Source organism: Opisthocomus hoazin, chromosome 22 (assembly GCF_030867145.1).
Source record: "Opisthocomus hoazin isolate bOpiHoa1 chromosome 22, bOpiHoa1.hap1, whole genome shotgun sequence".
Taxonomy (NCBI): domain Eukaryota; kingdom Metazoa; phylum Chordata; class Aves; order Opisthocomiformes; family Opisthocomidae; genus Opisthocomus; species Opisthocomus hoazin.
In genome coordinates, this window is record NC_134435.1 from 4,084,804 (window position 1) to 4,145,751 (window position 60,948).

The 60,948-nt window shown below is 47.5% G+C and overlaps 1 protein-coding gene across 4 annotated transcripts; it reads left to right on the forward strand.

Moving 5' to 3' along the window:
* The first annotated feature begins 31,911 nt into the window (after positions 1–31,911).
* Positions 31,912–55,343, forward strand: SLC25A48 (solute carrier family 25 member 48). 4 transcript variants are annotated; one of them, XM_075441754.1, is made up of 8 exons: positions 31,912–32,372; positions 34,409–34,452; positions 37,958–38,029; positions 38,606–38,858; positions 39,891–40,139; positions 41,631–41,764; positions 44,850–44,979; positions 45,565–45,652. In XM_075441754.1, the coding sequence occupies exons 1-7, from the start codon at positions 32,327–32,329 to the stop codon at positions 44,970–44,972; spliced, it is 921 nt and encodes a 306-aa protein (XP_075297869.1). In that variant the 5' UTR covers positions 31,912–32,326; the 3' UTR covers positions 44,973–44,979; positions 45,565–45,652. The 4 variants fall into 4 exon arrangements, with proteins under 4 accessions (XP_075297869.1, XP_075297870.1, XP_075297867.1 ...); XM_075441755.1 differs by lacking the exons at positions 44,850–44,979; positions 45,565–45,652 and adding an exon at positions 54,353–55,343; XM_075441752.1 differs by lacking the exon at positions 44,850–44,979 and having other exon boundaries at positions 45,565–47,504.
* Positions 55,344–60,948: the final 5,605 nt, after the last annotated feature.

Genomic DNA, 60,948 nt, shown 5'->3' on the forward strand with positions numbered 1-60,948 from the left:
AGCTAAAATGAGGCTGGATGTTCTGGTGCTGCAGGACCTGCCCTCCTCGCAGCAGTGACCGTGAACCTGCTGGGGAGGTGAGGACGCAGCCCGGTGGGACTCTGGCTGGTCCACAGCATCTCCGCTCCTTCTCAGGTGGGCTGGGACCGCAGCGAGGCTGCAGCTGAGCGCATCCTCGTTAATGGAGTTTTATTTAATGTGTTAGCTTGGTGTCTGCGAATGCCACGGCTCACTGGGGACCCTGCGTTAGCTGTCGTGGGACAAAATGTCCCTTCTCCACAGAGGTTTTTTCCCTGACATGGGGAGATGCAGGCACACACACACACATGCAGGGAGGCAGGTGGGCACCCTGGCCCTGCCACAAGCTCTCAGCAGTTTGCAGGCTAACCCTAACCCTTGCTTACGGATTATTTTTCCTTCAGAATTATACATAGTGGAAGTATTGAGGAAGGAATTTGGGAAAAACACAGAAGTGGCTTTAGAAAACGTGTTTGGAGTCCTGCTCCCGAGCGAGAAGGGGAGTCTGAAAGCAAGCCCAGTCCTTCCTTCCCAGCACAACCGCAGCCCCCGGGATGCGCCGTCATGTCCCGGGAATGTGCTTCCTGGACACGCTGTGTCCAGCTCCCTCCGCTTGCCCGTCCTGCTGGGACTGGCCTCCCTTGCTGCCCCGGCCAAGCAGCTCTGCGGGGAGGCACAGCTCGCGCTGGGGACAGGGGCAGTCACAGAAGGACCAGCACCAAAGGGCAGGACCTTCTTGTCACCCGGTTTTCGGAGGAGCACAGCTGCCTGCAGCTGCGGCTGCAGTAAATAGTGAGTATGGACTGGACATCCGTGCCAAAACCCACAGCGTGAAACTATCTCAGGCTGCACCAAGAGCAGTTGTGGACCTGTTTTCCAGCTGCACCATCGAAAGTTTGCCAGAGGCAAATGAGCTGAAGCTTGAGCGAATGCAAAGCTAGAGAGCTGCTGCACCCAGGAATCGTTCCCTGATAGGAAACAGTCACAGACGCCAAAAGAAGAATATATTCCCTACAATAAATGGAATGATTAAGCGAGTCATTCAAGTATGAGCCACCGCTTGCTGCCATGTGTGCCTGGAGGTGGCAGTGGGGCTGGCAACCCGAAGAGCACTTGCCTTTCGTCCTCCCCTTTCATGGCTGGACGTCACAGGATGCAGTGGAAATTTAACGTGTTTCTTGGGGACACTGTAACCAGCAGGTTTGCTGCCAAGCAGGGGCTCGTCCCTTCCTCAGAACTAACCAATGAAGGTGACTGCCGTGTTTAGGGGCTGCTCCTAGGGTCCAGTCAATTCTTTCCAGTCCTACCCCTGTGTCACCAGTATCTTTTCTTCTCTACCCGCTCCGAAACGGCTGCAGATGCTGCGAATTTAAAGCCTAGTCCTTAATATCTATCGTGGCTGAAATGTCTATAAACACCTTGAGTCTCTTTAGAGATCGCTGTGCTTGCCAAACTCTGCAGCTTACTAGTATGTCTCATTATACGTGGTGCTTTCCTCCCTCCTGCAGCCCATGATTATGTGAGAACTGCAGGAAAAGTAATTTTAAAAACTTCAGTACCTCCTCAATGCCTAAACTGAAAAAGTAGATGAAGAAACTCTACTTTAATTAAAAAGTCGAAATAGTATATAAGATGAGCCTAAGACTTGGAGCCTGTCTGCAGCTTTTTTCCAGCATTGGCAGTTATCAATATTGAAATATTAGCAGAAAAGGGTTTTTCCTTTTCTTTTTTGTAATATTAGTAACTCAAGACCACGTATTGCTCAGCTGAAATCTGCTGAATATTAATCACCAGATTCTGTGTTTTATGGCTGAAATAAATCTGATCAGAAATCAGAAGAAACATCAGTAAAACTAGCGGCATGATTCACCATACCCTCACTGCCTGAAATAGGTTGCTTATAGGAGTCAAATTTTGTTTTGAAGTAGAAATATATATTACACAGCTGCCTGGGGGGTGTCTGTCCACTAAAATGGATCCAGGCTATTAATCACCAGATATCTACTGCGTGTGTGTGTGTGTGTGCTTTAGGAAGTTGACAAGATACTTGATCTAGAAGAGCTCCAAGGATATACATGGGGAAATGTTTTCTTGGATTTTGACTGTAACAGAAATTGCATTTTTTCCTCCTTTTCAGGGCTGGGTTTCATACAGTATGGTTTGGGGTTGGAGAGCTGCATGGCATCATCCATCACAGGAATGTTCTCCTAACCAATAGGTACCAGATCCGGGTACATCTATGTAAGGTTGTCTTTAGATTGGGAATTTTGAAGCAAATATCCCAATCATCTCCACCTACGGCAATTCGGTTTGCACCATGGAGTGGTCCTGCAGCACATGAGCTGGATGGCTTTTGGAGGACACAAGAGCAGACAATGTGCCCCAGCTCACCTAAACGCATGGGCCACTAATGATCACTCAGTACTGGGACCAATCTCCCCCAAAAACATCTAGCATAGGCACTCACTTGTCAGACCTGCTTGCTGAAGCTAAGGCAGATGTAGCCACTACTACATGCTCACGCAGCAGCAGCCATCCCCCAGCCCATGGCAATCCAGTTTGCTTTCCTAGAGCAAGGTTATTCCTGTCAATACCAATCAAGAAGAGACACTTATCATTTCAGGTACTTTCCACCATTTGTCTTCCGATCCCCTCTCTTCTCCCCACAGGTGTACACTTGATACAGTCACTTTTCTCCCGGGAAAGAACCTGATTTCGTGGCGGACAGGAATGCTGACCCACTTGCCTTCTGCTGCAAGCATCCATCAAATCCAACTTCTGTGTGCCCTGGAGTCTTAATTTTCCTCTTGACAGCAAAGACAAATGACTCCCCCAGGGCTGTTTGCTCATGTCTACTCAAGGTTTCCATGACGTTACTTGAAAATGACCTGTTTTTTAAACACACAATGAGTTCTCTTTCCACTGCCATCTACCAGTGTGAAGGCAGAGATCATAGAATCACAGATAGATTTGTTATAAGAAAATGTTGTGGTGCCAGTCGCTGACACATTGCCCCCCTTCTGGCTCCTACATGTTGCCAGCTGTAACACTTTTTCCCTATTTGGGGTTGTCCTGCATAGATATGGTGATACTTTCTTTGGGGTGGAATAACCAAAAGAAAATATATTTTCCAGTATTTTTGCAATCTACCACAAGTTTTTTTCTTTCCTGTCCTGTTCTTTCCTTCTTTCTCTGCAAGACTTCCCCAGCACCATGCCACTGACTCCCAAACGGTGGAAATACTCCCCACAGGAAAATTCCCTTGTCTCTAGGATTATCCACGCTCTCTGACCACTGCTGATGCTCCAGGATTCCATGGCTGGAGAGGTCAGGAGCTGCTGTTTGAATCATCAAACCAAAGGAAAGGAGTAGACTGTGTGTTGTTCAGGACGATGGTGTCACTGGGTTGTTCGAGGTGGTGCAAGCTAAGGTGTTACACTGGGAACATCTGCAGTGCAGACAGCACATGGTAATCACCGACCTCCCCAACAGACAGCTGGACAGTTCATCTCCCTCACATTAGTTGTTTTTCAGGTTTTAACAGATTTCAAGATTTTTGGGGGTTTCTCTATTTATATTTCTGGAAACAAGAGTCACATTTGTAAGCACCTGTTTCACAGACAATTTCTTTCCCAGTAAAGTCCTCTGGAAGCAGAATAAAGCAAAGGCCACCCATGTGCCAGACCCTTACCTGCTCCCAGGTAGTTTATCCTCTGCAAAACAGAGCCTTGAAAACAGTTCTCATCTCTCCAGCCACATCAAATGAACCTGAACTCCGTATGCCACAGCTCGCTGCAGGTCTGGGAAGGCAGGCAGACAACGCCAGGAAACAGGAGCTGGTTTTGTTACTGAAATCTGCATGACGAGGCATGCAGAGAAACAGGGACAAAGCAGATTCAATTCCCCAGTTTTCTAATTTTGGAGAGCTTGTCTTTGCAATATAGCTTTTTAAAGTCATCCTTGGCAAAAATGTCCTTCCTTTTGTTTCCCTCCTCCCAGAAAACACAAACCCGCCCTGCAGTATCCTTCACAGAGTAGCCTGGTCTTGCATCGGGAAATACCAAACACCCTTATTGGTAAGGAACTCTGCCAGTCCTGGCTATGATTAAACCCCCATAAAAATGAAGATACTCTAGCCAGCTCCATCCAGATGTTGAAAGAGCGAAGAACATGTTTGCCACTTTCCAGTTTCCCTTGGCACAAGGATTTTCCAACCAGCCAGGACATCCCAAGGATGGGAAATGGCGCTGGACCACCTGCGTGCTGGCTGTGCTCAGCAGCCGGCGAGTCCCTCCGAGCACCAGCGCTTCCAAACACAGCAGAGCAGCCCTGAGGTTACGCAAAGTCTTTTTGATCCCACCCTGGTGACCCCAGGGCTACAAAATGCTGCTGCGGGACCTTCTTCTGTGCTGGAACAAGCTCCTTGTTCACGTGAAACCCACGCAACCCAGGCACACAAACCCCCCTTGACTATTCAATGCAATAATCACATTCTGGATAGCTATGAGTTACCGTGCAAAGGGAAAAGGCCTCTATTAAACCCACTGCTTTGTCCTTTTGCCATCTGTGTATGTGGCTGCTTAATATATATTGAATAATTTAAACAATCCACATGCCATAACATGCCCCCAAATGTTTAGTTGAGTGTCCCCAAATTTGTTTTGCATGTTTATCCTTCCATTTGTTAGGAAAGTAAATGTTCTTTGACTTCGCCCTGTGCCTTTCAGCATTATTTTATGGAAATTCCAATTTCCTGCCCTGAAAGAAACCCTGATGATAATGAGAGGCTTGAAGCTTTTCAAACAAAAAAAGCAGTTCGAGTCGATTCTGCATTTTGTTCTTAATCAAAACTAGTTGTGTGCATTTGCATCAACAACGAGCTTGGCACACAATGCTCCATATGGGCTTGGCTGCTAGCATTCACCGAATGGCAGGAGCCACTGAAAAAGCTCTCTGGTTTTCAAAGATTTAGGGGTGACCTTGCAAAAGTGTCATTTGTCACCGCCTTGTCCAGAATTGCTACAAGAATCCCTGGAAACGCACTACGGAATCACAGAGCCCAGTTCTCGCATTGCCAAAGCAGCGCAGCAGCATTTACCTACAGTGGGCAATAAGAAACTGGAAGCTTTTAATGGAGCCCCAAAAGATTTTTTTCTTGATGCTTTAACTGGATATTGGTCTTCCACCTTCAGATGTTCCTCATTTTTCAGGCACACTATTTCAACCCAGTTTACACCGAGTCTACAATAAATATGAACGCAAACAAGCTATGGTCCATTAATCTGGACACCTATTTGGAATTCTAAAACACTTGGAAACAGCCCACAAACTTTTACTGTTCCCCAGTTCGGACCCAATCTTGCAGAACCCCCTTCATGCTAATTCCAGTCGAGTTACACCCAGGAGGGGGTATCCACGTATGTGCAGTTTTAGGACCAGGTCCCCATTTTTGAGCACATTAATAGCACCCAGAAGGGCCACGGCGCACAGACTTTTCAGGTCTGTTCTGCAGAGCATGAACAATTAGGAGAAATAGGGACAGCGAGTTGCACAGGCATCTCTGGACATGCAGTCATGAGTAGCTGGACAAGTTGTGCTCAGGAAGGATTTATTTCCACTCATTTTGGTCTTGTGGCTGTGAGAGGCTTGCAAAACCTTTCACCTTCTTTCCCTGGAGTCATATATATTTTATGAGAAATTTAAGAATTACCTCTTATTAAAATGGGGATAGTGTAATTACCAATAAAAAGCAGATGTTATGGCATGACTAATGCTTGAAAACGTGTATGTAGCAAGCACAACATACGAGCACATCCAGGCTTTTCAGCAAGATAATAAAAGTTGTCTTTGTTGGAGCTAACTGGCTAAGTCGCAGAGGTCTGAAGTCGCAGGGAAATCATTACGGAAAACACTGAACGGCTCCACGAAAGGGCAGCTTTGCTCCCACCAATCTCAGCAGCAAAATGTAACTCCAGAAGGTTGAAATGGAAGACCCACATCCCTGTTCACCTCGCCCTCATCAGGAGGTCTCTGAAAAGGTGTCCTGCTAAAGCACCCTGACTCGCTGTGCTGAGAGCATCCTTCCCTTACAAGCCGTAATGAGCCGTAATTAGAGAACTCCCTGACACCTCCAGCACCTCTCGAGGGGTCGATAACCCACCTGCAACAGTCAAGATCATTCCCTTGGATCAATCCCAAGTATTTTGGCAAGGCGTATCTGGAGCAATCCGCGTAGGCTGACTTTTGAACCAGGAATGTGCAAACATCATGTAAATGGAGTTGTTCAGCAAATCTGCTCAAGCAGTCCCGGGGTTCGCAAACTCCATCCGTGCTTGCAAAATCCTCTCCCTTCCTTCCCGGCAAATTGCATTTATTGCCTTTTGCCACAAAAAGCTTATTTACAGCAACACTGGGTTTGCAAAAGCCCATTTGCAGCCTGGAAAGAGGGTCTGGTCCTCTGGGTGTGGGTATGAGTTTGGGGGCACAGGGAGGATCTGCCCCTTGGCTGGGGGAGGCTGCGAGGGAGCTGGAGGTGGGAGCTTAGCACCCAGGGGTGCAGGTGGGGGCATCTCAGCAGCCACGGGCTGGTGCTCAACCCTGTCTTCTCCTGTCTTCAAATCCCAGGTCTTTGACTCCTTCTCTGGCCCAAACCTTGCCCAAAGTCCAGTGATTTGGGGTGCGCTGGAGGCAGCAGAGACATCCCCATCTTTTCCTTAAGACCCTTCCATGCTCAATCATTATTTCCTCTACACATAAAAGCCATCTTTCAATTTTTTATAAAGTATCCAAATTCTCAGACTATTCTTGGCCCCACAGGAGTGTCAGCTCACTGGAGAAACCTCCTGCAACGTGCCGGGCTGTGTTGCAGGCTGGAGGGGTTTTTTGCGTTGGTTCTTACCAGCATTAGCTCTGTCATTTTGTGAAATGAAACTAAGACATGTGCATAAGCAGCCTTGACAGCAATTAGTTCTGGCAGAATCTTTGTGGTAATGAATTTCAATGAAGCTGGGGTTTTGGGTGCCTGAACAGTTCATTAGCTGCCGGTATATCATACTGATGCAGTTGAGAAATCACATTATAATAAACCACATTTTACTGCAGGCAGCAACCAGGATAATAAATGGAATGAATAATAATATAGTTCATTCAAAATCATTCCTGTCCTTTAGAGCTCCAGAATTTCAGTAAATAGATCAAGTACTATGTGGAAATTAATCTTATTCTGAATTTCTCTCTTACCGAAGTATTTATGAGCATTTTTAATGTATTGTCAGAGGAGCTGCTCCACTCTATTACACTTGCCAGTTAAACACTGAAATACATGCATGCTGATGCACTAATAAGAAAAATCATCTCTCATTTAACAAGAAATATTTTAAACCTGAATGGAAGAAAATAGATGGTAACTATTTCTATGTGAAAAATGATGAAGTCTTTGTCTGTTCCTATACATTCACAGGATATATTATTTTTTAAAGTATGGAAATACATGGCTTTGAAAATGCCTAAAAAGGTGCAACTGAGGCATTCCCATGCTTTCTTCTACGCTTCTAAATCAGAGATAAACGCATTATTCTGTCACGGTAAAATGAAATTTATACTTATCACCGTATTCGCAGCCATTAGTATGAAAATGAAAAAATGCATTAAACTGACGCTATTTCTGTTGAAATTTATTCTTGTGAACGCATCACTTGGCTGCTGCTGGTTGCTTGGTTGGGAGTCCATCAAACAAGCTCTCCTGCAGCTGTGAAGAACAAGGTGGAGGAGCCCATCCCCTCCTCGCTTTGATGAAGCATCCCAGCCAGGACCATCACCCCACCTGGGACCAGCTGATTTATTAGGGCTCATCTCTGTAGTTTGGTATCTCACTGACATGGATAAATGCAACTGAGGCTTCTTCATTAGGAAGCCAGGCTGCCTGTGAGCATCCCATTAAAACCAGAATGTCCACAAGGCTGTACTGGGGAGGAGGAAGGCAGCTGGGGGGGTGGATGGGGTGATGCTGCCCTGGAACTCCATCACCAAGGCAGCAATGCTCTCCCCACTGGCTTTCCCTTCTTGATGCTTCTTGGGTACCCTGTAACTATAAAAATATCCTTTCTCTCACCCTGGTGAACAGATGGGGTGCAGCTCTATTACCCAAATATATAGATTCAGGCGAATTTGAACAAGGTATTTGTCAGATATCCTTAAAATGCAGAAAAACTTGGAGACAGGTCTTTAGTTAAGAAAATCAGAATAAAGATGATGTGGGTGGGAAATTAACAGCACCAGAGCAGCAAACAGCCAAGGGGCAGGCAATTTTTCTAGCAGCAAAATCTTTGTGTGGGTTTATAATAGCAAGATGACCTTTTTTTTTTATGAAATAGTGTCTTACAATAGTGATGATCTGATAAATTGGCTTTTCAAATGAAGACCGAGATGAAACTGGAGTTGAAACATGAAGTCCAAACTCTTTTTAAAGACTTGAATTGCATATGCCAGTTTTGGTTGAATGGAAAACTCAGAATGAAAATAACTGGAGGAGATGAGGCTTCTACAGATTATTTTTTTTTTTCAGGCTCTACCCAAATTTTAATATTCTTCTATTTCCAGAATGCTCACAAGCACCACTGAACTACTAAGATTTTCAGGAGGTCATAAATCACCTGTGGGAGTCCCATTTCTCTGGCTCTGAGTCTGCCAAGGCAGCCCATGAAATCAGATGTAAGTTTAACCTCAAATCAGGTACAAACACTGTCTCTGCAGGCCATGGTTTCACACAGTGCCAAACAGTAGTCTGTAAAAAAATCAGGCAGCAGGTTATGGAGATTGGGTTTTTATTTCTGAAGCCTGGTAATTGCTGCTTTTCATCAACACAGGGAAAGCATGAATTTTCATGTATTTCCTGTGTCGAACTATTGCAGACTGCTTGAGAGTATAGGAACTAACTTGATATTTAAATTTAATTGAAAGCTATACATGAGAAACCATTTCAAGACTCAAAAAGAAAGAGCTGAAAGATAATGTCAAATCCTTACAACCCTCAATCTTCTAATTGGCCTCATTATCTCTTCGCAGTGGCAGATGTGCCATGCCCTGGGTGGATAGCAGAACTGATTAACATTGGCAACTGATTTGCTACCAGCTCTTGTCCACTGAGAGCATAACTTTATCATATTTGACCAAATACAAATTTCTTTCAGGAGCTTCCAGGAGATCTGGAGACAAGAGATGAAACCACCCCACCACCATCCGGCCCAGGAGTCTTGGAGCACGTCCTGCTGACCAGACAGTCCTGAAGACTTGAATACCAAACTCCTGTTTTGCAATGACCAGTCATTCCCAGATTACCCAGTGTTTGCTCTTGCGTACCTGTCCTACTACAGAACATCTCATGTCCTTAACAGCCCATCTTCCCTTGCTGCATTGCACCTCATCACAGAAACAGAAGAAAGCTTCAATGATGGCAAAGTTAACGCTAAGCGGGATGAGAAAGTGAATTATTCAGCCATTTCCACAGGATACTTTCCATACTACAGAACATATGAAGAGCTTCTTGCTCAGCCACTCACATATGGATTAACTGCAGAGGGAAAAAAGCCTGATAACGATGGGAAAGATGAAACCAAAGGAGATGTTGAGACAGTAAGTTGCAAGGGTAATTGCTAAATTGCTCCCTGACTTTGCACAGTCAGGGAATGCTCCTTCTGCCATGAGTGGGAGCACTGACCCCACCAACCTTGGTGCCTCCCACTTGCCCCAGGGCCTCGCTGGCCATTCCAGCAGCACCAGTGTTGCAGCTGAATCAGACATGGAGACATGTTTTGCCCAAGTATTGCTACTGCACTTTCCTTTAGTTGAGTTCATACACAAAGAAATGCAGGAATTGGGAGCCCTTGGAGCTGCCTTCAGTTGTGTGACGTGGGGACATCCCCTGTTGTGGTTTTGCCTCAATTTGCAACAAAGAACCATGCAGTTACTCTCTCACTCCTTCCCCCTCCACAGTGGGATGGGGAGGAGAGTCAGAAGGAAAAAGGCAAAAACTCATGGGTTTGGATGAGAATAGTTTAACAGAATGGCAAAGGGAGAAGAAAACAACAATCAATAATACTGATAAAAGGCATATACAACATGCAGTATTCTCACCACCTGATGCTCCACTTGCACCTGAGTAGCAAAAACCTCTCCTTTAGCCAGCTCCTCACTTAAATACTGAGCCTGACATCACATGGTATAGATTATCCCATTTGATTGGCTGTTTGGGTCAGCCCAACCACCTTGTTGTGAAAATTAACTCTATCCCAGCTGAACCCAGGACACACCCCTCTTGTGCAAGGCACCTCGGCTCGCTCCATCATGAGAGCTGCCTCTTAGGAGGCTTGTCACCCTTCACAAACTGTTTCAAAGTCTACATGGTTAAACTGGGTTAAAATATGTGAGATGAAATTCATGTTTAATGTTCCTGAAAGGGGTAGGAAGGAAGAGAGGTGGGCACATCTCATGCCATACTGTTCCCCAAAATTTGGCCCTTCAGAACACAATAATGAACTGTGCTCCAAAAACACAGTGCGGGAGTAGGGCTATCTGCATGGAGGAGATACCTGAGACAGCCCTGGCAAGGCCCCTGTCCCTTGAAACAACCCCGTGGACCCTGGACTCCTGCTGTGTGGGGATGCTGTTGGTTCTGGATGAGATCAGTCCCACTGCTGTGGGGCACTGCCATGTCCCCAGAGGCAGCACAATTTCCAATGTGTCATCCCTGCTTTTTCACGCATTTGAGACCTTAGCTTTTGCTCCTGTACATGTTTCCTTCAGACAATCCCATCAAGTCTGGAGTTGGACAAGCGGGCACCTTCTTCTATGACCGATGAAGAGCCAGCAGCCCACCAACCCCTTAGAGACAGCACCTCTGAACACTCTCCATCAACGATCTCATTCCCCACCGGGCTGCCAGGTCTGAATCAGCCCTTTTCCTCTGGTGGGTACTTCCCTTACTACAGGACAGAGGCAGTGCTCTGTACCGGTCCAGCTCTAGGTGACAGGTTCTTCACCGGCACAGCAGGTTTGGAGAACGAAGAGGAAGGACAAGGGGGAGAAACAGGTACTTGGAGTCTCCGTGACAGCTGCTTGGTGTGCTGAGAACAAAGCAGGAGGTTTGTCGTTGTCAGCAAAATATTGAGTCAACTCAGGCGTGAACGAGAAGCTCTCGAAACCTACAACAACATGAAAATCTGCATGAATAGGGAGTAAATATGTTTCTCCCCTCAAACAAAACAATAAGTGATAACTCGGGCTGTGTAATGACAGCAGAAAGCAGCAGAGAGGGAAATGCCTGATTTCACAGAATCACAGAATCACAGAATGGTAGGGGTTGGAAGGGACCTCTGGGGGTCACCCAGCCCAACCCCCTGCTGAAGCAGGGTCGCCTACAGCAGGCTGCACAGGACCTTGTCCAGGCGGGTCTTGAATATCTCCAGAGAAGGAGACTCCACAACCTCCCTGGGCAGCCTGGGCCAGGGCTCCGTCACCCTCAGAGGGAAGAAGTTCTTCCTCATGTTCAGCTGGAACTTCCCAGGCTTCAGTTTGTGCCCGTTGCCCCTTTGTCCTGTCACTGGGCACCACTGAAAAGAGTTTGGCCCCATCCTCCTGACACCCACCCTGCAGATATTTAGAGGCATTTCTAAGGTCCCCTCTCAGCCTTCTCTTCTCCAGGCTAAACAAGCCCAGCTCCCTCAGCCTCTCCTCGTAGGAGAGATGCTCCAGTCCCCTCATCATCCTCATAGCCCTCCGCTGGACTCTCTCCAGTAGCTCCTCATCTTTCTTGAATTGGGGAGCCCAGAACTGAACAGAGTATTCTAGATGGGGCCTCACTAGGGCAGTGTAGAGGGGAAGGAGAACCTCCCTTGACCTGCTGGTTACACTCCTCCTAAGCCACCCCAGGATCCCATTAGCTTTCTTGGCCTTCACACTGCTGGGTCATGGTCAACCTGTCGTCCACCAGGACACCCAGGTCCCTCTCCACAGTACTGCTCTCCAGCAGCTGCGCCCCAAGCCTGTACTGATGCATGGGGTTGTTTCTCCCCAGGTGCAGGACCCTGCACTTGCCCATGTTGAACCTCATCAGGTTCCTCTCTGTCCAACTTTCCAGCCTGTCCAGGTCACGCTGAATGGCAGCACAGCCTTCTGGTGTATCTACCACTCCTCCCAGTTTTGTGTCATCAGCAAACTTGCTGAGTGTACGTTCTAACTCTTTATCCAGGTCATTGATGAAGAAGTTAAACAAGGCCGGGCCCAGTACTGACCCCTGAGGGACACCACTAGTTACCGGCCTCCAACTAGACTCAGCGCCGCTGATGACAACTCTCTGAGTTCTGCCATTCGGCCAGTTCTCAGTCCACCTCATTAATCCAGATTAATTTGCTCTAGAAATCATCCTGAAGGGGAGGGTAAAGGAGAACCGTGTTTTTCTGTGGCTAATCCTGAATGTTAGATGCTCACTTGAGGGATGTGCAGCTATGGGAAATGGCCAATGGAAAAAAAAAAAAAAAAAAAAAGAACTATTTAAATCTAAGCTGCTTGGAGGAATTAAGCAGAGACATAATTTCCAGTAGGGATTGGGAAATACATTTCCTCTCCTCTCCACTACAATCCTTCCATTGTATTAATGGCATCTGTTAGACCTGGTTACTGTGCACAACAGTCATACACAGGAGAAAAAAAACATTTTTATTTAAATTCTTTGTCAATAAAATTTTTTGAACACATTTCCATTATGTCTGTCTTCATTTCACTTGCACAGTCAGTAATGAAAGTACTCCTGATTACTTTAATATGTGCAACTATGAGCTTCTATAAAACATCAGTTTTGACTCTGAAAAACTGGGCAACAGCATCCAGGAACAACTTGGCTTTGGTGAATCTTGGCCGATTTACACCAGATGAGGATCTGACCAAAAAAAGGTCAGCTCGGTGTTTGCTTTGCAATTGTGAAACCCTGCAACACGCTCTCCTTACCGCCAGCTATGCCACCTCTTTGAGACACCACACAAGTCGATGAAGCAAGGCTCTTTCCCATTGCTGCTACGTGCGTAGACACTTTCTCCTCAAAACAGATTTGTTTACCCAACCATTTAGTTAATCTTTGAGTGCTTCTGTAATGAGTGTGCATTGGTACCGATAGCATCCAATAGCTGTCTTCAGAGAGCAGCCTGCAGCTGAATGTACCAGTGTTACCTATCTTCTGCTAGCGATGAAAGAAGCAAAACACATCATATTTAGCTGTTTCACACCCCGCTAGTTAGACCTGTTTTATCTGTGGGTAAGTGTGACACCGAGACCAGGAAGGCTACAGCCATGATGTACAGCCTCAGGCCGCGATGATTCGGATAATCATTCCTGCCTGGAAATGGGAATGCGACTGGAGCAGCCAGTGATGCCTTCCCTGCCCCACATCCTTGCATCCCCATGGGCACCTCAGTGTCATCCTGCCACCTCCTCAGTGAAGAGCAACATGAACCAAGTCAGGCTGTATGAAATAGCTTCTGGTTTTAAGCATGAAGAAGGCCTACATCTTGGGTATGTTGAAAGAAAGCCATGCAAAATATAGTGGGATTATCCAGACTCCAGGGATTGGACAGAGGAGGGAGGAAATTCTGCCTGAAAATCAGGTGTGATTTGTTCTGAGAGTATTAAGTTCAGAATTTCCATAAATTTGGCATATTAAAATAGTTTAAACTACGTAGTATCAAATCCACAAATCTGTCTGACATCCACAAGATAGAAATTAGCTGCTTTCCATTGGCTGTACTTGATAATTTACGGGAACAATGAACATCAGAAATCAAGGCTTTGGGAGACGAGAACATTACAAGCTTTAACCTTCTGGATCAGAAAAGCCTAATTTTAATCAAAAGCCGGCAAATATCATATCATATGTTGCCATCTGGAAATCGGAGCTGAACAAAACTCACGATTTTAATATATTTTCCATACAGTCTTGCTCAGAAGTAAAAAGGAAAGGATAGAGGGCAGAGTTGGAAGCTTCTGTGTTTCTCTTGAAGGCTTACATTGCTTTATTACTTTTCCACTAGTTAACATCCCGTATGCAGACAGCAAATGATTTTTCTCCAAGTGCTCCGTGGATCAGGTTGCTACCTTAGAGAGGACATCATGTACCCCAAGAGAGGTCTTGGTCAGCTGGAAATAACAAACAGTTCAGTTCTGCCTCGTGTACTGATAATGTATTTCCTTTCATCTCTCTATTTGAAAAATTCATAATTTTTGCTCTAAACCCTTAGTACTTCAATACTAGTGGTCCTCTGGAGTTCAAAAAACAATCCGCAATTACTTTGATGCATGCTGTGTAGTCTTCATTGATCCCATTTAAGCTTTTAATCTCATGAACTCACAAACTTAATTCATAAACCAAACCAAACAAACCACGGCAAAATATGCCCTTTAACAACAACAGTGGTGATGACCATCACTGTCTTTGGGGATTTCTCATAACGCAGGTTCTTCTTTCTCAAGAGATGAGGTTAGATTTCATTCGAAAAGCGGGGAAATGACTTAGTCACAATATTTGCTAATCTGCGTACCCCTAGGGAAAAACCTACTTCAAAGTCAGGAAAAATGTTCACACACACATTGCAGGGTAAAGAATTTGTCTCTGAAATCAGGCACAAGAGGCCTTCTTTAGCAAAGTACTCTAGGCTGTCAGATCTAGACCCAAAACATCCTAAAATCAGTAAGAAAAATTTGCTTGGCCTCAGCAAGGCTGGGCTTGGGCCTCCAGCCTCCCCACCCGGTGCAGAGCAGCAGGCTGAAATGCTCCCTCTTGGTAAACCCCAACTCCACCAAACGCCGTTTTAGGGAGAAAATTCGCTCACCAACATTATAACCTTATCACTCTGCATCCTGCCCCAAGGACTGTGATCAGCTAAGCTCTCCTCCCTCTCCCATATCCTGATCACACCGACATATATAACTTTATAACTTACTTTGAATGACATTAGAAATGAAGCTTTTGGCAAGTTGAACTTATCACAGAGGAGCAGAACCCAGCATTAAACAAAGAAGCTTAAGCAGCTCCCTTCCCAGCAATGTGATAGGGAGGAATGGAAGCGACTCATTAATATAACTAGGCTTAGTTATTAAAATAACTTGGCTTCCATTCAGAACTGTATTTACGGTGAGTGATTAGAGAATACCTTGAACACATACCTCCCATACAGAGACCAGCACCGGGCAAGGCCACTGATGGGGGAACCACGCAGCCCTCCAGCCAAGCCAGTCTAACCCTGGCTTCTTTGTTTTGCCAATGCAATTTAGGAACCACATCAGACCTTAGGAACTGTGTTTTGCTGCACAGGAATAGGTTGAAGGTAGTGCCTGAGGGCTGTGCTGAATGCTAATCACCAGCAGGAATAAATGGGAATACAAAGGAGTGAAGAAGAGCGGGATGCAAGCTCCAGTGACTGACATGGAAGCATCAGGAGGGGAAGCATCTGCGCTCCCCATCACACCTGGACACTCAACCAGATTTGACTAATCTACCCTGACACACGGACGTATATCTCTGATTATCAAGATCTGTATTGTAATTCTCCAGAACGAATGTGTGGGTAATCCAGGCGAGGTCTCTGCCCACAGCAACTGTTGCCCAAAACATGAAGAGAAAAGCTGGGTTGGGATGAAGGCGCAGGCTGGACCCGTCTATAATCCTTTCTTGGTTATGATACAGCTGGGAACGGATGACGAAAGAGCAAATAGCCCACTGACCTACATAATCCCCCACAAATCCATCTGTTCCTACCCCAGTGCTACCAGCTCTTGTTAACTCCCTCCAGGCTGCCAGGCTGCTGGGGGCACTTTCGCCTTTCCCAGGAATGCAAGCTGATGGGATTTGCAGGTGTGGGCAAGGCAGAAGTGCTAGCACCTGATCCAAGCTACCTAGTCTTTATTTTGACTTCTGCAGCAATCATTAGTCTCGCATGTGGAAAAACACATGGGCTATGTGTTTTAGTTATTTAGTTAGCTGTCTTTTATCAAGGCTGGTGTCCTTGGGCTAGTTTCTGCTACTGGTAGATATAAACAAAGAAATCAGTTCCCCAGGACAGCCTTACAACAGGATCACCTGAGCTGTAGGACTCCTCCAAGCTAATGTTTGAAACATATACACTGCGTAGGGGAAAGACTGTGTCTCCGCTTTGCTGAGCACCTACCTCCTGCGCACGGTGTTCCTGCGCAACAGCTACGGCACGGGGCAACCGTATGGCGGCTGCCTGCAGGCTGGGGGGAAACTGGGCCCCCTTCTCGTGTTGGTCGCTGAGAAAAAAACAATGCCAAAGACTCGGGGTGGCACAAAACTGCTTCTGTTGCAACTGCTCCAAGGAGCAAGCATTCTCTAGTACGGAGTAAAGTTATCAAATGTCTTTTTCTGTTCATTTGTTTTAAAAGAGATTTCCATAAATGTACTTCAGCTGTGTGTTTGACCATCAGCCACTTTAAAGACTGGTAGGTTGTTCTCTTCAGTGCCTTAGGACAGTATTTATCTAACTGTATATCCAAGTGACTTTTTTGTAGGCTTTTTGACCCACATGTCTTTCAGTTGCCTTTGAAAAGAAAACACATCCTTCCTTTAGTTCTTGTATATGTATGTGTTGTACTCCTGTTGTAACTGCAGCAAAGCAAAGCTGCCAGGTACGGCCCAGTACTCTTCACAGCCAACATATTTTAGAAATGGTAACACCTGATGCAATCAGGTGTTCCGTCTGAACACGAGGAAGAACTTCTTCCCTCTGAGGGTGATGGAGCCCTGGCCCAGGCTGCCCAGGGAGGCTGTGGAGTCTCCTTCTCTGGAGATATTCAAGACCCGCCTGGACGTGGTGCTGTGCAGCCTGCTCTGGGTGACCCTGCTTGGGCAGGTGGTTGGGCTGGGTGACCCACAGAGGTCCCTTCCAACCCATTCCATGCTGGGATTCTGTGATTCTGTGAGCAAGTCTTGAAGGCAACTGGCAATATGTTGAGTGCAAAGTCAGCGGGGTGGAGAGTGAGGAGTTAAGCTTGCCTGGCTGAACAGAGGGCTGTGAAAACAGACACCAACCTGGCTGGGAAGCAAGGATCAGCACTGAGGACGCAGTGGCCTCTCTTTCCCACTCGAAAGCTCTGCGATGGCTGAGACATCAAAAACCCCAACACAACATCAACCTGAACAATGGGGGTCTGACAGCTGCAGAGTGTTTGAACAACGTGTCAGATGGGAAAGTTCGTGAAGTCTTCCATATCCCACCGGAGCATGGGAGTTGCAGCTTTTCCTGGTTTCTCTGACTGTGTTTTCCCTAGGCAGCGGAGCTATCGTCAGCGCGTGGGGTAAGCGCGGGTCCCGGCTGCAGAGGGGAAAGCGGAGGGAATCACCCCGGCAATTCAGGGACAGCAGCTGTGGTACCGCTTGCTTCAACTCGAGATGATGCCCCAGGTCCTCCCCCGTCCCCCCACGTCGTCCCAGGGACCCGGCGCACACCCACAGCCACCCAGCCGTGGCTCCCTCCGAACGCGCAGCAGTCTGCTTACTGCTTTCTTTTGAAGACCTCATTTTCTTACAGCATCCTCACAAACGTGTGCGCTAGGTCAAGGTGACGGCGTCTCACTCCAAGCAGCTGCCCCGTTAACACCTGATGCTGGATAATAATAATAATGATTAATGAATCTTAATCTTTCTGTCACAACTCCCTTTCATTAATATTTATATCTGGCAGATGTACCCCCAAGGGGGAACTAGAATTGCTCAGTATTAGTCTGCTATGTACAGCTGGTATTTTCTGCAGCAACTTCGAGGACATTCTTCTAAACAGTGTATTATGTGCAATTTTATTTTCAACTCATTGTTAATGCTGTCACGTGTCAGCCTAGAGAATAATGTTTATTTTAGGCTCCCTCATCTGATGAAGCAAAAAAAAAAACCCTAAATAACAACATTTTCAGGAAAAAGGATCTGATGTAAAAGAATGATCACACACTTAAGCAACTGGTATTATCACAGGGGTCAAGTTCAGCTATGGACACACCACTGAGCCTCCTAATTACAACAGGGTGTAATTTAACGCATCTTTAGCAGCCAGGGATTTTAAACGTGTGCCATTTTCCAGTTCGATGTATGTGTTCAGCTGCTAAAAAAAAGTCTTGTGCAGCACTTTTGGAAGAAGAAACATTCAATTAAATGATCTAGTTGAGTCTTTATAATTGGGCTGAAGTCTGTTTATAACTAATTCATAATACAACATAATTTGCCAAATGATTAATTGGTAATTACTCTATGAAAACAAATTAATCACTGTGCTTCCCAAACCACAATTCTCTATCTACCCGCTGTAGCAAGCCATTTGGCCCTGGTCTACGACTGTCTTGATTTATTTCTAGTTATCCATCTAAATCCTGGCTGTTAAATCTGGAGGAATCTCCTCCCAGCTCTCGGCGATGCACTGTCAGCCGCAGCAATAGGCAGCATGAAAAACATTTTCCATTTTTTTAATGTTTTATTACCCTCCCCAGGCATGCCTGAACCCTGGCTGGCTGAATATGATTTCTTTGATTGTGCTCTCACTTGAAAGTAGGAACATGAATCTTGCGATTACGTTCATGTACGGACTAAGGAAATCAGCAGATGTAAAATACGGGCAGCCTTTGTGCCTGAAACATTCCTCAGCCTGCAAAGACTCCAGCCTCAGAGCCAGACTTCTCAAAATAAGTTGTTAAACCGTGCGGGCACAGAGGAAGCACAAACAGGTTGTAGGTGAAAAAAAAAAAAAAATAGCTGCATGCACGGTGGTGAGTTTTCTTCAGGAATCGATGGAAATGCCCCAGCGTCTGTGAAAAGGCAGTGATCCATGTCCAGCCCAGGGACACCCCAGTCCACCCACCACAGGGTCTGCAGCAGCCAGCAACGAGTCTGCCGCGGACAGCAACGGGATGGAAGGAGCTGCACGGTCAAACCAGCCTCAGAATAGAAGATTGGAAAAATCAATCTGCAGATGGCTGTTAAGCACCTTTCTCTCTTCTTGCTCTCAAAAAGAGGAGGAAAATCAGAAATGCATTAGGAGAAAATGGGCTGGCAGAAAGGGGAGGTGAGCTCCTGGGGAGCGTGTGAGAAGACAGGGGCCGCACAGCATCAGCAGGCAGCACAAAAAACCTGAAGCCCACCAAAACTGAGAGCTGGTCTGAGTTTCCTGAGAAAAGATTGCAAAGGGCATGCTCACGCTTAAACAGTCACGGCAGGCAGAGGGGCTGTAAAATCACCCACGGGAGGTGGTTGGCTCGGGGGGGAACTCAGGACCCAAGTCCAACGGAGATGCATCCCACCGCTGACTTTGCAGTCCCTGAAAAGCATCGTGCTGACTTCAGATATACAGCCGAGATTAACCACGAAGCACAGCTGGCAATCACTGCTGTCTTGAGGGGTAATTTTCCAAATAGACCCCAATTTACCAAAATCAGATCTACCTGAATCCCCCTGACAATGAGTCAGCTCTCCAACATCAGCTTGTTCCAGCTTTTGAGAAAACACCAAGCAGAGCCGATCGCTGTGGCAGCCAGAAAGTGGGTACAAAGCCCCTGTCTCTGGGTGGTGACACTGCCATGGCACTTCACCAGGTAATTTTTACTAAAAAGGAAGCTGACGCTGCTAGGTGACACAGAAGGCATCGGCTTCGGCATGCTCTAGGTATGATTCATAGCAGCCTTAGTATTTTAACAGAGTAAGTAGCTTCAGTGATGTGCTCGAAAGCAGGGTCGAGCCTGTTTTTCAGCTTGGATCCCCCGGGGACCCTGTGCCGATTGCCAGATTGCTTCCTGGATGAGAGTGTGACTCAGCCATCAAACATTTTTTTTACCCTTTGTATTCAGTTTTATGTACCCTAAAGCTGCTCCTAATGGGGTGCAGATGTTTCTCAGACTGAGTTATCGCAGAAAATGGACAGGAGAAGGAACTACTGAAAACTCCAGAGGAGCTGAAGGGAAACGACGGCACTCTTGAATCACCAGCAAGAAGAGAGTTGGGTAGAAAACCACAAATAGCTTCTCTTTACTTTTTTCCAGCAGTAATTGCTGCTGTCTCATGGGGGAAAGAAGAGACAGAGAGGAGGATGATGCTTCTTCTGGACCATCAAGGAACTCGAAAGTTTAATAAAACGTAAAAGCACGTACAAGGAAAAGGAAAGGAGACAACAGAGGCGCAGAGCCTGGCTGCGGGTCCATGCTGGAGGTGAGGTGGCAGGGAGCAGCCGCAGCTTGGGTGGCTCGGTCCTGGCCCCAGCGTGTGCGTGTGCTAATGGCCCTAACGCTGCTAATTGATTGCACTAACCGTGGCCCCAAGCGACTTTGGGGCTGGCAGCAAGCAGCCCCAGCACTACCTGCTGCGGCCATTTCCCTCCAGGTTCCCCGGGACCTTCGCTGCCGGAGCAGCTCTGCTGGTGGAGCCGGGGTGCCTGAGGAGTGCTGGGGATGAAGTCAGAGATGTCCAGGGATGGTGCCTACAGGGGCAGCTTTGAGGTTTGGGCCACAGACACTAAAACCACCGTGCAGCAGCAAGCAGCCATGGGGTAATAAAACGAGCTGAAAGTTTCTGTTTGCCTTCATGCACAGCAGTTCTGGACTAGCTTTTGATATGATTTTCACCACTTTTCCACTGAGCAGAAGCAGTGGATGGAGCAGGATGGTCTTGGGATAATGATGTTTCCTGGAAGTCCCTCGCTGGGAGCATTATTCTCCCTCTTGTCTTTCTTCTTTGCCTTTTTACAGTCAAAAAGCGTGTGGTTTGCGAGGCAGGGCCGAGCTGGCTGGGTACCACATGCCCTGTCTGAGGGGTGCTGAGGCTGGGAACAGGAGCTTTCTGCCTCCTCCCCGCACAGCCCCAGCTGGCCCTCGGGAGCATCCTCACTCTCCAGTGTCAATTCCTGCCCCCATCCTCCCGCAGCAGCAGTAACAAAAATTCAATCAGCTTTGGATTGACTCCTCTGACATTACTCTGCCTGATAGGGGTAGGCAGAAAGGCAGAGAAATGATGCTGAAACTATTATTAAAAAAAAAAACCACACCAACAAAATGAAAAAAAAAGCCTGAGAAGGTAACAGTATTCCATATGTAAAAATGTCACAGTCCCAACTGGAAAGGGCACTCACCACCCTTGGCCCGCTCAGACCAGTCTGTTGGCTGCATCTGCTAGCTGGCACCTGCGTGTACTCACTGAACAGAAAATTATTGCATAGGTGGCGAGCCGAACGCTGAAAATCACCGTCCTCAAGGTGGTCTGCGTCAGAGCGGAGGCATGGGAGAGCTGCAGCCACCTTCGCTAGGGAGCAGGATTAGAGAAAACCCAGGAGCAAAACCACGGCAGGATTCTGAAGGGAAGAAAACAGCTTTTTAAACCATCGCGTAGCTGATGATGAACAAGGCATATGCATTTCATGCTGAGATGAAATGGATTTAAAAGCCATCATGAAAAAACGATCTCAGCTGCTAAGTGCTGTGAAAGCTTCTCCAGGACATCCAGCGGCTGGAGGGCTCACGGCCCTCACCGTCCCCTGCCACCCTCACCCGTGTCCCCATCCCTGCCCCGTCCTCGTGCCCACCCTGCGAGCACCGCAGTGGAACCTGCAGGGTGCTCTCAGCCTGGCCGCGGTCTCCACCGAATTCGGGAGAATCAAAGGAAGGGGCAGCAGGCAGTGTTTGGTAGTGGGAGTACAGCCTGCTTTTATCATTACCTAGGGCAAGAAGATGCCTTTGAAAACAGAAAGTGAAGGTTTGAATCATACCAAAGGAGTGAAATAACTTTTACTGCCTCCTGAGATGTGATGGTGTAGGAAAGCTCCGGCTCTCAGCCCCGCGGACAGGACTGACACAGCCGAAATGTGCCTGGACCATTCCCCACGAACAAACGGGGCACTCTCAGGTTGGTAAAATAAATAACAATTGTGTTGCCATTGGTAATGAAATTCAGATGTTAGGAAGGGACGAGGATCCTTAGGACAGCAATAAAGGACTATTTTAGTGCTTCAGCAGTGCATGGAGGCCAAGCCATGGTTTCCTCATCATCAGATTAAAAAGAAATATGGATATACATCCTCTCCCACCAGCAAAGAAAATATAACTCGTGCGAAGCTCATCGATCCCGTCTGCTCTGCTCCAAGCCATCAGCCCGCTCTCACGGAGCCCCCTTCACTGGCTTTGCCTCCCTCAGACACAACGGTCCAGGGACACCCAGGGCATGCAGAGACTCAGCAGGGAGCTGTGAGATCCTGCTACACCTAACATCAAACTGGAGGACAATGTTTTTTCCGAGATACAGACCCAAAGCAGCTGAATGGGATGTCCCAACAGGACCCGGCCTTTGTCACACTCCGTTAAAGTCTTCAGGCGGGGTTGTAGCAGACAGGTCTGTGCAGAGCCTGAATTGACACCCCAACATTAAATTTCATTAATATCCCCCCTGATGCTCCCGCTCGCTGGAGTCCCCGCTTCGGCGCTGGTGTTCGCAGGTTAACAGCACCCTCTGCAGCCACCCCAGCAGCGACAGCCAGGAGAACCCAGCCTCGGAGAGGCATTTTAATCTGTCTTCCCCTATAAGTGGAGACCGTTAGTTTGGCTTCTCGGTAATTTAGCAGAAAATTGCAGTTGTGACAGAATCACAGAATCACAGAATGGTCAGGGTTGGAAGGGACCTCTGTGGGTCACCCAGCCCAACCCCCTGACCAAGCAGGGTCACCCAGAGCAGGCTGCACAGCACCGCGTCCAGGCGGGGCTGGAATGTCTCCAGAAAAGGAGACTCCACAGCCTCCCTGGGCAGCCTGGGCCAGGGCTCCGTCACCCTCAGAGGGAAGAAGTTCTTCCTCATCTTCAGCTGGAGCTTCCTCTGCTTCAGTTTGTGTCCGTTGCCCCTTGTCCTGTCGCTGGGCACCACTGAAAAGAGCTTGGCCCCATCCTCCTGACACCCACCCTTCAGATGCAAAGCACATCAGCTGTGAAGTCCCTCGTCCCTGTCCGGCAGATCCCGGCTCTCAGCTGCGGTGACAACGCGATGCTCCAGCAGCCGTGGCCGGAGTCAGGCCATGGACCGGGACCCGGCTCAGCCTCTGAGCTGCAGCCCGCAGCACAGTCAGCTGCGGCAACCGGCACTTCAGATATCCAGGCAAGCTCCAATATATTTAATTTATTGTTCGTCGTGCCTGCTTTATAAAAAAAAAAGTGAGAAAGATGTTCCAGTTAATCAGGAGCAAATAAAGTGTTGTTTTGCAGGATACAGGGGAATTCACACGTTATCTAAAAACTACGAAAGAGTAAGATTTCTCCATGTGTTGCAATTTAGTATTCAAGCAATTTTATAAGATTGGGCTGTATAGGGCTGGAAAAATCTTTAGCTGCTAGGCTAAAACGAGACTCTCCCTTAGCAGAATGACTGAAAGCATTAATTCCTGAAGCCCAGAGCCTTCGTGGGCTGCGTGTGTCGGATGCACGGAGCCACGGTCTGAGGAGCTGATGGGGGAACAACGCAGGGGTCTGTGGAGGGAGGGTAGTCACGGCAACTGCTCAAAAAGCGCCGGCAAAAGGCATTTTTAGGCTGGTTAGTTTATCACGTTTCCTTTTGGTGGCACTGTCTGCCCAAATATTATCAAATGATGAGCTGCTGTTTCAGGTGGAAACCCCTCGTCTGGGTCTGGCTTCCTCCAGGCACCGGAATGCGGCTCTTGCTGCCGGGGGATCTGTATCACAGAAAACTGTTTCTGTTGCTTCCACAGGTTTTGGAGGAAAGGTGTCGATCCACGCAATTAGGTAACTAGTCAGCATTGCAACAGAAATAAATCTCTGCTGGGCAAACCAGAGAGCAGCTCCTAGCGCTGGCCGAGCCACTACCTGAAGTTTTCGTATATAACTTCTTTTTGGTAATGGTCACACTGATGGGGGCTCTGGAATCACAGCCAGGATTCACGGTAATGAGCCATTTGCAAAAATTATACATTCTGAAGAACAAGCATTTCCTTGAGCTTTGGATAGATGCCGCAAAGGCACCATTTGGACCACATCTGTGCTCTGAACCACACACTTCCAGAGAGAAAAGCATCCACACAAAGACCCAGCCCCTGCTGTAAGGCCCATCAGCCTTACACACATGGAGCCCAGTGTGGGGAGACGAGTGCTGAGACAGCCCCGTGCCCCACGGCAGCACCAAAAAAACAGCGCGAGATGCTGTCATGCAGGGAGGTGACCCTTCACGGCACCCAGGCTGCTGAGACTCAACTACCTGCATCTGAATGTGACCATGTGCAACGAGAAATTGCATTTGCCAGAACTACCTTGACTTTGTTTTTTTCTTTGAAACACTTGTTGGAGCTTCACTTTGTTAAAGCTCAGCAGAAGGCCTGGCTCTTTGCTCCAGCATATTTGCTTTCCCTGTTTATCCAGGCAGCTGGAGATGAGCAGCTCTTCATCCCACAGCCTCTCATGGAGTGCTGGGGCAAGTCCCAGGCGTGGCCGAGGGGAAAGGGTCACACATGGGCATTAAGTGTTTGAGATGTTTCTCCTCTTTACTAGCTTGTGGAACCAAAATGCACAAGGACACATCCAGCCCCAGAGCTAAAGGTGCAGGGTTCTTCCCTGCCTTACTGGCCTTCGAGGAGCCTCCAGAGGGACCTTCACAGAATCACAGAATGGTCGGGGTTGGAAGGGACCTCTGTGGGTCACTCAGTCCAACCCCCTGCCAAAGCAGGGTCACCCAGAGCAGGCTGCACAGCACCGCGTCCAGGCGGGTCTGGAATATCTCCAGAGAAGGAGACTCCACAGCCTCCCTGGGCAGCCTGGGCCAGGGCTCCGTCACCCTCAGAGGGAAGAAGTTCTTCCTCATGTTCAGCTGGAGCTTCCTCTGCTTCAGTTTGTGCCCGTTGCCCCTTGTCCTGTTGCTGGGCACCACTGAAAAGAGTCTGGCCCTGTCCGCCTGACCCCCACCCTGCAGATATTTATAAGCATTTCTAAGGTCCCCTCTCAGCCTTCTCTTCTCCAGGCTGAACAAGCCCAGCTCCTTCAGCCTTTCCTCGTAGGAGAGATGCTCCAGTCCCCTCACCATCCTCGTAGCCCTCCGCTGGACTCTCCAGTAGCTCCTCTGATTTATAAGGTCAGATAATTGTCATGGAGAGGTTTACAAAGGCTGAATTCCTGGCTCAGGCACAACCACCAGTATTTCTTCAGCAGACCCAAGGCTCCACTCCTCATTTTCCTGTTTTCACTCTGCTGGTTTTCGATATCCGAGCCGTTCTCAGCTGCTGTCTTGCTTCTTCCTTTCACTAGCAGGGATGCTGTGAGTCCTTCCAGCAAGGATGAACACGGATTCTTCCTATAGGCTCCACAGTGAATTAATGGAGCTTAAACAGGACATTGTGAGCAGGGAATCAGTGGGACTGAACACAAACAAAGGATGCTTCTCCATTAACACAAACAAGAAACTGTCTCACTGTGCTTGTTGCCCACAAAGAAGTGGTGTTTTCTTCGCTCATGTAAATTTTCCTGCAGCTTTCAAGCACTCTGATTAGTATTTGCAACTTTGAAGATCTCAGTTTAACTGTCTTGTTTGCCATTCTTCTTCCTGATGTTCTGGATTGCAGAGATGTTTCCGTGCAAACAGGAGTGCTCACCTTGTAGAACCAGCGTTCTTCTCTTTCCCCAGCGATGAGCTCCTACCCCAGCCCAGCTGGGCCTGGCAACCAAACAAAATCCCTTTCCTACAAGATCATAACAGAAAAAAAAAGGTGGTGGAAGGATGTTTGGAGGCGTAACACAGAGGAAGCTATTTGGCTGAAGATGATCACACATGCACACACAAAAACCAGTCTAAACTAAATTTTAGGACTAAATAATTACTCCCAGTTACTGAGACTTTCAAGGTAATTTGCAAAAGCCAAGCTCCAAATTGCCATTTGTGTTTCTGGAGAGTTATACACCCATCTTCCACAAGCTGAAAAGAACGATTTATTCCAATTTTCAATTCCCAGTGGGGTTTGTGTGAGGAACTGTGCATTCACGTGCTGCTATTACAGATGTGGTATTTAGCGTATGCATATAAGCAGGCGGGGTTTGATCACATGAAGCTGGAGCTCAAACGGAGCTCATCTCACCTGATGAGTCTCTGTCTCGTGTATGACTTGACACAAGACCTGAAAACGAAGAGTGGGAATTCTTTTACCTAAACGTGGTTTTCTGTAATGGAAATATGTACATCTGAGCTTAGGTTCCCACTGGATCACAAGTCACAGCTCAACTTGGATGCCTAAGGCTGCTGAGATGACACAACTGCAGAAGGGAAATGGAAAGTTCAATCTTGTCCCAAATGCTGAGAAGATTCCTCACCCCCCCACACCCCTTTCTCCAGGACCTTCTCATGTCGCAGCCCTGCAGACCTGTGCCTGCCTCCTGCCTCCACCTCTGCTTCTGCTTCCCTTGGCTTCTGCTCCTGCCCACCCGCATAGGCTCTGATTTTTTGAGCCCCCTCAGCTCCTCTCCACCACCAGAGATGGCAGGACAAGCATCACAGCTGACAAACACCTCTTAGGGCTAGACACTTCTTTCAAAGCTTTTTCCATGTTTCTACTGTTGTTTTGCAATAAAAACTGGCTGAGGCTCAGATTTTCTCATTCATGTGTTTGAGGAAAATTACTTGGTTTTCTGCTTGAAACATTAACCATTGTTCCAGAAATAAAAATACAGAGAGACTGGTGAACTTCCAAGGGCATTTTACAAGGACTTCTGCCCATCGGGAGGTCACTGTCAGGGGGATAACATGTGATGGTCATGTTTGAAGTCTTCTGGAGTTTAGCAAGAGGGTTTGGGCAGCCTGGGCAGGGTTTTGGCTCTCAACCACAGGTAGGCTGAAGGGCAGCAAATGCACAATCTCTCCTGCAGTTATTTGCAGTGTAATACTTTGGGGTGGCTGTTGCAGATGCAATGTGAAGCTCCCTGAGCTTGCAACTTGCTTGTAGCCTCCAGAGACACTCCTGTCTCTAGCCTTGGAGGAAGCCTCCGCCGTTGCTCAACCGTTCTTTCTACATGCTCCAGTTCCCTCTGTGAGAGTGTGGGGGGTCTGACAAGTAGGGGAGCAGGTCACTGGAGTCAACGTTTCCTGGAGAGATCTGGGAAAGTGTTTTTCCCACAACTGTCACATTGCTATTGCAGGCAGCACAGCCTGTACTGTTAAATTCTGCTCTGGTTGACCATCAACCCATCCCTTGATGTCCTCTTTGGCAGCTCTCTCTGTTCTCTGTCTATAATGAATAATATAATGGTGGTGCTGGTGAAGGCATCTCTTTGACCATGACGTGCGGCCGCAGTGAGCAAGCTGCTGCTGACCGTACAGTCACAGCTTGGAAACTTGTTCATGCCTTTGAGCAAAGTGCTCCAGTTAGGCTCATTAGCAGTATAACCACATGTTGCCTGCGCAGCCGCCTCTGCCAGGGAAACTTCCTGCTCTTTCAAGGTCTTATCAATAGCTGCTGTGTCGAAAATGAACCCCGGGGGATGGTAGCAGGTAGCTTGAGTCACAGCTGGTTGTCTCCTCCCATCAGGATGGAGAAGAATGCTTTTTCTTCCATGCTGTAGCCGCCTGTTGCAGCATTGCTCTGCTGTCAGATTCAAGCACGCCCTTACCGAGCTGGCTCATCTCTGCCAAAACCTCCTTGGCTTGCAGGACAGTCGGCCTTGCAGCTCCCCAGGCTCTAGATGCTGCTGCTTCTCCTGTTCTCCAGAAACTGTGGCGGAGGAAGACCTCAGTATGCCGGAGAAGGCTGTTCATGGTCCTCAAGAGAAGATGCTGGGTGGTGCTAGGGGGCTGTTCATGGGACATCTGCCCTGATTGCCCACTGGTGCTCAGCCAGGCTGTGATCTGCAGAGGTTATGTTGGGTGTAACTGGGAAATCTCCTGGTCCCTTAAGGCTGAGGGCAGCTTGTCGCACGAGTTCTGCTCCAGCATTGTGCAACTGCACCAGCTGAGTCTTGCCTTTAGGTCTGGAGACAGATTCTCACGGGACATCAGCTACTTCAGGCATTTGTCAGAGGTGTTCCCTATATAAAAGCACAAGCAAATGGGTGATGAAAAGACGAGAGGATTCCCCTCACTGCCTAGTTATTTCTGGGACGCAATTCCTCTGGTAAAACCTACCCAGGTCCTGGGCAAGGAAGGGCAGAAAAGAGCTTTGCAGCCGTTCATAGCAGGGCCCTCCATGCCTGCTTCTGGTGTTGTCGTAGTCCCTAATCCATCTTCCACGCACATTCCTGCAGAGAAAGCGCTCATGTTTTTCTGCCTGCAGAAATGAGCCTGTCTAGTAGCTTCTGGAGGGGATAACTATTTCTGCTATGTGGTCCCTGACATGTCTTCCTGCTGCCTACATCTGCCTGATTGCTGTAGCCCACGGAGTTGTCCTCTTCTCACCGCTTGCACATTGCTTCGAGGTGTTTTAATGTACTGGCCTCTGCTCCTGGGACTCAGCACCTCAGAGGGACACCAAGCATTAGATTCTGATGAGCAGTGATTCTGGCTGCAGCAGCGAGGTTTAACGTTGCTCTGCTTGTATCTTGCCCAGCAGCTTAAGCCCTTATATGTTATTAATAGGTTAATATTCGAAAGGAATTTATCCCTGGATCAGCTGTATTTCCAGTGAAATGCATCCTAGCCCAGCAATCTTTTACAGCTGGACAATAAATTTATTATCCCTTTTCATCTCTAACATATTCTGTCCCTGCTGAGTTGTTTCTTTAATTCCCAGAGTGGTTGAGTGTGAATCTACCAAGAGTTACTGAGTCTGCCCCAGTCCCTGCACTGCAGTGCTCACCCACAGAAAATATACAGCTCCTGGTAAGATGGTGGGAAATTTCTTCCTTTTTATCAGTTGGATTATAAACCTGCTGTGGAAAGAATGTAAGCTGGTCAAAAGAGTGTGGTATAGTGAAAACTGATGGGTTTATGGTTGAGGAGGAGGCAGAATCCAGAGTGTTCTGGATGACACAACCTCCCTGTTCCCTCCTCTTGGCAGGAGGAAGAGGATTCCTCATCCCTAATCAAAACCACACTCATCTCCCTCTGACCAACACTTGCTGCGAGTGGCTACAAGCCCAGGCAGGGATCCAGAGCAGCAGAAAGCATGGATCCCTTCCCAGTTATCCATACAGCACTGCTGCCTGTTATGTGCAAGAGGAGATCCTCCAGCAGCTGGGAGGTGGAGGTGTACGCGCAGGTCTCAACCAGGAGCAGCGTATCTGATGCTGTCAGCTGAAGATAAGAGTCACGGAGCTTCTCAGCCCACGGGCAGGACTCAGCTGTGCTCTGGCAAGTCTTTTTGGGTGCAAAGATGCCCCTGCTAGTGCAACTGCCCAAAGCAGGGGAGTTCTGCTTTGCTTTAATGGGTCCCAGTTCATTCCAGTATAACAGCAGTTCGGCAAAATGCTTGCAGACAGACCAGCAGTGGCACAGGTTCCGTGTGCGTAACCGCTGAGACGTGCTGCACACCCCCTCCCAAACCACGGAGGAGCAGGGCATCGAGGGGCCAAGCGAACAGTGACCGCTGCCAGCTTGCGCATGGCTCTCTGCCCGCTCTGGGGCCGATTTCCAGATTTGGGGCATTGCTACCAGCAGCCGAGGGCAAAAGCCGTCAGTGTCCTGCACCCCTGCAGGCTGCTGGGGTGAGCATGTCCCCAGACACAGCTGCGAGGGCATCTCAGTTCTCCTTCTACGTCCATCCCGGCTTCTCCACCTTCCTATTCTAGGCTAGGAGCTGTTTACAATACAGTCTCCATAACATTTGGTTTCAACTTTTGGTTCGACGTCGCACAAAGACCATTTTCAGTATTTTTCCTGAGTTAGCAGATGTTCTGAATTTGGCGTGAGTGGAAATGTGTCGCTCCTTGTTGAAGAGATTTCACGTGACTGATGATTAATGCTGCTATCTGAATAATTAGCTCATTCTGTCAGCTTTTCTTCTGGCTTTGCAAGAAAACACGCATGAAAAATAAAGACAATATCCTCTTTCTGTATTACTGTATACATAGAATCACATTTCTTCTAAAAAGAAGAAAGCAAATTTATTTGAGAAAACAAATAACTGAGAAGTTTCCACAGTGCTTGTGCACAGATGTTGTCTCCAACATTTATCGAGGACCAGAGTCCGGCTAAAACCCACTCTGCACCATTAGGGACCTGGTGCTGGAGGAAAACCCTCCTTGTGGAGAACGTGCATTGTTATCCACATTGAAAAATCTAAAGTTTCAGGCGTAGATTATCTGAGCTGATAACTATGCACCTAATATCAAATTTCTATAAGCAATTTCTAGACAAAAGCTTCCTTCAGCCAACTCGGTGATAAGGTTTCTTGTGTACATGTGCAGGCACATAAGGGGACATTGTTTTAAGGTCGGCTTGAATCATTATGTCTCTTTTTGTTGAAAATATTAATTTACCAATGGAAATTCAAATACTAATTATTTAAGCAAAAATTTTAAATATTTATATTTTCAGCCAGTATTCTGGTGTTCAGGATTTCTTGCTTATGAACTATCAACATTTTCCGTAGTTACCACAATATGTAGACAAAATATATTTCAGCAAAACCCAGTCTGGTATTCCAAGCAGGCAATGTAGCAACCCTGATGCCAATCTCTTTAGACAGCCTCCAAAACTGATCCAGGGAACTGGTCTCTGCAGAAATCTGACCTCCGCAGAACAAAAATCGCTTTGGGCTGTGGCAAATCACAGCCAGGTGAGACAGATGCACACGTACGTACGGTGGCACGGGGCCAAGGCAGCTTCGACAGAGCAAAGTCGTGCCCCTGCAGTCCAAGAGGAGTTTGCTGACGGAGGCGGTGAGCACGAGGATATCCGTGCTCCGGTTACGGAGCAGAAGGACGTCGCGCTGTTGAGTGGCTGGTGCTATTCAGGCATAAGATATTGGATTTTACTAACTGAAAGTACCACACAGGAGGCAAAATAGCCAGGCTGGGCTCAAAATCAGGTATTCACCACTCAGGAAAGAGAGCCCAGTCTTCAGTGTCTATCAGAAAGGCACGTTAGGAATTGCCAGAATAGGGTTTGAGATCAAAACAGAGAATATCTTTACGCTGCTGAGTGCCTGGTTTGTTCCTGTCACTTGTGGTTCTGGATGCCCCGTTCAAAGACTTCAAAAAAAAAAAGACTGAAGAGGGTGAAAAGGAGCATCTTGCATGAAAGGGGAACTAAACAGGGCTGGGCTCCGGACTCTGGGAAAGCCAGGACTGGAGGAGAAGCAGGTACTAGAAAATTGTGAATACTGTGGAGAAGGAAGGGCGTAGCAAGAAATTGTTCATTGCTTGCCAAAATACAGAAACTGCGGGTTATCTCCTGAAAGGATAACACAGAAATCGGGGGGATCTCCTGAAAGGTAATACAGAAATCGGAGGGATCTTCTGAAAGGATAACGCAGAAATTGGGGGTAATCTCCTGAAAAGCTAATACAAAATTTGGGGGGATCTCCTGAAAAAGTAAGGCGGCGTGATTTCGGTGAAGCGCATGGAGATGTTTTCCAGCCGAGTAAGGCTCCGTGAGTTCCCCTCTTTGTCTCTGGACTCACATCTTTAATTTCAGCGCTCACAGCACGCTTCCCCCCAGCCCCCCGCTTTCTCCTCTCCCCGCAGACCCCCCCCCCCGCTCCCCGTTGCTGGCCGAAGCGGCGATGCTGCTTCTCCCGCCCCTCGCTGCGACCAACCCCAGCGCGGTCCGACCCCCGCTAGCACCGGTCCCACGGGGGAACACCGCCGGCACACCCACCCCACCCCCACCCCCACCCCCCCACCCGCCCGAGACCCTCCCCGCCGCCGGCCCCTCCGCGGCGCCTTTAAGGCCCGGTGCGTGATGTAACAACGGCTCCCAGGCACCGCGCGGCGAACGCGGGGCTGCCGGGGCGCGCGGCCGGGGGAGACCCCTGCTAGGAGGGGGGGGACCCCAGCCCGGTGGGACCCCCAGCCTAGAGGGACCCCCTGCCCGGTGGGACCCCCTGCCCGGCGGGGACCCCCTGCGAGCAGGAGACCCCCTGCCCCGAGGGAGCCCCTGCCCCGAGGGACCCCGTGCCCGGCGGGGACTGCTGCCCGGTGGGGACCACTCCAAGGAGGAGACCCCTGCCCAGCGCGGACCGGGCGGGGACCCCTGCAAGGAGGAGACACCTGCCCAGCGAGGACCCAGCGGTGACCCCCATCGCGGCGGTGACCCCCATCCCGGAGGGACCCCCATCCCGGAGGGACCCCCTGCCCGGCGGGGACCCCCTGCCCCGCCATGGACAGTCTCCAGCTGCAGGACTTCGCGGCGGGCTGGGTGGGCGGTAAGTGGTGCCGTGGACTCGGGGTGGTGGTGGTGGTGGGGGGGTCTGTCGGGGGGAAGGCAGCGGTGGGGGGACAGGAGCGTGCGTGGGAATAAAATCCCGCGCGTCCACCTATGATCTGTAGGCGCTCGCAGCAGCAGATGCGCGGTTTGCTTTGCTCTGCTTTGCTTTGGCTCAGAAGTGCGGTTTAATCCGATTTCCACGGGCGGGATACTTCAAATTGAAGTGTCCGTACGTGTGATGTGATGCTGCTGTGCGCCCGGGGCGGGGGGCGGCTGCCAGAGCCACCCCGCATGCCCCCGGTCTCGCCGGCTCCCCGCTCCTTGCTCTCCCGGCTGGAAGCACCGTTGGGATCAGAGGGGAGCAGCCAACCTGGGGTCCCCCAGCCACGCACCCTCCCGGGACTGGCACCGCCCAGCTTTGACCCCCCAGGTCCCGACGGGGCAAACGGGCTGACAGCCAGGGCGGCGATGCTGGCGGCGAGGGCTATCGATCCGCTGCGCTGAAAATGCCGACCGCAAACCCCCGCAAGACAACGTGCCAGAAAGAAATGGAAACGCGAGGATGCGGGGAGGTGCCAGTAGTGTAGTTTTACAAAACTGGAAGTTCCCACTGGGTTTAAGAGCTGGGAAGGTGCACGGCAAAGCTGCCCCGCTCCCTGGACGGGCAGAGGGGCAACCGCAGCACCGGCCGCCGCAGAGCAGAGCTCTGCCCAAGCCACCGCTCACGCCAGGCTCAGGAAGGGGCTGTGAGACGGCTGACGGATCCTGACCGGCCGGACGAGGTGAAGAGGTTAGCTGACTGTAAAAAAACCCAGAACAGCCGGATTTTGGATCCGTGCAGCCAGCGGAGGCTGTGCAGCACGCAGTCGCTTCCTCTGCCCCACTGACCCTGCGGTATTGCCACACTCCCCCGGCGTGGGATAGGGTGTCTGGAGGGTGACCAGCCACCAGCGCTCAGTGTCGGTGGCAGCAGCCAGTTGTCATGTGTAGTGCTGGACCACAGGTGGTCTCAGGTTAAGGTTGAGGTGGAGAGGGGAGATTTTATAACTCATTTTTGAGCAAATTCATAATGTGTTGACCATAAACATGATGCTCTTTTCAGTCCTAATCCACTACAAGCGAGGAATTTCATGCAGTCTCTAAAGCACTTGAGGACACTGGTTTGCAGGGAGACTTGCAGATGGGGAAGAAGCACAGACCACCCACCATCTCCACAAACACCCTGAAAACTGCCAGGGTTGTTTGCTATAAGGACACAAATCCGCATCCTGGCCATGGCACATGGGTTGCTCCATCCTCCAGGAGATAGAGGACATCAAGCCCTGCTCTGCCCTGTGCAGTGGCTCCTGGCAGCAAGTGGCACTGGGAGGTGGGCAGGATGGTGTCAGGGAACGGGCCAGTTTCTCCTAGAGAACCACAGGGAATGCAGCTGGATGGACTGTAGAGATCGATACAGAGCAGGATCCTCTTTATGGGAATCATCTGTGATGGATACCTCTACTAACTGCTCTTAAAATGGCAAAGCATGGGGGTTCACAGTTCCCATCAGCAGCCAGCTCTAAAGCATCTCTATCTGAGCCAGGAGAAAGCATTTCCTTCTGTCTAACCTGAGTCTTACCATTTCAAGGCGAAAAATTTCCATGAGCTTACAAGATGGCAAGAGGGGTTGTTCACAGGCAGGACATACAAATCATAGAATCATAGGTTGGAAAAAACCTCTAAGATCATCAAGTCCAACCATCCACCCAACACCACTATGCCCACTAAATACACCACCTCCTCCTCCTGCTCAGGTGCCTTGGAGATGTAAACTTGATGGCATCCAGGAGAGTATTCCAGGAAAGATGCGCAAGGGTTTCTGCCCAGCTCTCACCTGTTGCCAGAGACAGGGCACTGTGCTGGGCATTGCTCTGCCTTGGCCAAGCACAACTCTTCCTAAAGAAAGCTCTCCTCCTCCCCCACAAACCCATCGCTCCCTGTCCCGTCAAAAAAGCTTCTTCAATGTTTTGTGTAATCCTTTGCTTTCATCCCCAGGAGCTGCCAGCGTGGTTGTGGGCCACCCCCTGGACACGATCAAGGTAAACCACTTTGAGCCGTCACCACCCAAAGCCCCACCGGCGGGGAGGTGGCCTCTCTCTAGATGATGTTTCCAAGGACCTTCACTTCCCCCATCATCCCAAGGGGGAATTTAGCCCAGGTAGAAATGTTTTTGTAGACTTCAGCCTTTCTTCCTCTCCAATGCTCATTTTGAATGGGAAACTAAAAGAACTGGCTGATATGTTTGAATTCCTTGGGTGAGGATTAATGCTGAAAATTAAACCTGGCCTCACTTAATGTTTGGTTTATGGAACAGTTCTGCCAATGTTTTATCAAACTTTGCCACAGACAGGTATTCAAAGGGCAGCGGGGGAACTATATTTGTTTTGCTGCAGGCACATTTTTACGTGTTTTCCTAGAGTTGGCGACACTGGAAGGGCAGAGTGTTGAAATTGTTATCCCAGGGCTACGTGACGCAATATTTACTATTCCTGCAAACCAATTATTCTTCAGAGGAAATGATTTAGGGATGTAAGAAGATATTTTCTAGCATGATGCAGACAACCCCACACACACCCCAATACAACCTGACCCAACCAAGTTGACCATCCCTACTGACGCAGGGATACAGAGGAAGATCCTGTTCTTTCTCCTCGCTCTTTTTGCACAGTGTGGTGGGCATCTCTGGCCAGCTTTCATTGCTTCAACTCCTCTGCCCATGTGCTCCGATCTGGTTCGAGCCTCGTGGCTGGCACCCGGAGGGGCTCTCAGATGTGGCAGACCCAAGAGCCAGCGGTTCTGTTTGCACCTTAGAGACCCTTGGAGGGGGATGGGGAGGAGGCAGGGTCCAGCATGGCCCATGCCACATCCTTCCCCCAGCTATCACAGCCATCCCCTTGCACACAAACAGCTCTCCTGGGGTTGGGAGGTGGCCTGCCAGCCCTATCCTTTCGGAACTTCTAAGGTGGTATCAGCCCTGGGAGCATCTCCACGCGGGAGGAGCTGCAAGGGTGTCCCCATCACCCGATGCAGCAGGGCCAGGGCATGGGCAGCGCAGACAGGCTCTGCTCAGGGTTGCCAAGGCAATCCCCATCTCAGGCCAGCGGTCAGGGCTTCGTTGCCAGGTTTGGGGGAGTTTGGCAACAACTGAGCGAGGATCCTGCTGGGAAGCAGCGAGTTTCTGGATGCCAAGAAAGAGCGAGACCATCCTTCAGTGCTTATAAAGACAACTGTCAGGCTGACCCCTCTGTGGCCCTTGGCTTTGGACATTGCCTGGGAATACCAACTAGGCAGACTTGTTACCTTTCCAAATTTAGGGGAAGGGAAGTCGAAAGGAGAGTTTTTACATGGCACTAAGGCAGCAAAGCAGCAGCTCAGCGGCATTCGGAGCCTTCCGGGGATGGGGGGGTCCTTCCCCACCAGGAGGAGTGGGCAGGACTGAACGAGGGGTTGGATGGGGTTTGTGGTATCCACACCGTGGTTCCCATCAAGGAGGCCGGCTCCTTCAGCTGGCCCCTTCCCAGCGTCACAGCTGCCATCAAACCCAAGCGGCTGTTTTTTCCATCGCTTTGCAAAACTCCAAATAGTTTTACATTTACTTACTTTTCATCCTCTGTATTGCATTCATTTCCCCAGAACTTTCTTCAGTTTCTGGGTGTCACCCAAGAGCCCTGTCTAATTAAAAGGTAACAAAACAGGAGAATTTTCCTGAGGAATATCCATACTGGTATCAGCTGACTCGAACAGAGATGCCAGCAGGGATTTCAGGGCCAGGTGTTAACAGCTTCACTAAGGGGCATGTGTGCAAGGAGCAGCTTGTGCAGACACTCAGTTGCCCTCAGTTACTCAAAAAATGTATTAACTTGAAGCTATGAATACCTGGTTACTCTGTAAAAGAAAAAAAAACAAGCCCGTGGAGGCAAAATGGAAACATCTGTGCTATGCATGCAGATGAAGCCAGGAGGGAACGCAGGGCTGTGCACTGCCGTCACCCTGTCCCGGTTCCCCGGGGTGCAGCCAGCCTCCCCCCGGTCCCCCCGGTCCCCGTCACCGCCGGGGCGAGTCACGGCGTGCGCAGGTTTGTGCCCACGGCCCGGGCCTGCCCGCGTTGCACAATGAGCCGTAGCCGGCATCTTCATGCACCAGCTTGTTTATAAGGGCTCAGTAAACAGTCTGGGTTTGCTGCTGGCGTCTCTGTGGCCTCTGGCCAGGCACGGGGCGGTGCTGGGTGCGGGCAGACGGCTGCACAGAGCAGCCCCGGGGTGAACCCGGGCTTTGGTCCTTCTCGCTCCCCAGCCAGGGTCCCGCAGCAGCACCCCACCGATGAGGCTCTTACAGGGCTCTGGGCCAAATGACTGTGTCATCCAACCTGCTGTTTGCTGGCCAGAAGATCTCCCCAGGCACGAACTCCGGGGGACACACACTCATTTAGGCTTTAAACGCTCAGATAAAGTCCCTGGTTCACCCTGGTGTAAGTCGGGGCTGTGCTGCTGTGGGGGACTGGGCATTTGCCTGCAGCACAGGTTGGCACTGTCCCTCCAGGCTTCATTCCGCCATTCCCGCTAGCAGCATTGCGGATGGGTATGACCAGAAGTGTTGTCCCCATTCCCTAAAAACATCCCCGACAGAGCACTCCTGAGTGTCTTCCCATAACAAATGAGCTCTGGCCTCAGCCAAGGTCAGTTGCTGAAGCCACAGGTCCTGTGAACCAAACAGGGTTTCGATTTCCTCACGCACCTCCAAGCCCTCAAAATGCATCATTTGTTAGGATTTTTTTATTGCAAACTTGTAAGCAGCTTGAATGAAAGATGATCTACATATATGTGTGTGTATATACATATTTTATATATATATATGTGAGAAGGGGAAAGCCTGCTGAATCGTACAGGCTCTGTCGTGACTTACACGCCATTTCTCACAGCTGTTGTAGGCATTTTTGGAAGGCTTATAACCGTTGCTTTCCAGAAACAAAATGTCTTTGTTGGAAATGATGTAAAAACGTATTTTTGAGTGAAGCATGGAGAATTTCTGAGATGGAGCCAAATTATTTTTGGCTCTGTTTAGTATTTCTGTGTCTTAAAATCCACCTTGGATGGGAAGGGCCCTGGAAGCCTCCCCAGGGAACTCCCCTCTCCATCCTTCAGCAAGGCATCCCAGCCTCCCCTGAGAGTCCCCAAACAGAGCAGAGCACATCACTCTCCATTTTCCACACAAATCATGACCCTGCCAATGACAGCACCGCACACCAGCAGTCTGCTGCGAGCGCTGTGCCGGGCCGGGGTCACCGGTCTGGACTCGAGAGCAATTGGACAGTCATCGATTCCAGATGTTGCAGAAAGCTTCAGACCTCCGAGGTCCCTTCTAGCCCTGCTTCTGGCAAAGTTCAAGGGGGTTGGATGCATATATATCTTATTTTATTGCTCTGTTTTCTTTACAGCTAAGGAAGGATTCGCTCTCAAAGCAAAGTGCACATTGTTTACATAGCATGAGCTTTCACTGGGCTGGAGGCACGGGATTTTAATTGCTTTTCATGAATGTGTTTTGCAGACTCGTTTGCAAGCTGGACAAGGGTATGGAAATACACTCAACTGTGTTCTCACTGTGTACAGAAATGAGTCTGTAAGTACTTATTTAAAATGTGCTGGTAGAAAATGCAAATAAATATATAGATAAATACAAGCAATTGTACAAAATCACTGTTGACACCAGCAGTTACATGAAGACCAATAAAGTTGGTGCAGTTGAGCCTGCAAATCCCTACAGCATTGTCTTGTTTAAGGTAACTCTCTTGGTCATTCCCATAGGGAAAAGAGAGGTTCCTGGCACGGAGTGATAAATGACACTGCTCGTGTCTCCACATAGGTCAGGGTGTTACATCCACAGCGGCTCTTTTGCTTGTACCTGCTGGCAAAGCTCTGCTGGAGGTATTTTGCTGACTTTGGTGATGCCAAAAGAAGCTGGCCATAAGAGGGACTTCTACGTGGGTTCCTGTTCTTTGAGCACATCCTGTGTTCTGCACAATCTTCACAAATCCTTAGCAGCACGAATTAATTTTAATTTGCTCAGCGTGTGTGAACGGTTGGTTCCAGGAGACATCTGCTACTTGGATTTACATTTGTGGCCTGATAGACAAATTGGGGTTTACTCTGCTCAGTCCCGTTCGCTCTCTTAACTCCTGCCCCTGTCCCCGGGTAGGTGGCCGGCTTCTTCAAAGGCATGTCCTTCCCGCTGGCCAGCATCGCCGTCTACAGCTCCGTGGTGTTCGGCGTCTTCAGCAACACGCAGCGGCTCCTCAGCCAGCTCCGCCACGCAGAGCCAGCCCGCGCCCCGGTGCTCGCCGACGTGGCTCTGGCCAGCATGGTGGCAGGGTTCATCTCCGTGGGCATCGGCACTCCTGTGGACCTGGTGAAGATAAGGCTACAGATGCAAACACAGCCGTACATCAAAGGTAGGAAGCAAGAGTTTCTTATTCCTTTCTCTGCCAGTTCTTGGTGTTTATTGAGAGCTTTAGGACAACAGGCCCAGCTTTCTGCTGCCTTGTGCCACCACAGTTGAGCTAAAAATGCTTCCTTCTGCTCCAGGATGAACCCTGTCCTGCTCAGCTCAAGGGAGGGTTTTTGTCAGCAACACTGATCAGATCTCCGCTGGCATTTCCAGCTGATTGGGATCTCTGACGAACACAGGGGCAGGTCTGCTCAGGACTAGGAGCTGCGGGAGCTGCCTTCCCCACATGGCCATGGGGCAGGAACAGCGAGTCCCCGGGCTGCCGTGTCCCCTGGAGACCCCACCAGCAGCACCACGGCTGCCAGCAGTGCTGCCAGCTCCCCATCTACTGCTGCACACTCTCAGTCCCACATGTATGTGCCCATAAACCCCCCTCTGCTATTCCACCCTCTCTTCAACAATTTCCCAGGTACATTTGAAAACCACTGGTGTATTCAGGGCGGGGTTACAGGTAAGCCAGGTGCAGGCAAGACCTTCCTCGTGATTACAGTTGGGGTGTTTAACTGTGAAACATTGACATTTTTGTATTGCTTTGATAAAATAATATTGTGTCCATTTTTAAAAGCCTCCATGCAGCTTAGAAACCTAATGCTCTCTCCAAAAGCAACTTGGTCTACATGGGAAGGGCCTGACTCCGAAGATGTCAAGGCTTTCAAAGATGCAGCTTGGCACCAGATGTGGTTGAAATCCATGAAAATTGGGCACATAGCCTTAAACTCATTTGGAAATCTCACTGGGCACATACCTACTGGGAAGCTTGCAATACATCGCAGAAAAATCAGCCCTGAAGTGTGCAAACGTCTTTCAAAAATGGACCTAAGTCCCCTTTCTAAAAACTTTCTTCCAATCTACATCTTGATCCCATCCAAGAAAATGGGTGGCAGCAATTTCTGCCCGTTGGATGGCGGTGGACTCTTGAAAGGAATCCTGTAGCAATACAGCTATTATAACAGCGGTATCTTTTTTTTTTTTGCAGCAAACGTTAAACTAAAGCCCACAGTTCCCGGATTTCCTGTGTACCAGGGCCCAGTTCACTGCTTTAGGACAGTCCTGCAGAAAGAGGGGATAGCAGGAATATACCGAGGCGCGGGAGCAATGCTTCTGAGGGATGTTCCTGGGTACTGCCTCTATTTCATCCCCTACACTTTTTTCTGTGGATGGATTACCCCTGATGGATGCATCTCCCCTAATCCCTCCTCCGTCTGGCTGGCAGGGGGTGTAGCAGGTAAACACCATTTTTTTCCCACAGCACTGGCCAAACAAGAACAGGAAGGTTCCCAGGGGTGGCTCAGGGGCCGCCACATCCTCCTGGTCACCAGGAGAGGACATGGGGCTGAATGACCTTCCTGGCCAAGGACCAGGTTCCCTGGCACCACGGCTGTGCTTTATGACTTGACAAACTCTATGGAAGTGTTGTTATCAGATCTTCATCAGGCTCAATGTCAGCGAGAGGGAAACTAGCCAGCGCCTTCATCTCCACGGATGTCTCCTGGCAGCCTGAGTATCACATTGCCAGTGATACATGGCAGCCAAGATGTCTCCAGAAGAGGATTTCAACCTGTTGGCTGCCCACCAGGAGGGTGTGCACCCTACTTGCACGCAGCAGAAGCAGAGTTAACTGCTATTGATCTTCCTTTTTTCCTGCGTACAGCTGCCAGTATCATAGAATTATTAAGGTTGGAAAAGACCTCTAAGATCTTCAAGTCCAACCGTCAATGCAACACCACAATCCCTGCTAAAGCATGTCCTGAAGTGCCATGTTTACAGGTTTTCTGAACACCTCCAGGCATGGTGACTCAACCACCTCCCTGATCAGCCTGTTTCAATGCCTGATCACTCTTACAGTAAAGGAATTTTTCATAATATCCAATCTAAACCTCCCCTGACGCATCTTGAGGCCATTAAGTAAGACCTGAGGCCATTAAGTAAGACTGGCGTGTGCCTGCTCCACCATGCTTACATGCATAAGGTCACCCCTACACCCACTCCCCATTTCTTGGCCATTTCTAAATTGCGGACCCCTAAATGCAGAACAATCCTTAGCTCAGGTAATGATTACAAAACGACCTCTCCATTTCTCCTACTAATAAACAGAGCCCTGGCCAGCTTCTCCAATATGCCCAACACTCACACAGGTCCAGACAAACCCTTCTCTGTCCAACTGGGCCATGTATTGTGGTCACAAGCTGACCTTTTCAGAGAGGCAAACCATCCCACCCGTCTGCGGGCTAATCAATGTAAACAGACGGTTTCTTTATAAGAATGATGACATATCTCAGCCACGTGGAACCTAATCCTGGTTGCATGAGATGGACCAGCCTCTTATTTGCATTCTCAGCTAAACTTTGTTTTTCAACAGTATCATCTGAGGACTCCAGTTTCTCTGAAATTGCCCCAAGCGGCGGTTCCCAGCAGCTTGGGCTCTTCCCACGGCACGTCCATGCTCCACCAGAAACACAGCAGAAGATGCATTTGCACCTGAGGCAGAACCTGCTGGTTTGGTTACCAGCGTAACCCCCATAATCTCGATGCTTCTTCCAGAAACAGGGAACTTTACTCCCAGAAATACCGTTCCTGTGCCTGAGCAGGGTGAATGCCCTGAAACAAAAACCCTAGGAATACGATGTGGTAGATGAGAGGTGAATTGCTGAGTTCACTGACCTGCGGCCAAGGAAATATAGAGAGAAGCTGTTCAAATACTTCTGCGTTTTTCTAGGAGCCATTTCCTGGGGGACTGCTACTCCAATGGACGTTGTGAAAAGTCGACTTCAGGCAGATGGAGTTTATTTAAACAAGTACAAAGGGACCCTTGACTGTATCTTGCAGAGCTACCAGAATGAAGGCTTAAAAGTAAGTGGTATTTGAAGTAAAATCTGGGTACCAGGTATTTCATTTTCAATTGGGAAATACAATGGCTGTTACAAACCTATTTGCAGGGTTGAGAGACAGCTAAAGCCAGTTACTGCTAAATGATAATAATAACAGCAGGTAATGATAGTGCAGATTCTTTCTAAATCATAATCGTGTGAGTAATAATGCGCCTTACAGCAATGAAAAATGAATGACTGGAGGTCATGGTCTGCTGGTGTGATTAACTTAAAATGACACTTCATGTCAGTGCATTTAATAGCGCATATGATTTGACTTATTACACATCAGAGGTAGGAAACCTTGCCTCTGTGATTGCTTCTACAAAATGCAGAGGTCACATATTTCCCGTTGACACTGAAGTCGATGGGAACTGATTCCAGCGGGACCACGCTGGCACCCATGGTGCGTTTCATCGCCGTGGGCAGTCCTTTGGTGACACTGATGCCATGGTTTGCACCAGTCACACTTATTTTGCACCAAGACACAGCTGAGGGATTGAAAATGCTCTTAAATCAGAATTGCTTTGGCTTCAAAAGTGAAGGAGGGCTGCGTGCCAAAAAAACCTTATCTCCTTTTTCTGACTTTGTCTATTAGTGTAATAGAAGTTGTTTGTTCTACCTGCAAACTTTGCCTCGGCTAAATGTGAATGGCAGAGAACCAGAGTCGGCAGCTTTATTGCGCTGCCAATGCAGGGTTACAGAAGCGTCTTCTGATACTGAAATAAATCTGTATTTAAGTTGTCATCAAAACATCACGTGGGCTTTTAGCTCCAAAGTGTCAATTTTCACATTCTGAGGGAAAAGTAAGAAGTTAAAAAAAGAAAAATAACCTGCAAAATCACAAGGCAGTGTGATTTCAGTATTTGTGAACATGCCACTGTGCTATGCCAGCCCTGACAGGAGCCTGCAGTTTGGTTCGGTTTTTGCCATGGAGTGAAGCAAGTCACAGTCGCACCAAGCAGAGGCACCTGGAGAGATGCTAAAGACCATGCTCGGATGGTCAGAGGAGGGTCAGGGTGCCCCGGGCTCTCCGCAGACCACCGGCCCTGCACGCTCGGTTTACCACGCAGTTTCACAGTGAAGCACAGGGTGGCTGAAAAGGGAATTTCCATGTGTTTTCCCTTCTTTCTCCATCCCCACCCTCACCCCTACCTTCCTTGTCCTGCCTGAATATTAACAACTAATTCAGGCACTTAGCTGTTTTCGTCTGAGGTCTGAGCTGCCTGCAGTTCTTCTGCTCTTATGCCTGGCACTGGGACCAAAGCCAGCAATAGTAATAGTTGATGATAACTGAGTAATAGCTGATGATAAGACTAGATCCTTCTCTCATAGGGAAAACCCTTTTATATGTTGGGAGACACACAACTGATAAACAGCAAACCTAGCTCGGCATGTTTTCATTCTGGGATAAAGGAACAGCATTTGCAGTGCTGAAAATAACTGCCTGGTGTACCCAAAAAAATGTAAATTTAGCCCTCTTCATTCTCCATAGTCAGGTGTGTTCACTCTGATGGGAAGAATTTATGCCTCTGGGCTTTGCTTCATAAATCTTCATTATTATTAAACTTGGCTCTCTTGTGTTACTTTATGGATACTGTTAAACTTTGAATTTCCTCCCAGAGAAGTCTATCTTTCCTAGCAAAATAAAACACCCCAATAAATCAAGTAATATCCTAAATGTCCCAATATTGCAATTTCATATTGCAAACTCCATCCTGAACAACGTGAAGATGTTTTGATTGTCTTACACAAGTCAGCACCATGCACTGGATTTATTGGATACAAGATGTGGTGGCGTTTAGCAGAGCTCAGTATTTCAGGAGAAATACTGGTTAGACACTTAAATCTATGAGCTTCTGGTCTTGGAGCCGAGATCTTCCATGCATTCTCACAGCAGCTGTGGGAGTTTTGCCTTTGCAGAGCCTGGAAGGGGGCTTGCTTTGCTGATGTTACTTTTTGTGTCTGTTCCGAACTTCTGGTGTTTAGATTAGTGACCGCAGTGATTAGCCTGGGTGGTGAACGGAGTGATTTTGTGAGAAACAGGCCAGCAGAGATCCTCCCCGCAATCATTATTGTAAATAAGTACAGCCCAGAGCGAGGGGTTGGGGCACACCCTTGCACACGCCAGGCAGTAGTGTTTGCAGTGAGTGGGGGTTTCGAACGGGGACAAGCCAATGTCAGGAGCGACAAGGGCCCCTTCTCCACTTCCCAAAAAGCACTTTACTGTTCAAGCACTTAAAAGCCACAGGGTCTTTCACTCTTGTAAGCGCCAGCATATTATTAAAAATATATATATGGAGCAGAATGGGGAAGTCTGGCTGTGTAAATTCATATTTATTATCTTAATGAAAGAAAGCTCTGGGATATGTATGAGCACCAAAGCTTGACCTTAGGAAGTCACATGTGAAAATATCAGCTTCTGTCAAGTATTTTTTTCCAAATCCAGTGGCGAGAGATAGTTCTCAGCAAGGTACAGAGTAAATCTAGCTTTCAGCTGATTGAGAAATTGTTCTACGCTCAAAGGTGAAACCTGCAGGACAGTCTGCATGGCACAGTTGGCTCGCAGCCACACCTCTCCATTTCCCAAACGTCTTTTGCACCCACAGACCCAGCCCTGGGAGTCTAACCATTTGCTGCATGAAAGCAACAGCCTTCTCGTTGTACCCTGGGGTCTGCGTGATCCTCACCTGCTTGGGTGTGCAAAGGGAAAGAGGACCCGTTGCTAGGCAGGACAACACTGGAAGACGTTTTAGATTTCTCACTTTCTGCTCTACACCAGTGTTATGAGGCCACTTTTTACCCTTTACCTCTTGTAGCTCTTGCTAGCAGATACAGAGGGGCGTCCATAGAGAGCATGGAGCACAATGATACCAAACCAGTGACTTCTGCCATTGCGTTTCCTTATCAGTGCAGACTTCAGCAAAGACCAGCAGTGAAAGCGTATCTCCTGAGCAAACCAAGATTTGGTTCTTCAGGATCCCACTATGACTTCATTCAATGTTTTCTTCTTCTTCTTGAAATAGCCAGTATATTCCTATGCTCTAACCTTTCTCCATCCCCAACAGGTGTTTTTTAGGGGCATCACGGTCAATGCAGTGCGAGGATTCCCAATGAGTTCAGCCATGTTTCTTGGCTATGAACTTTCCCTCAAAGCAATGAAAAGAGACCAAACTGAGACCAATCCTTAACTTCCAGGTCAGCGCATAAAGAGCCTCTAGCTTTACTAAAATTAGAGAATTAATCTTTGAAACAAATGGAGTTGCAATTGTATAGATCCTCTGAAAGTCAGATAACTTACATGGGTACCTACCTCTGAATAGTCAAACACTTTTGAAATTTGGGTCTGTGGGATTTGGAGCAGACAATAAATGTGCTGATGGAGTTCGGTTTCATTCCAGATGTCCTGGAATTCCGTTACAATCTGTTCTGATTGTTGTGATTGTTTTGATGAGTGTGAATCAGAAAAGAAAATCTGAAAGAAGAATATTCTCTTATGTTTTATAAGTTTTGAAACACCATTCTCACTAAAGTCCCTGCACAATATCCTTTCCTCCTTTGATCCATCCACACAGATCTGAAATTAAGTCCTTTCAAAGTGTCTTGAGTATCAGCTCACACTTTTGCTCTTTCTCTCATAAACCTCGGGTTGCATAAAGGAGCAGCATTAAAAATACCTGATTACAGCAACTTTTTTAGCAGTTAAATACTCAAGATTATTCTTGGCAGTCTTTGCTGTTTTCTGCAGTACGTTATAAACCTCCTTCTTTCTTATTTCAAAAGTGTTGCCAAGAAGACCTGAAAGTCTCCTACTGTCCTGAGCCAAATCAGCAGTGTGGTGTTGGTGAGGGCTCAGCTGCTCTGACTGAAGTCTTCCGTCCTGCGCCTACAGCATCTGGTTCCTCTTCTGCCACAGACTTAGTCCTTGGAGGACACCAAAAACTGCACCAGCTCAATCAAATCCAAAGACATTTTTCTTATCAAATCTTTCACTCTGTTGTCTAAGGGCACCTTAATATTCCCTATACTGGTGTTGGACTTTTTCACTGATGCCGTTTCCCCATTGACCTTTTTCCCATTGACTGAACAGAACAACTTACTTCCCTTACCCACACGAGCGAGATATATCCAACACCAGCCCACTCGACATCAGCTGAGGGAAGGTCTTTCATACAACACTGCCTATAATGCTCATCTGTTTTGTGAACAAGGAACAGGAGAGGTGTGACGGGTGCACCAGCACTTTTCGTATAGGAAAGTCTGGATTCCCACCAAATCCTAAGCTGCTTTCAGGATCAACGAAATGGATGACTCCACCTGTATGAAGTAATAATCATATTTTACACCACAGAACTCTCCAGTTTGCCGCAATTGGGCAAGATTATCATGAAAAGATGTGAAGGGCTTCAACAGCTTCAGTTTGTTATCCAAGATATAAATTAAATTGGGAAACAGGAGGATGTTAAATTCAGAGACTAAGCTGTTTGTTTTCTTCAGAAAACAGTAAAACAAGTCCGCATTTCATATAGATGGCTGCCTATTAATTTACCCAACTTGACTTGTGTGGCCCTCCAGGGACCTGCTGGCGGTATCTCGTTAGGCCATCTGATTTCCCTGACGTGACAGTCTGGCTTGCCAACTGCCAAATCCTGCAGACATCACTTTGCAGCCTTGAGAGACCACCCGCAAAGGAATTCTCTTTAAAGGATGCAGAGTTTATCTCCAATCATTCTCTAAAATACATGGGCCAGCTTCAGACCTCCAGCTCTTTGCTGCAATCCCACTAAGACAACTGGGGCAAACCCAGATCTCCCTTTGGTCTACCTCAGCCTTTCAATTATTCCAAGATCTTTTACATCATGATTATTTCTGTTTATACTGTTAAATATCTCCATGCTTTAGTTTCTAAGCATGGAGCTTCTGATGCCAAAACCCAAGAAGAACCAGATCTGCTGGGACAAGAGGACTCCAGTGGCACTGGGATGAGAGGCTGAGGGGTAACAGCCTCGCAAGCAGAGGGACATTCAGCATGGGAGAACAGTCTGGGACAATGCCATCCTCTGGGAAATGTATGGTTCCCGCCATCGTCCTCTGGAGAAGAAAAGCTCTGAGGAAAAAGCCCAGTAACAGCAGTTTTAGCAGATGCTCTCATAAAGGTTTCTAAAGACAGCCTGAAGCAGCTGTCAGGCTTTCCTCCAGGAAAGAAGGAGGAGGAAAGAGAAGGTCCTACGTCCTCTTCCCTGGATGAACGGAGGAATTGGTGAAAAGACTTGAAAACCTCAGCAGACAGTGCCTAAAACCTCAGGTCTGGAGCAGTACTCAGAAATGAGGTCTCCAACCTTGGTCTCCTCTTCGCTGGGGCCCAAATTAAAAACAGAATTGTGGCTTCCCTCAAAACTGGCCTTAAAAAGTGGGAGAAACAGCTAGTGTTGCTTCATTTCAGGACTTGCAGGCAAGGAGGCTCATGGTGCCTTTGAGCTTGGCAAAAGCACAGAGAACTGTTTTTGATAAACAAGACGGATAAAATCAATGAGCCTTCACACAAGTATTTGTTGCTGGCTGCATTTAAGGATTCATCCTTTCCAGGTTACCTATTCTAATATATATACATAAAACATGTTCTCTAGACGTGTGATGTCATATGTCTCCAGGGATAATACTTGGGGAGACTGTTTTTTTGGTGCAAATAAATGATGTTACTTATCTGCCTGCATTATGTAAAATGGACTATGAATTAATTAAACTGATGAGGTTGGCAATGAGCTGTGTATCTGAATGATCCTGCTCTCACCATGCCCAGGTTTGGTGTGTTCAGTGCTCCCCGTGAAGCCCCAGACCCATGCTGGAGTCACATGGTGATTTTTCCTGATATTCTTCGTCCAGTTAAACCATTTTTGAGATGGATGCCGAGGACTTACTTGGACAAAACTCTCGTGTAACACACACCTGCCAGAAGGAGCTCTCAGGGAGAGCTGTGGACTGTCTGGTATTGAAAGGGAGCAGAGGGCAGAAAGCTTTTAATATAAAAATATGCAAAGCAAGAAGGAGGTGAACAAAAGGCTTTGGCCACATGATGGCATCCTCATCCGTGGCAGGGCACAGCTGTGTGCTGCTCGCCGCATCGCTTTCGAGCTGCCAGGCAATCTCTTTCTGCCTTGCTCCATTCATCCTCAAGCCCAGGTTTGCTTCCAGACCAGCGCACGCTCCCTTCCCAACGGGGCAGCCCACACCAGGCAGCGTGCAGGTGATTTTGGGGTGACCCTGCCCCGCCAATGGCTTCCCTAGTCCTGGATGCACTCGTTAACGAGTGTATCACCCCGTTAGCATCCATAGACAAACCACCATAGGCAGAGCAGCGTCGGGTTGGAGCACGAGGGTTTTGAGGGTGACAGCAGCCCTGGCCACCACGCAGGAGGTTGGGCTGATGCTGGTCAGGTGCAGCAGGGTCGGGACAAGCAGCGTTTGAGGCATGGCACTTCACGGCACGGTTGTACGCATTGCTGTGGTGGATCACTGCAGATCCCTGAACATGGAGCCCGATAAATGATGTAGTCTTGCTTTTGATGTAGCGAGTGCCTGGCTGTCGCTGAGGAAAGAAGTCCAGTGGTGGGGCTGGGTGACACCACAGGGGCTCAGCCCCATGTCTCAACGATGAGGGATGCCAATTGCAATTTATGCACGCAGAGACTTGACAGGTCTGTGTCTTGAGAATGGTTTTCTTTATGATCTATCAAATACATTAATTTTTAGAGATAGTATCAATATCATTATCCATTGATAGAAATTAGGATCTCTAAGGAATCCTCTTCGGGGACCTGTTGATGGGAGTTTAAAACAGTGCCTTGCCTGGCAGGCAAACAGCCATACATACAGCTGTTTCAAGCCCCTTGTAGGGGGCATTGATTGCATATGTTGGTGGTTTTGTCCCTGAAGTAAACGAAAGAAAAATACCCCATGTCAACACAATTCAGGACACGGACCTGCTCCTCTGTCAGTGCTGCAGCCGTAGTGACCTGCCGTCGGTGGCACGCTGCCCAGCACCATGCGCGCTGGAGCGGGAGAAGGCAGCTGCTTGATAGCTTGTTCACAGATGCTCACAAAGCCCCAAGCTTCTACCAGAAATGCAGTAAATCCTGAAATTGGTAAAAAAATGAGATGGGAGACCAGAAGGACCTACTTCGACACTTTTCTCACCTGGGAGATGAAAGCACACTCAGACCCATCATGCCTTAAATGAGTCTGTAATTGCCCGACTCATATGTTGCTCGTGGTGTTCCAGCTCTTACAACACCCCATATTACTTAATGAGATGCTGGCTGTGTAGCTGTTTTTCCCAGTTTCCCAGTTTATGCACTATGTAGTGCTATGGAAGGGAAAAAAGTAGCTTATTTCCCCATTTTAAAAACCCAAACAAACAGGAACCAATTTCCCAGTGAAAAGCTGTTTTTCTGGACAACAGCTCTGACCTAGAAGGTCTTTGGTGCTGGGAGAAGCCTTGCGGTGCCCACGGGGTGCGAGGTGGGAGCAGGCTGGGGCTGCCCTCCGGCCAGGGGACAAGGAGGGGTCCACCTCACCCCCCTGTTTCTGCATCCCCACTGCTCCTGGGCACCTATCATGTCCTTGAGTCTTTCTCCCAGGCAGGGTGCAGCTGACAAGCCGTGTAGGGGCTTGTCCCCAGCGGTTTTAGTGACTGCTGAACCTCTGCCTGTGATGGCTCTGGGCCAGGCTGAGATTTTCTCATGCCTCAGGCGTCCCTGCCTGGCGTGTCCAAACGTCGGGGGAAGGCGATATCACAGTCCTCATCTCAGTTTCTCTTTTTCTGTTGTACTCTGAGACAGAGGAGTAGGTGACGTCTTTGCAGGCATTAAGATATATCTCCTAGGTTTATCTGAAGTTCCTTGTTTTGTTGTAGAGGTTGTTATAGTGGAGATTTCTCTCCTAGACATTGCATTCATGTAAACCAAGAAAGCCAATGCCTGTCTTGTACCGGTGAAGAAAATGGTAAAGGAGTCAGAAGAAGTTATGACATCCAAGGAGAGAAATGAGAAGAAGTTCAAGCTGCAAAATTAAATATAAACTGCACAAGAACAGCTTCCTTTCTCTAAAGACATCTTCTGCCTATATATGCTCCTATAGTGATGCACAGACTGATCACTGCCAACTTAGATAAGTAGTGTGTGAAATATCCTTCCAGAGGTAGGCTCCAAAGGGAATTAAGCCGTGCACTGAGGCGAAATTGAAGTCATTACATTGATTTTCATAGTAGTTATCCTAAACTGTCCATCCTGTAACAGCTCCCCGGTCAGACACTAGTGGAACACTCAAGCTGTTAAGAGCCATACACGTAGCAGAGGGACAGTGTCTTTTTATGGGGTTCTCAGAGGTTCCATATGAGGTTTCACTGTAAGCATAGGTGAAATAGCAAGGCTACTGGACTGTAGATCACCAACTTTCTGAAAAGAATATAAAAGTCCTCCTCAGTGATGGAGAAAGCAATGAATAACCTTGGGTCACAAGATTTGGAGAAACAAGAAACTCGTAACAGGGGAAGCCCAGGCTGAGACTGCCCTGCCGCCAACACCCAGTGCTTCAAGGCTGGCACCTACATGGCCTCGCCCTGGCACCAGGACTTACATCGCTCATCTTCATGGATTGGACTGGCTCACCGTCTATTCCCCCATGTTTCAAAACATTCAGCACGAACGTAGACTGCTTTACACACAGTATAGAAAATCCTGCCAACTCTAATGGAAGAGGGCCAGCCTATTCTTACTGACGGAACTAGGTGTGAACCAATATCCGTGCTTATTTCGATATTAAACTGTGATTGCCGTGTTTCAATCAAGCAGTCTGCAGGTGGTTTTTCCATGCTTCCAGCATGGACAGCAAGCTGCCCTGCGGGTATGGCTATTGGAGGGCTCTAACGCAGCCATGGAGTGAATGCCTTGCGCTGTCTGTCTGTCCTGCGTGTTCAACTTTCCTCTGCATGCTGCGCTGAGAGGGAAACCCAGCACCCACGGCCATCTCACAGTGGGACAAGCAAGGAAGGGTGAGTGGATTTACGATCTGACAGCTCTGCAATGTTTCTCTTTCCTGGTGTGAAAGCGGTCAGGCCCACAAAAGGAGATGCTCAAGTGAGAGCAATGGCATCAGGAAAATCTTAAAATACAAGAGAACTGGTGACCTTTGTGGACAATTCCTGCTTTCCTCTGCTTACTTTTGGAGACTGCTGGTTGTGAGATGCACTTGCAAAATGTATGGCTGGCATGTTGCTGTCAGGGCTTTTTGCTTTTAGATGCCTCAGCTCTTGCTAAATATCATTGCAGCATGGAAAGCCCGCTAGAAAACCCAGAAAAGCTACGGTGGCTGTATTAGTGCATGAAACAAGGACAACTCGCAGCTCAGAAGGTCCCTTTCAGGTGTGCTCCCCCATCTCACAGCTCCTGAGCACCCCTAGTTTTGATCAGTTAGTTTAAATGGCTTCAAATTAATTCAAACTCTTCTGAAACTAGAGGGCTCCATTACCAACAGAAGCTAACGTGAGTCCTGAGGGCATCCCATGGTCCATCTGCTAGTACACAGCAGAGCGTGTGGCTATCAGGAGGTGCCACTGCCCTCTTCAAGACGTCGTGTGAAATGTTCCCTGAGTTCATCTGGATTTTACACCTTTCTGTCATAGGCAATCTTGATATTACTATGCTATGGTTTACCCTTTCTTGGAGGAATTAGAATGACCCTATTTTCCTTTATTTCTACACTAGCATGTGTCATCCTTATCTAAAAGAAAGAAAAAAAAAATACTCCAAGCCACCTTATCTCTGGAAAATGAAACTACCAATAGCATCTTTTCATTTGTGGTCTTTGCGAGCTCTTACATCTTGATCAGTGCACACAGCAAATCTAAAACAAGCTGGTATGTTATCTTGATATTTTTCTTCTATAGGGAATCTTTTTTATACATTAAAAAAAACCCAAACTCTACAGAATTTCTGGGAAACACTACAGTGGGATGCAAATTCTCTTATGAGAACTCAGAAGATCTGGAGGTTCATGCTGACCAAGCTAAACTAGTTATTTGGAAACTGGACACTTGCGCGACATTCTCAGTCAATCAACCTCTCATCAAAATAGGTGGATTAAAAGAGAGTATCTCCCAACAGGATATAGAATGCTTAGGGCTGGAAAGGACCTGTAGATGAGGATTTTCAAAAGAGCCGGAGGGAATGGCCTGTAAGAGACCACAGAAATGTATGGGGAGGTTTTGCGTGTTCACCTTTTCCAAACACCTGTTCTGGGCTGAAATCTTACAGTGCTGTTACTCGAAAGTTGTGATCCTGAACCAGGCACGCCCAGCTGATCTGCTGCCTTGGCGTTGGCCGTGCCCTTGGCTGCAGGAGCTCTCTGCCTGCTTCTTTACCCTGCTCATCCACTGCATCCTTTAGCATCTGGGGTGGTGATGTAACTATGGGATATGCAATCTGCTAACACATGGTCCTGCCCAGGCTGACCACGGCCAGTTTCCCCACTCCAGTTTCCCAATGGCAACGTAGGGGATGTTTCTATGGGCTCGTGCACCCACCACCTTTGAGCTTGGTGAGCTTTATTAAAAACTCTGGGTTTCAGTTCTTCATGTTGTTTCTGTTTTTTCCCAGCCGGAAAGCTTAAAAGGGAAGAAAAAACTTCAGAAAGACCAGACTTAGCATTGGTGGCTCCCCACTTTGACCACCAGCCTTTCGAGGCTTGTGGGTCTGTGACCTGGGGGGAAAGTGGACTTACACAGTCACCCTCCTACCTACTGATAATTTGGCAACTGAATTTATTATTAATTTCTTTCAGTTTATTTGAGCAACGGTTGAAATAACTCTATTTCCTCTCTGCATTTTGGCCTGTGTGGCTGAAAGAGACTTTAAGGGACAGGAACAGAGGGAGATCGGATACCTAGACATGAGGATGGAAAATAAACCACTGATTGCATTTAACACACAAATGACAACGTATTTGTGAAAACACGTTGCCGCAGCTGGTCATCAAAATAAAGACTTTTAAAAAACCAAAACTGTTTAAAGATGATATTAAAAAGCTGGTCTTTTGGGATGGCAGCAAATACTTACTTTCATGGTCTTTGGATCAGCCTCTAAATGCTGGAACAGAGCCCAAACTCTCCAAAGAGAAGCTGTAACCAGTGCCACTTGCTTCTGTGCCCAGTCCACTGCTGCTCTAACCAATACATAGAAAGTTCTTTCTCTACCAGTTTGACTTCTGGTGATTTCCGATTCACTGTAAACTGAATACAGCTTCTCTGGTGAACTGTTTGCCCTGGAGCAACAACAGCAGGAGACAGATCTCTGTAAGCAATCAAACAGAAATGAAAAGATGTAGAGATAGTGCTGGCACCGCCAGCAGATAGACTGCGAGGAGGAGCCGCAGGTTCGGGGAGCAGCTCGGGAGCCGTCCTGGAAGCTCTGCCATTCTGATTTTCAGCTAGTAACAAAAATATGGATCTTGTCCCTTTGGGCTGTAGGTCTAGGAAGAATTTGTCTGATCTGCTTACTGTCCAGTGAACATAATTACATCTCACATATGGAAAGGTCCTAATTATGTATCTTGCATACAATTCATGCCACCAATTGTTTTCACTTACAGAGCATGGCAGCTGCCTTGAGACATCATTCCTTAGGTGAAGAGGCCCTAGAGACCCTGCTAAGTATATCAGATTTTCTAAAATCATTCCAAAGATAGGCAAAATAGGATTTCTAATTAACATATTTTTCTTAAAAACGAGAAGCAGTAGAAACTCCAGGCTGTCATGAAGACCCCCCTGCCCCTCTCTCCTTGCACAACCTTGGCTGAATCAAAGATACTTTTGAATTCTTTCCTTTAAAATCATTCAAAATCGTTTCTTCAACCATCTGAGAAACCAAGTGTCCCACAAATGTTACACATCATTTATTTTCTTCAGGGATTTATGCTTTGAACTAATTGTTTCTAGCTCTTGCCGTGGGGCTTTACTGGCGGAAAGAGAGCAGCACGCCCACTGCTCTGCTTGAGCAAAAAGCTGTGTCCTCGAGGGAGACCTACCCGTCATGGAAGCCTCTTTACTGCTTTTCAGGGAATCATGGGCTCTTGATCACAAATCGATGATTTTAGCCCTCCTCTAACAGCCCAGTGCGTTGAGAGATGCCACTGCCTGGCTCCTGCAAGCCATCTGTCCGTGCGATGTACTTCCCTGCGTCTGTGGATCACAGCGTAGCCTGCTGCCAGCTTTAGCTTGGCACGGGAGGGTCTCTGGCATTTTCTAGGTATTCCCCTGCATGACAGCTGTAGCTGCCTAATGGGATGTACACTTCTCACACTAAATCACCTAAGGATGAACTTCAAGGAGAAGGCAGAGAGCATCTGCCCCAGCCTGGAGCCGGTGCTCGGGAGCAGGCAGCAAGGCAGGGGCAGGTTCTCTGCTCCCCTCAGCGTGCGGGCAGGCAGTGGAGCCAGGCTCAGCCAGATGAATCCTTTGCCGGTAGGCAAATGCCAGATTAAAACCAGAAAATTTCAACCCAATGTTTTCTCTTTCCAGGACAGTTTCCAGAGAGATCGCACTGATCCTTCAGCCAGACTGGCCAGCAGAAGGCTCAAGCTTTTGGAGACATCTTTAAGGCATAACAGGATTTAAGGCATAACTGCAGGGAAGCTTAAAAGACATCTAAATGACATCTGTAGGGCTACCGCTTGCTCTGCCAAGGAGTGCAACTTGACAGAAGGAAACCTCTGTGGCCACAGAAAGCTCTAGAAGACATTCAACCTGATTTGGAGACTCCATCTGAGAGAATTTCCAAGTTCAAACCATTTTGGTCACCTAGGACTGTTTTTGCATCCACACCTTTCTGCTTAAAAGGGAACGGGTGGGATGCAACATTGCAGTCAGCATTTGCACTCTGAGGGTCCGATCTTTATCTGCAAATCAGTGCACCTGCCCTTGGCAAAGGTGGCGATCTCAGTCAAGGGCTATGGGATCGCTCTCCGGGTGCAGCAGCTGTAATTCAGTGCGACAGCTTCTCCAGGCAGTGCTCCACAACTCCGTCCGTTTGTCTGTCTGCCCAACAGACCCCTGCAGCGTCACCAACTTTCTTTGAGAAAGGTCCTGCTTCAAATCCAGGGGGAAGCCAGCCTGCAGCCTGCCAGTTTGTTTTCTCAGGAACTTTGGCAATGCTGAACATTATTGTCTCTTCGCTTTCATGGAACGACAATTTACATAAGCAGAGGAGACAAAACCCACATCTGAAAAAAAAATGCTTTCGTAGATTTTTAACCATTGTTTCCTGTTGGGGTGTGATATCATAATGTTCAAATTAATCACTTCTGAGGAGCATTTGTGAATTTCCGCAGTACTAAAGTCACTGCAGTAGGTGACTCAATTCCACATTTGATTTCTCTAAAATGCTGTCCAAGCTAGTGGGAAAAATAGTGGGTACCTGGTATCGGTTTCATAATTGGGTTTTTCCATATTAGAATGGGAATTTTGTGAAGACTCAATTAAAAGGAGTGTCCTCCTATTCTTCTGTCACCCATCAGACTGAGTTCCACATGAATGCCAGCATGCTGCCATACATACTCTTCTCTTGTTTGCTGCTCTCTGTGCAAGCACAGAATTGCAGTGTCCGTGAAATTATCCGGTATATAACGCATCTGCTTGTAAGTGGCTGTTTAGCACCTTAATTCTGTAAAAATGCATGCTTGCAAAGTCAGTGATAATAAATACCGATTTCTCACTTGTTATTCTTTCAGGAGGAAAGTCCTGGGAGTTGCCCATGTAGTGAGACAGCTGTCAGTGTGAGTACATCGCTTTTGAGGATATCATGAAACCAAACAAAAATGTACTTATGTGTTGAATGCTAGCGATGCTGGATTTTAATGCTCACTCTCTTAATTTTCAGTCGTGTTCCTGTCTTCCCATTGCTGAGGTAAGTCTATTTTTTTTTAAGCTACTGTAATTGCTAAAGAAGTTCAGTATTATCTCAGTTTAAGTTTGTTCACTTTGCTCCTTACATAACTTTTGCTTTCAGTTATCAGGAAGATTTTAATACACTAGTAGCAGCGAAACTGAGCTTGATGAATAGTGGTGGGGAGGGAAGCAGAAGTCCTTCCGTTATCAGTGCAATCGGAACCAAGCCCAAAGTCAGGCAAAAGTCCTCTGTGGGCTTGACTTGCAAAGCAAAAGATACAGGCTCTTGCTTTGAAAATCTCCACAAGACCTTGTTTTATGGTTAGGTGCCTAAATATTGAGTGAACCTGGGCCAGAGATGTCAGGCTTCAAATAGTCAGCTCTAGGTGTATCCAGAAACCATTTCATTTGTGCAAGCCTCCTCAGATACGGTGAAAGCCAGCATCAGCTGAAATTACACTTCAAAGAGCTTACTTTTACCTTTTGAGGTTTTCTGAGAGATGTGGCTGGTGTTTCTTATGGCATACACGATGATTTGGTGTCTTACAACCCCCCCCCCCTGAATTTTTGTATGGGTTTGCCATAGAATGCAAAATATCTGATGTTTAATTGGGACATGCTGACACGTTCAGGAACACGTATTTCTTCTTTCTGTAGGTAAACACAAAATGCATTCTAGCTTTTTCTAATGCTTTCTTCATTCAACAGCCTGGCCACGAATTGGCATGCTTTGTGGAAGGAACCGAACACATGCTGAAACACAACGTATCTTCAAACACAATAATTGCAAGGCTTAATCGAGCCTTTCAGACTCAACGGGACAGAAACCTCTGTGAAGTAAGACTTTTCTTACTTTTCTATAGATCTTTGCCTATCTTTTACAAAAGAAATGATTTTTCATAATTTAAACATTTGTAGCTCAGCATTTGATTCATTTCAAATGTGTTTTAAATACTAGTTTTATGCTGGAGCCAGATATGATAGCAGCAACATGCGTGAGGCGATGGAAAGTTATTAAAATTGGCAGAGGAAGCAGGGAGCTGGGTTCTGCCCCACTGTGCCCTTTCCCTTCTCCAAACCCCTTTAGCACTGAGGACCTTTAAACACAGATCTCTGAGAGAAGAGCTTAATTTAAATTGCTTTTCTAGTCTCCTTTCTCAAAATGTGTTTCTGGACTAAACAGCAATGATATACAGCCGGAGAGTAGATGTGCAGAAGCAGCATGGCAGGGGACAGGCAGGCAGAGACACCCTTCTTTTGGAGCATTAATTCTACCTAAGCTGCAGTTTCTTCAAGGATGCTTGGGCATGAAATACTGCTGTGACCTACAGCATCCTCAAACTTGTGATGATGCTCAGAAGACTCCTGGATCCCCAGATGCATTTTCTGAGGCAGTGAAGCATCCTTTTACTGAGCAAAATCGTCGTGTAATGCAGCGAGACATGGAAGATGCAGATGCTGCAGCATCTTGAGCTCCTTCAAGCCAGCTTCCAACTTGCAGGGGGGAATGTTGTTAGAATGGCATTGCACCACCGAGCAGACCCATCGCCCTTGTCTTACCCAGCTTCTCGTACCGCTCTGTCTGCCCTGCTTCCTGGGTTGGACCAGCCCAGGTTAAATTACTTCCACTGTAACTGTATGACGGTCCAGCTGCCACCTCGTTAGTCACCATGAATAGCCATTCTTTCACTAACTGCTCAAGGAACAGTTCTTTAGGAATTGTTTTTGAAATCCTTGCTTAGCTCCAAAGAAAGTATATTTTAACTGTTTCACCTAAAACCTTTATTTTTTTATGAAATCTTTTGTAACCCAATCTTTGTTCTTTCTTCCACCACAGAGCCTGGCACGCGGGCATCAATGCCTGTACAAGAACAAGGGAAGTGTGAAGGAATTTTTGAATAAAATCCTGAGAACCTATCAAGCAATCAACAAACATAGAGCTTAGACAAAAAATTTTAAAAATATTAAAAAATCCTCAAAACTCTTCAATAAGAAGGGGGAACAGAAAAGTTATTTATTGTATTTATTTTCCACCCGAAATATAAAAGGTGGAAATAACAACTGCTAAATCAATAAAACTATTATTTACATGAGCACCAAAAGTATTCAAGAGTCTTCATTTCACATGTTTCGTACTTGGTGAAAGGTTTGAACATCCTGTTTTCTTACCAGTGAATGCCAAAATGCTTCTGCAAAGCTCCGGTTCAACAATTTCGCTCACGTGAGATGCTACAGCAAAATGCACACTCTGACCACTGTAGAGCACCAGAAGTATTTGTGGACTTGAGATTCAAACAGAAATTCTGTGTTGTCTTTCTGCATCACTGTTATTTTTTGATAATATCTGCACACCATGAACAAGTCGCTCAGCTTCTTTCTTGCAAGGTTGCAGATTTTCCTGCCCGTAGCCACTTTTTTTTTTTCTTCTAAATATTCAGTAGTAGAGAACTCATAAACATCTTAACATACAAAAGCAAGACCATACCCAGGGTTAACTACAAGTTCTTAATGGGGTTGTGCATTTGGAACGCATTGTGGATAACCGTTTCTTTCTCAGGACTTATTTAACACTGGCTTTGAAGACCTTTCTACAGTGCCATGAGATCAGATACGCTTCGTTATCACCTCTCCACTCAGCTCAACAGAAACGAGAGGCAAAAAGGAAGCTTTGCTGGAAAAAAAAACACATGGAAGGGGAGACGCTTATCTCAGACACCTATTCCAGACTTACTAGGAGTTTCTTAGATCTCTTCACACAAGGGAAAATTGAAACCAGGTGGGAGAAGGTCAGATTTCACCTGCTTTGTGCCTCAGAGAGGAACAAAAGAGATGAGGCATTGTAACAGGGCTGGTCTTTGAGATGGAGGATCTTAAAAGACCGCCATCATTTCTTCATCACCTCCACTGGAGTACAGTGGATTTTCTAGACTTCAAGGAACAGACACAGGCATATAATTCCGTTTCTTTTTTCAGCATTGTGTGATATTGATGGGATGAACACGTTTCTAGAATCAAAAGCATGATTGAAACGTTCATCAACTACATTATTATTCTTAAGATCTCCATTAATATGGGCTTGGGGGAAACGGCTGAACTAGATTACAGCAAATGCATCTGATACAACTATACAAAAGGAGTTAAACTTATGTGATTGTCCTGATTTCATCTGGCATAGAATTAATTTTCCTCCCAGTAGCTGCTGTGTTTTGGATTTAGTAGAAGAATGTTGATAACACTGATGTTTTTTGTTGTTGCCAAGAATTTGAGGTCTTTCCAGTTTCCCATACTCAGCTAAGGAGCAGGTGGGCAGGAGCTGGGAGGGACCACTGCCAGGCAGCTCGCCCAGGCTGGCCAACAGGAGTATTCCATACCATAGACATCATGCTCAGTTTATAGATGGGGGCTGGCCGTGGGGCAGGAACCTCTCTTCCACGGGCTCAACTCTCTTTTTTCCACGAGTTCGAACTTCTTTGGGAGTTCTGTGAAATCTATGAGTTCTCTGATAACTGCTGAGGGACTGGCTGCAAATTGGTCATTGAGCTGTGAGAAAAAATTGTGTTGTGTATAGCTTGTTTTGCATATTTTTTACTATTATTATTATTATTATTATTATTATTATTGTTATTATTATTATTATTATTATTTCCCTTGCTGTCTTATTAACCTACGTTTATCTCAACCCACGAGTTTTACTTTTTGTCCATTCTCCTCCCCATCCCACTGCAGGGGGAAGCAAGTGAGTGGCTGCATGGTCCTGGTTGCTGGCTGTTGGGTTAAACCACGACCGTAATATATATCAGATAAAACGCATTTCTTGATATGTTTCTGCCACTTGTTACAAATTTGGTAAGAAGATAATAAATATTAAAATACAAAAGACTATTTCTGCGGTAACGCCTACGCAGATGAAACCAAGAAATAACTATTTCATCTTTCTCACGTTTTTATATCTTCCTACATTTTCTACTCCAAATTCAGTTCAGACAGCCTTCTCCTAAATAACTATTTTTTGGGATTCTAGTGCAAAGAAAAATCATCTGCATTTCTGACAAATCAGTAGAATGTTTATGCATGCTACTGGCCTTGAACAGAAGAAAAAGTTTCATTAACATCCATAGATCTTAGTGCAGCTAGTGCTTAATATGACATCAGATCTCAAATTTCCAAATATTGCCTCATCAAATACAGATAGTCAGTCTTGTTAATATTTTCCAAGGGCCAGTCCTTGGAAAAGTTCAGTGTTTCCATGATGCTTTGATTTTCACAGCTTTTTGTGTGCAGCTCACCAGCAGCATATCTAGTTATAATCTGTAGCAAGCATAAAATCTGAAAAACGTGGATTCATTTTCATAGATGAGCAAAAGACGTTCCAGGTCCTAGGGCTGCAGACAGCTGCTCTAAACTGTGTTTTCAGCAATTGCAAGGAAAAATAAAAATCTTTGTCTGATACTTTTAGTTCCAAAACAACTTCATTAGATTTCTGAAATACATACAGTAATTATGAAATTGTGGCACACGCAAAAGACACATCATAAACTCAGTTCTACCCAACATAAGCTAGCAAGAGTCAACTGTAGTTAGTCAGCTTCCAGTCAAATCACTTCTGCAAGACAGTAATAGGAAACTCTTGCACAGAATTTGAAAAACCAACCAAACTTACTAAACTGCAGAAGATACATCTGCAAAATATCTCCTCATCTGCTGCCTCGGTCTGCAACCTGCGTGAGAGAAATGCTTGTTGTGTGCTCGAAGCATTCGGTGCAGAATTGTGCAACCTGAAATGAGTTCCTCCACTGCTGTCTGTCACTGTACACATACCCCTTGCCTCTGTGAGCTGATGCGAAGTGTTTCTCGCCCCGGTGACCTCCTGCAAACCCCTGCGATCTAGAGTCCAGGAAACATGGTAGTCCTCCATCCTCCAGCATTTTAGCCTTCTGCCTCCCCACAGGCATACCCAGATCTTCTCCATGGGATTCTCATGCCCTGCGACACTGTGCAAGCCTCAGAGCAGCCCGGTGGGAAGAAGGGCTGGATGTCTCCAAGCAGGACGGAGCATCCCTTCAGCCAGCCCTGGGCCACCCGCTGAGCAGATGTGGGACCATGCTGATGCTCGTCAGCCTCTTCTGAGTTTTGTTCAGAATAGGATTGTAAAATTGCCAGATGAAAACAAAAGGAAATTAATCCTTTGAGTCACTTTATTACTGTATCAAGTACCTTTTTCTGTTATCTCA

Excerpts from the sequence above, each read along its gene's own strand:
- SLC25A48 (XM_075441752.1), top strand. The coding sequence starts at position 32,327 with ATGGACAGTCTCCAGCTGCAGGACTTCGCGGCGGGCTGGGTGGGCG. Across the intron at positions 32,373-34,408 it reads CGCGGCGGGCTGGGTGGGCG|GAGCTGCCAGCGTGGTTGTG; the intron begins GTAAGTGGTGCC and ends TTTCATCCCCAG. Across the intron at positions 41,765-45,564 it reads ACCAGAATGAAGGCTTAAAA|TGTTGCCAAGAAGACCTGAA; the intron begins GTAAGTGGTATT and ends TTATTTCAAAAG.